Source organism: Arvicanthis niloticus, chromosome 30 (genome assembly GCF_011762505.2).
Source record: "Arvicanthis niloticus isolate mArvNil1 chromosome 30, mArvNil1.pat.X, whole genome shotgun sequence".
NCBI classification, from domain to species: Eukaryota; Metazoa; Chordata; class Mammalia; order Rodentia; family Muridae; genus Arvicanthis; species Arvicanthis niloticus.
Window position 1 is genome coordinate 9,541,644 of NC_133438.1, and position 72,089 is coordinate 9,613,732.

Here is a 72,089-nt window from a genome sequence, read left to right on the forward strand (position 1 = left end):
ATATCTAAAGGAAATATATAGACAAAGTGGAGCAGAGACTGAAGGAAAGGCCATTCAGAGACTGTCCCACTTAGGGATCCATCCCATATGCAGCCACCAAACGCAGGTCCTATTGCTGATGCCAAGAAGTGCTTGCAGACAGGAGCCTGATACAGCTGTCTTCTGAGAGGTCTGCCAGAGTCTGACCAATACAGATGCAGATACTTGCAGCCAACCATCGGACTGAACACAAGTACCTCAATGGAGGAGTTAGAGAAAGGGCTGAAGGAGCTGAAGGGTGTGGTAACCCCATAGGAAGAACAACACCAACCAACTAGAACCCCCAGAGCTCCCCAGGGACTAGACCACCAACCAAAGAGTACACATGGAGGGACCCACGGCTCCAGCTGCATATGTAGCAGAGGATGGCCTTATCTGGCATCAATGGAAGGAGAGGTCCTTGGTCCTGAGAAGGCTCAAGGCTCCAGTGTAGGAGAATGCTAAGGGGGTAAGGTGGAAGTGGGTAAGTGGGGGAGCACCCTCACAGAAGCAGGAGGAGGGGGATGGGATAGGGGGCTTATGGAGGGGAAATCGGGGAAGATAACATTTGACATGTAAATAAATAAAATAACCAAAAAGGATCAAAAATTAATAATACATGAAACTGAAAAAAATAAAATAAAATGTGAATACAAATTAAAAAAAGAAGAGCAAGATATGGAGATTACATATGCCATACCTTTATATGGTTTATTAGAAGTATGAACTTTGTGAATCACAGCAAAACTAAATATGTGTCTTTGATACATATTTAATGACATTACATTTTATAATTATTATTATTTTTTGAGATAGAGGAGATGTAGTTCAGGCTGCCCTGGAACTCACTATTTAGACCAGGATGACCTCTGATTCACAAAGATCTTGCCTTTGCCTCTTGAGTGCTGGGATTAATGGTGTGTACTACCTTGCCTGGAATTATGTATTTTCAAATGTCGAACAAAGGTTTTATTGCACCTTTCCCAGGGGCTAGAGAGGTGGCCTAGTAGATAAAACCTCTAGCTGTTTTTTCAGAGTATTGGAGTTCAATTCCCAACATACACACACACACACACACACACACACACACACACACACACACACACACACACACACACACACACACACACACACACACACACACACTTGCAAGTGGGCAGAGGCAGGAGGGGAGAGAGAAGCTTTTGACACAATAGGCAAAATTTTATTTTAGCATTATTTTATGAGATCTAAAAGTTCATTAAAGCGTTTCCCATGTTTCTTATTTTTAATTTTCTTTTATAAATATGGTTAGGATTTGTAAACAGAGAGAACACTGGATAAATGCTATGCTGCATTATCTCCAGTATGAATTCTCTGATGTCTTTTAAGATGTGAGGCCTGGGCATAAGATTTGTCATATTCAATACATTTTTAAGGTTTCTCTCCAGTATGAATTTTCTGATGCGCTCTAAGGTAGGAGTACCTAGTAAAAGATTTGTCACATTCTGTACATCTATAAGGTTTCTCTCCAGTATGAACTCTCTGATGTGTTCTAAAATTTGAGTTATGAGTAAAAGTCTTGTCACATTCCATACATTTGTAAGGTTTCTCTCCAGTATGAAGTTTCTGATGTCTTCTGAGATTTGAAATCTGGTTAAATGATATGCTACAGTCTCTGCATTTGTAAGGTTTCTCTCCAGTATGAATTTTCTGATGTTCTCTAAGGTGAGAACACCTAGTAAAAGATTTGTCACATTCTGTACATCTATAAGGTCTCTCTCCAGTATGAACTCTCTGATGTGTTCTAAGATGTGAGGCCTGGGTAAAGGATTTGTCACATTCCATACATTTGTAAGGTTTCTCTCCAGTATGAATATTCTGATGTGCTTTTAGAGTTGAACAGCTAGTAAAAGTCTTGTCACATTCCTCACATCTGTAAGGTTTCTTTCCAGTATGAATTTTCTGATGTGTTCTAAGATATGAATTATGAGTAAAGGATTTCTCACATTCCATACATTTGTAGGGTTTCTTTCCAGTATGAGTTGTCTGATGTATTTTAAGAGTTGAGCAGGTAGTAAAAGATTTGCCACATTCCTTACATTCATAAGGTCTCTTTCCAGTATGAACTCTGTTATGATGATTTCTAAGATACGCACGCTGGGTAAAACACTTGCCACATTCTTTACATTTATAAGTTTTCTCTCCTGTATGACTTTTCTCATGTTCTCTAAGAGTTGAACTCTCACAAAAAGATTTATCACATTCCTTACATTTGTAAGGTCTCTCTCCAGTATGAACACTCTGATGTCTTTTAAGATGTGAACTATGAATAAAGGATTTGTCACATTCCTTACATTTGTAAGGTTTCTCTCCAGTGTGAATTTTCTGATGTGTTTTAAGAGTTGTGGTCGTAGTAAAGGATTTGTTACATATCTCACATTTATAAGGCTTTTCTCCAGTATGGATTCTGTAATGCCTTTTAAGATGTGATAATTCAATAAAAGACTTACCACATTCTTTGCATTCATATGATATCTCTGGAGAATGAGTTTTCTGATGCCATCTTAATGATGCATAGTGGGTAAAGGACCTGTCACACTCATTGCATTTGTAAGGCTTCTCTCCAGTATGGAGTCTGTAATGTTTTCTAAAGTGTGAAAGCTGATGAAATTCTCTGCCACATTCTGGGCAACTACAATGTTCCTCCAAAGTATGGATTTTCTGATGTGTCCTGAAATTAGGATAGTGGGCAAAGGATTTATCACACTCCTTACATTTGTAAGGCTTCTCTCCAGTATGCAATTTCTGATGACTTTTAAGTGCTGACAACTGAACAAATGATTTTCCACATTCTTTGCATTTGTAAGGTTTCTCACCAGTATGACGTCTTTGATGAATTTTAAGATGTGTGCACTGGGTAAAAGATTTGTCACAAACATTGCACTTGTAGGGTTTCTCTCTAGTATGAATTCTCTGGTGTACAGTGAGGCTTGAGGAAGTGCTGAAGCATTTCCCACATTTCCCACACTGGTGTGGCTTCTCTTTGATGTAGACTGTTTGTTGCATGAGACTGTATGCAGAGCTGAAATAGTCATCATATCCACCCTGTCTCTGCTCTTTCTTTGTAGCGTAGAGTGTCTGATCCTGACTAATGTCGGAAAACAAAGTTAAAGATTTCTCACAGTCTCTAGACTCACAAGGTTCTTCTCCAGTGGGTGTGCTTTTATACATATCTCGGTCTGATGAGTCAACAGAGGCATCCCTGTCCCTACAGCATCTGTAGTTATTAGACGTTTCTGTAGTGTCACTTGTTTTATAAAGTGCACAGTTGGAAGCACCATGAACCATTTCACCAAGTTCGTTAAAATGGTAAGACTCCTTTTCCGTCTTCACATGTTGATGGACAGTATCAATTATGCAGTAGTTCTCTGAAAATGCGTATAATTCAGATTAATAGGGCTTGCTCTATGATTCAACATTTGACAAATGATTGTCTCCTTAAAGTTCTCTCTTAAGTCAGCCAGCAACTACTTAGACATGTTTCTTTCACTATAATTTTATGTATTATCACAAACAAAGCCTGACATCCTTCGAGATTCTGTAATGTATAACAGATATGGCATCTCATGGAAAATCTTTCATGGATCAAGATGGATCAAATACTTAAAGAATCAGTAATTACCTTTGGGGTGGAGCTCACTGGCTGATCATATTTAAAATACATGTCTCTATTCAGAAATTGATGAAGAAGATGATGAAGAAGAACCTGTGATCCAGGTTCACAGTGTTTGTGTTCAATGAAGGGCATATTTCAGAAGGCCCAAATCTTTCTAATATTAAAGGCTTACATAAACACATCAAAGGGTTAATATTTTTTCTAATAATACCACACTAAATTCTTCAAAAATAATGGAAGCAAAGAGAATATTTTATGAGATATCAGAGGCTCTAGAATATAGAGCCTAGAGTCTAGATCATTTCAAGTAGGGCTCTGTGGGCAGCTATTGCTTTATTTCCTCCATTGTTTGAGCTCCACACAGTGCTGTTTCTTAACTTTTCCTTATGGGGTGTTCTTAAGGAACACTGTTTCTTGGAATTGTTTTTGCAAAAGGGTTTCTGCATTTTCTCCAGAGACAAAAATGAAGGATCTAAAGGAAGGCAATTGCAGAATAATGCTACTTCATGGACTCACATTACACTCATAATTTTGTAAAGTGAACAATCTGATGTCAGCATAGTCAAGTAAAATTGCATTTTATACTAGTATTAAGTGACCATAAATCAGGTGAAGTAAGGCACAATGTCTTCTAACAGTTATAACAGGCAGGATACATCTGGGGCAAGGATATTGTAATAAGCTACATGAGTGGGAATCATTTCAAGTGGAACTGAATGCAGAGATGCAGAGAGTATTTTTTGTTCTTGCTTTCTTTCACTTGAATCCTTCCCAGTTGTCCAGCTCCTTCACTACCCCTCCCTAGTTGTGGCACCTCTCTCCTCTCCGCCTTCCAGGGAAAACTTTTTGCTCCAGCCCTACATTGCATCCAATAATTCACGAATTTTATGAGGTAGCCCATGACCCATGCTACAATTTTTAGAAAGAATACAGGCGTCTAAGACAGTACTCTCCTCAGTACGTAAAGACAACACAAAATAGAAGAATCCAGCAAAGAATTCCTAATTGCTATTTCCTGTCAGAATTTTCACCATATTTAGAGAGAAATTTCAGTTTGCATATCTTAAGGGTTTTTTTTTCCCCACAATTAAAACCATGTAATTACAATGATAGACAAAGATATGGATATAAATATTGCATAATACTAAGTTGTTGACTGCATTGTCGAAACAAAATAAAGGGTCCATGAGACCTCTAAAGTGCAAAAAGTAAAGAACAAATACCATGAAAAGTTCTTTTCTGCTATTCAACTTTCTCTATTCTCATGTTGTTTCCAAAGAGCTTTAGCAAGGAGTTGTACTATATATAAAGTTAGTACATACAAAAAAGGAGTTGATAGTTCCTAAAGCAAAATGTTCTCACCAACAGAGACCAGGTTTCTGTAATTCTCTAGCATCACATCAATGTACAAAGCCCTCTGAGCAGAGTCCAGGCATTCCCATTCCTCCTGAGGGAAGTCCACAGCCACATCCTTGAATTTCAACAGATTCTGAAACAAAAAATGCAGAGAGTGATCATGTGATGCTGGGCACGGTGCTTTTCTGGAAATAAGAAGATAGGATGTAGATGAATGAAGACCATTACTCAAAGAGATGAGTTCCAATACAGTCACACTCTATAATGAATGTTCTACCTCTGTGAAAACAGGATGACACAATAGTCTCACAAGCATGTCCATGAAACAAAGCAGACATTTGATGATTATCTATATGTTATGTACACTTTATGTCCCATAGGATCACAGTGTACAATCTAACTAAAAGGCAGAGACAGTATACAAATGAACAAAATCAGAAAGGAATAGGGAGAAATAACAGCAAACACTGAGGAAATTAAAAATATTATTAGGTCTTACTTTAAAACCCTGTACTCTACAAAACTGGAAAATCTAAGTGAAATGGATGATTTTTCTAGACAGATATCACTTACCAGAGTTAAATCAAGATCAGGTAAACTGTCTAAATAGTCCCATAACCCCTAAGGAAATAGAAGCAATCATTAAAAGTCTCTCAACCAAAGAAAAAAACAGGGCCAGATGGTTTAAGCATAGACTTCTACCAGACTTACAAAGAGCTAACACCAATATTCCTCAAACTATTCTACAAAATAGAAGCTGAAGGAAGATTGCCAAACTCACAGTCACCCTGATACCTAAATACAGAATGACTCAAAACAACAACAGAAAAAAAAAAACCAACAAAAAACAAAAATAAATTTCGTATCAATGTCACTTACGAACACTGATTCAAAAATACCCAGTAAAATACTTGCAAATGGAATTCAAGGACACATCAAAAACACCATGATCAAGTAGGCTTCATCCCAGGCATGCAGGGATGGTTCAATATACCAAAAACCATCAATGTACTGCACCATATAAACAAAGTGTAAGAAAAAAAATCCGCATGATCATACCATCAGATGTTGAAAATGTCTTTGAAAAAACCCAATACCTCTTCATTTTAAAAGTCTTGGAACAACTAGAGATACAAAGAACATACCTAAACACAATGAAGGCAATGTAGAGCAAGTCAAGAGATAACAGCAAATTAAATTGAGAGAAACCTAAGTAACTCACTAAAATTGGACAAAGTAAGACTGTGTATTCTCTCCGTATCTCTTCAATATAGTACATGAACTTCTAGCTAGAAGAACAAGACAACTAAAGGAGATCAAAGGGACACAAATTGGAAGAAACCAAAGTAGCACATTCAAACATGATATGATAATATACATAAGTGACTGCAAAAACTCTACCAAAGAACTCCTATAGTTGATAAACACCTTCAGAAAAGTGGATGGATACAAATTTAATTAAAAAAAAAATCAGTAGCACTCTCTTATACAAATGATAAATGGGCTAAGAAAGAAATCAGGGAAACAATAATCTTCACAATAGCCACAAATAATATAAATATCTTGGTGTACCTCTAACCAAGCAAGTAAAAGACTGTATGAAAAGAACTTCAAGTCTCTGAAGAAAGAAATTTAAAAAGCTATCAGAAGATGGAAATATCTCCTATGCTCATGAATCAGTAGTGTTAACATAGTGAAAATGGTCATCTTGCTAAAAGCAATCTACAGATGTAATGTAATTCCCATTAAAGTTCTAACATAATACTTTACAGACTTTGAAAAAACAATTCTCAATTTCCTATGGAAACACACACACACACACACACACACACAAAACAACAACAGAAAACAGGACTACTAAAGCAATCCTATAAAATAAAGGACCTCTAGAGGTATCACTAACCATGATCTCAAGATGTGCTATACAGCAACAGTAATAAAAAACTACATGGTGTTGGTATAGAAACAGACAGTTTGGTCAATGGAACCAAACTGAAGACTGAGAAATAAACACACATAACTATGGACACTTGAATTTTGACAAAGAAGCCAAAACCATACAATGGAAAAAAAGAAAGCATCTTTAAGAAATGGTGCTGGTCTAACTGGATGTCTGCATGTCAAAGAATGCAAATGGATCCACATCTATCACACTGCACAAAACTCAAGTCCAACTGGATCAATGACCTCAACATAAAACTGGATACACTAAATCTAAAAAAAGAAAAAGTAGAAAATAGTCCGGAACTAATTGGTACAGGTGATAACTTCCTGAACAGAACATCAATGGCTCAGGCACTAAAATCCACAGTTGATAAATCAGACCTTATGAAACTGAAAAGTTTATGTAAGGTAAAGGACACTATCAATAGGACAAAATGGTAGCCTGCAGATTGGAAAAAGATCTTTAATAACCCTATATTTGACACAGGGTTAATATCCCAAATAAATAAAGAAGTAATGTAGTTGGATACCAACGAAACAATAACCCAATTAAAAACTGGGGTACAGAGCTAAATAGAGAATTCTCAAAGCAGAATATTGAATGGCAGAGAAGCACTTAAAGAAAAATTCAATGTACTGAGTCATCAGGGAAATACAAATGAAAATGACCCTGAGATTCCATCTTACACCCATCAGAAAGGCTAAGATCAAAACCTCTAGTTACAACTAATACTGGTGAGAATGTGGAGCAAGGCAAACATTCTTCCATTGCTGGTGGGAGCACAAACTTTTATAACCACTCTAGAAATTAATCTGGTGGTTTCTCAGAAAATTATGACTAGTTCTACCTGAAGACTCAGCATCCCATTACTGGGCATATACCCAAAGACACTCTACCCTACCACAAGGACACATGTTCCACTATGTTCATAGCATCTTCATTCATAATAGCCAGAAACTGGAACAACACATATGCCCCTCACTCAAAGAATGGATACAGAAGATGTGGATCATTTACACCATGGGATACAATTCAGCTATTAAAAACAAGGGCATTATGAATTTTGCAGGCAAATGAATGGAACAAGAAAATATTATCCTGAGTGATAAAACTGAGGCCCAGAAGAACATGTATGGTATTGTAGTGGTTTGAATATGATTGACCCAGGGAGTGACACTATTTGGAAGTGTAGCCTTGTTGAAGGGTATCTGTCACTCTGGTGATGGGCTTTGAGAGCTTCCTCTTAGCTACCTGAGGATGCCAGTCCTGTTTGCCTTTGGAACAAGATGTTCACCTCTCAGATCCTCCTGCACCAAGCCTGCCTGGGAGCTGTGATGATCCTGACTTGATGATAACGGGCTGAACAGCTGAATCTGTTAAGTCAGACCCAATTAAAGGTTGTTCTTATAAGAGTTGCCTTAATCATGGTGTTTGTTCACAGCAGTACAACCCTAAGACAGGTATGTACTCACTTATATGTGTATATCAGCGATAAAGTACAGGATTACCAGGCTACATCCCATAGACTTAAAGAAGCTAAACAAGAAGGCAGGTCCAAACAAGGGTTCGTGATTCTCACTTACAAGAGGGAATAAAACAGTCATAGGAGGCAAGTGGAAGGAAGTAACTGTGTGGAGGTGGGATGGGGAAGAGAATGGAGGAGGGTCATGAGCAGGTATGGGAAGGAACAGTAGAGAGAGCCAGAGGGCAGGGAGAATGAATGGAAATCAGTGACTGGCGAGGATGGTGATGGGAGCATCCACAAAATGTGACAGAGACATGAAATGGAAGAGCCTCCCAGGAGTCTACAGGGATCACTTTAGCTGAGACTCCTAGCAATGCAGATATGGAACCTGAATTGGCTACTTCCTTTACCCGGGCAGGAACCCCAGCAGAGTGACAAGGACACTAGTGCACCCACAAAACTGTAGGCACAAAATGTGTCCTGTTTACAAGTCTACAAGAAATTCAGGGACAAAGATGGAACAGGAAATGGCCAACCAGTAACTGGCCCAATTTGAGACCATCCCATGGCCAAGCACCAATCCTCGACACTATTAATGATACTCTGTTATGCTTGTAGACAAGAGCTTAGCATAAATGCCCTCTAAGAGGCTCCACCCAGCAGTTGACTGACACAGATGCAGAAACTCACAGCCAAACATTGGACAGAGCTTGGAAAAAGTTGGGAGGTTTGAGGGACCCTTAGAGAATAGGAATTCTATAGAGAAGACCAACAGAGTCAACTAACCTGGACCCTTGGCAGCTCTCAGAAACTGAACCACCAACCAAAGAGCATACACAGGCTGAACCCGAGGCCCCCGGAACATATGTAGCAGATGTGCAGCTCAGTCTTCATGTGGGTCCTCCAACAAGTGTCGCAGGAGCTGTCTATAAATCTGTTACCTGCCTGTAAATCCCATTCTCCTAACTTGGCTGCCTTGTCTGGCCCCAGTAGGAGTGGATGGGACTAGCCCTGCAAAGACTTGATGTACCATGGTGAGGGGAAACCCAGGGGGCCTTCTATCCTCTCAGAAGAGAAGGGGAAGGGAGATGGAGGGAGGGACTATGTGATGGGGGAAATATGAGGGGGGGGCAGCAACTGGGATCAAAATGTAATAAATAAAAAAGTTAATAGAAAAATGAAAGACTATTCGGCTAATGAGAAAAATGCAATGAGAAGTTGTAGAAAAAATGACTGGGCTTAAAATGTGTAATATTAGGTGAGGCCATACAATGTCAAAAGAAGAAACCATATTTTCCCTCACATGAATAATTTAGCCAATAATATATCTATATGGAAACAAGGTACAAGTGAGTACAGTAGAATACGGAGAGAAAAAGAAAAGTTCAGATATTTTAGTCATCCTGATAAGCCTTAGATCACGGGAGTGATCACAGGACTTTGTTTATTGTCTTCCTTGTTCCTTGACTATTTGCATCTACTGCATTGCTAGTTCCTCAACCTTGAACTGACCTTAATACTTTCATGTAATTAAAATGGTATAAAAACAAATGGGGGGGGGGGGGAGGAACCAAGCAGAGGATTTCATTGTGTTTGAACCAGACACTGAACATTACATGTTCTTCTAGAACATATTACCAAAGCACCTGAAAGTTGTTTTTACAAAATCAAGCTTCTGAAGAATTTATGGCATCCTCTCTTCACAAATAAACACAGGCATCTCTCAAAAAAAAGAAAGAAAGAAAGAAAGAAAGAAAGAAAGAAAGAGAGAGAGAGAGAAAGAAGTTGAAAGAAAGAAAGAAGGAAGGAAGGAAGGAACGAAAAGTTAAATATGAGGGGATGAGGTAGAACTGAATGCAGGCAACGAAATCCAGTTATGAAAGATATATTAAGGTGACTGCTTTTTTAGTTCTACTTCTGTCACAGGTTTCTGGGGCTTTGGTAGTAGATAAATTCATCAAAATATATTGGCTACTGAAACTATTAAATGAGTGTCTCTAAAGCTTTAATTCTCAATGACTAATGTAACCATATAAAATTTCATTTAGTTCTATAGACTTTCAATTTCAGTCTCGTTAATCTCAGTGTTTGATTTTGTAAGTGTTTCCAACATGTTTTATAATCCAGTTAAAGCAAATTATCAGAAGGAGAAAATTAAATGTTTGCAATGTTTGAAGATACAACATTTCTAGAAAAAAATTGGACATGACCACTGACCTGGGGCTTGTCTACTGGTGAATCAGCCATTTCTTTCTGTTTCTCTTCTTTGAATTTCTCGATAAGGTACAATGAAATGCCAGCTTGTGGTTCTTTCATGTAAGGAGTCAAAAAAAAAAAAAAAAAAAAAAGCAATAATTAATTCTGAAAGCTATTAAAGAACAGTTTCAAACCACATAAAAAGACCCAAGCAACAGAATACTACCTGGTGTTCAATCAGCAATCCCAAAGCCAGAATACCATGAAAAGATATTTAAAACTTAGAGAGAAAATCAACATCAGTCATATTGTTGTACTCAGTTTCTTTAAATTAATGGAGATACAGCATTTTCTGTTACCATAACTTAAAACTCTCTTCCAATCACAGCCTAGTTAAGTCTGAGCATCAGATATGGAACTGAATGATTAAGATGGGAATATTAGGAAGTCACTCCCGGCCCGGAACACTGGTTCCTTCCAGTCTGGGCCAGAGCACTGAGCAGATCTTGGGTGGCAGCTCTGTCCCCAACCTCCAAGAACCCAGAGGAAGCAGGGATCCCAGGCGCTCTAACTTGGACAGTGTCTTAGAAACTAGTTCCCAGATCTGAGGCCTGGATCAGACCTCTGCCAGGTCTGCCGTTGTGTCGACCCCGGATTCCACCTGAGACATACTGGAAGGTCCACTCAATCCAGAGCCACAGAGGAACAAATGAACTCAGAGCTTCAGTAAACATATCCTGAGATATTCTAGAGGAGACACTGCACCCAGAACAGCAGACACCTAGCTGGATTACTACCTTGGAGGCACCATATCCTGAGGCATCCTAGAGGTACCACTATAATCAGGACAGCTGGAAAAGATCACAGAGACATCTGGACCCTAGGAGATCAGACACAAGCTAGATAACTAGAAAGACAGGCTTCAGTCAGAGACAGCAAGTACAGGCAGCACTAGAGTTAACCAGATGGCAAAAGGCAAGAGCAAGAACATAAGCAACAGAAACCAAAGTTACATGGCATCATCAGAACCCAGCTCCCCCATCAGAGCAAGCCCTGAACATCCCATCACACCAGAAAAGCAGGAATCAGAATTAAAATCACTTCTCATGATGATGATAGAAGGCTTTAAGAAAGACATAAATAACGCTCTCAAAGAACTTAAGGAGAGCACTGGTAGACAGATAGAAACCCTTAAAGAGGAAACACAAAAATCCCTTAAGGAATTGCAAGAAAATGCAACCAAACGGGAAAAGGAATTAAACAAAACCATGCAGGATCTAAAAATGGAAGTAGAAACAATAAAGAAATCACAAAGGGACAATACCCTGGAGATAGAAAACCTAAAAAAAAGATCAGGAGTCATAGACACAAGTATCACCAACAGAATACAAGAGATGGAAGAGAGAATCTCATGTGCAGAAGATACCATGGAAAACATTGACACAACTGTCAAAGAAAATGCAAAATACAAAAAGCTACTAACCCAAAATATACAAGAAACCCAAGACACAATGAGAAGGCCAAACCTAAGGATAATAGGTATAGATGAGGGGGAAGACTCCCAACTAAAAGGACCAGTAAATATCCTCAACAAAATTATAGAGGAAAACTTCCCTAACCTAAAGAAAGAGATGTCCATAAATATACAAGAAGCTTACAGAACTCCAAATAGTTTAGACCAGAAAAGAAATACTTCCCGCCATATAATAGTCAAAACATCAAATGTACAAAACAAAGAAAAAATACTAAAAGCAGTAAGGGAAAAAGGCAAAGTAACGAATAAAGGCAGACCTATAAGAATTACACCAGACTTCTCACCAGAGACCATAAAAGCCAGAAGATCCTGGACCGATATCATACAGACCCTAAGAGAACACAAATGCCAGCCCAGACTACTATACCCAGCAAAACTGTCAATCATTATTGATGGAGAAACCAAAATATTCCATGACAAATCCAAATTTACACAGTATCTCAACACAAATCCAGCACTTCAAAGAATAATTGGTGGAAAACTCCAACACAAGGAGGGAAACTATAACCTAGAAAAAGCAAGAAAGTAATCTTCCAAAACCCCCAAAAGAAGATAGTTACACAAACATATCTCCACGGATGTTAGCCCAAAAGCTTGGATTAGTGAAGACTCAACCCACAGACCACATGAAGCTCATGAAGAAGGAAGACCAAGAGGGGATGCCTCAGTTCTACTTAGAACGAGAAACAAAAATGCTCAAGGGAGCAAATAGGGAAACAAAACATGGACACATAGGGAGGGACCCAAGACTCCAGAGGTATATGTAGGGGAGGATGGCCTTGTCGGACATAGGTGGGAGAGGAGTTTCTTGGTCCCATAAAAAAAAAAAATGAACACACAGTGGGGGGGGGGGGGAATGATGTGAGGGTGGGGAGAGGATAGTGAGGGGGGGTAGGTGCAGTCACTGCCTCATAGAAGCATGAGGAGGGGGATGGGATAGGAGGTTTCTGGGTGGTGGGAGGAAGTAGGCTAAGAGGATAAAATCTGAAATGTAAATACTACAACCAATTTTAACAAGCGGGAAAAAAAGTCTTCAGAACCAACATCTTTAAAAAAAAATGTCAGCCCCCTGGGGGTGGGAAATTTTTTTTTCTTGATACTAAAACTTGTTCTGAGAATTGTATATTGCAGAATACACAGCCTTGGTGTATCTACTCATCAAGCATACTGAGCAGACCTGCCCAAACCTCTGATGTCCTGGAATTCCATCTGGATTCAGTGAAGACACAGCATCAGAGGCTTATCAACTTACTCTTCCCCCCAACCCCTCTTCTAAAATCTCAACGCCCTTAACCAGCATGAAGAAGTTAAAGAAGAGTCAGTGCCCCTATTTCCTGAGCTTGGGGACTAATGTGGTTAATAATGGTCTGTCTTTCTAGGGACAAGTAGTGGTTTTGTTGGAACAGGGGGGATTAGCTAGGACTTATTGCATAGCCATAACCTATTGGTAGAAATCTGTATAATTATTATCAAGATGAAGTTATAATTTCTTAAATGGTACAAAATTTACTTTGATCTCAAATTTAAGGTTTTCATTGGTACAAGCCTCTTATTAATATAAAAATGAGATGAATATTGATACGCTCATGGGCATTGTGCCTGTATAACACATTTAGGAATACAATGCCTAGACCCAGCTCTTTTTTAACCTTTTTAACTGATTTGGGACGGTTAACCTATGAGTTAAGGGACTATAGCAAATTCATATTTTTGAGTTTATTGTTAGGGTGTTTCCCATATTTTATTTAGAAATAGCTGAGAGGAGTGAACAGACAACAGTCCAGGTTACCTTACATGGATAGTTGGTTTTCAAAACATCAGAAGTCCATAGAACTGACGCTACAAATATTTATATATTAATGTTCATATTGATTAGAGACCTGTCTGCTCCTGACAGCTTCCTGTCGTGGATTCTAAGAAGAAATTGAGCATCCTTGGAGTTACTCCAGTTGTGTGGTAACAGCCACTAGGCAAGAATTGCCTCTCTCCATCTACAGACAAATTACTGTCCAGAAAAGGACACACATGCAGAATAGTCGACTGATTATATCTGCCTAGACAGAGTAATCAGTCCTTAATAATCCTGCATCACCAAGGTCTGTCAGATGATTCTGGGCCAGAAGGCTGAAGATTTGATGCTCCAACGTTCGGTAGTATAGGGGCTTTTCAGGTGTTCAGAGGTCTCTATAAATTGGCTAAGTTTTAGAAGCTATGCTTTGTGCTTCCCACAATTATAGTTAACTCAGTCATTCTGGATTTCTGATGGGGTTGAAAACTTACAGCTATTTACCATAAGAGAAAAGATTTGAGTGGATGGTCATCAGCTGACATTCATCCTAAAGCCAGGTTCAGAACTAAATGTTTTAGTTAGGATAAATGACAGAGGTGCTGGTTAGTCAACAAAAGGATGGATGGGGTATTAGGACTATCTTGTACCTCACTGGTACAAATTGGCATAATTATGCTCTAATTGTATTTTGAGAGAAAAGTTTCATTTTAACAGGAAGGGTGATGTGTAGGAGGAGTTAAGGTAGGAGGAGTACTGAGACCAAGAAAAGGAGTAAGAAGAGGAGAAGGAGGAGAGGAGAAGCTAGGTGATGAAAGAGAGAAAGAGGGGGGAGACAGGGAGGCAGATATTCATGTATCTCCACCAGTCAAAGATAGTTGTTATATCTAGGTTGGTCAGTGGGTTACACCTCTGATTGAACAATTCCAAACTTATAAAGCTTATGATTAACATTATTTTTAAAAAAATGTATAAATGCAAAAAGGAAAAGGGGGCATGGGATAGGGGTTTTCTAAGGGGGGGGGAATGGGGAAAGGGGATGGCTTCTGAAGTGTAAATAAAATATCTAATAAAAAAATAATAAAAAATATTCATAAAAAAAAGATGGGAATATTATACACTAGTGAGGTTGTAAATTTATCCTGGACTAAAAATGATGGAAGCCCCATTCCCCCAAAGGAACCCATGCTTGCAGAGTAACTTGCCACAAAACCCTGAGGAGGAGCAAGGGGGACTGGAAGCAAACTATTCTCACACACAAAAACCAGAGTTCTGTAATTCTGCAACCTCTGGTCTTTGTACAAAGCACTCACAGCAAGGTCCTGACATTGCCCCTCTTTTCTGGGAGAAGTCCACAGTCACACCAGTGGCTGTGAACTGACCACAAAATACAAAACAGCAGTTTGAATAGTGGTCCTGGTGCACACCTTTAATCCTAGCACTCAGAAAACAGTCAGGTGTAACTCTGTGTCTTCCAGTCCTGCCTGGTCCACATGGTGAGTTCTGGGCCAGACAGAGGAACATAATGGGTTCAACCCCCAGACAGCAAACACAAGAACTACAAATCAAACCAAACAACAGTTTGTGTTCATGGACAGAGCGGTTTTCTAGAACTGAGGAGACAAAAGACTGTTGATGACTTTCTTCTGATATAGAAGAGCTAAAGTAATTATTTGAAAGATGATTTATAGTACCATCCTATAAAATATATTATCTTTTCTATTTTATTTTTCCTTTTCCTTCTCCCTCTTCCCATTGACATGATTTCTCTTTGTGGCTCTGGCTGTTTTTAAACTCCCTCTGTGTGCCAGGGTGGCAAGGAATTTCCAGATCCAACTGCCTCAGTTTCCCAAGTGTAGGGATTAAAGGCTTGTGCCAACACCAGCTGGCTCATCATGTCCTTTCTAACTGTGAACAGTAAGGGATATTGGTCCCCTAACAACTGGAGCAGAGGCTGTCTCTGACTCTGTTGACTGCCTTTGTATCTCCTTTCCTTAACTGGGCAGTCTTGTCTAGCCTCAATAAGAGATATGCCTAATCCTACTGCATCTTGATATGCCAAGGAGGCTTTCCTTTCTCTAAGGATAAGGGGAGGAAGGTGTGAGGGAGGGAGAGGAGTGAGACACTAGGAGGAGAGGAACCAGTGATGACAATGTATGGTAAATAAATTAATGAGAAAAAAAGTTTACTTTTAAAAGTTCCATTTACAACTATATCTATGAAACTCGAAACAAATATCCGTTGAGATTCAATTACATTTCCAGCCATTCCTTTCATGACTAATAGCTAAAAGCTCTCTGGGGATGTCAAGTCACCAAGTATGTCCTGGGTATAACACAGGAGTTAGCGTGGATGTAAGTAAATTTAAAGAGCTTTGTCCTTTACACCTCAATAAAGAGGACTGGTTTGCAAATATCAATAGGTAAACTCAAATATTCTACTACTCTGATATTTTGAATACTTTGGCAGTCACACGTTCAATGAAAAACATGTCAGGATCATTGCAGTTTATGTGCGCTAAAATATATCGAGAATGAAAGACAAGGACAGAAATTTCAGAGCCACTGCGCTGCTGACTGCGGACTCTCCCAGGATGCCCCGCGCGGCACCCATGGCTGCCCGGAGTTTTAGCTTCTCCAGACGTCCGCCCTGTCCTGCGACCCCAGGTCTGCAGCACGCGATTCCCCACAGTGCAGGGCCGCGAGCTCTGAACCGGAACAGGTCCTTAACACTTTTGGTTTTGGTTCTTGTCCAACTTACCTGGATTCACGCACCTAGTTCCCCAGCTTCCGCCTACGTCACTCAACTAGCTCCTCCCACTCGGAACACTTTACACGCCCCCCGTAACGTCCAACAAGCTTGTGCCCTCGGTTTCCGGGTTAGTGGCCCTGCCCTGCGGAGACTCGTCCCTCCCGCTTTGTCTCAGGCTGCCTTCCACACTGCCAACCCAGCTTCCCCACATGCCAGCTAGACCAGAACTGGATCTGGTAGGTCTCTGCACCCGGATATCTGACCCCCACAGTGAGTACAGAACCCTCTAGATAAAAGAAGCCTAACACCTCCACTGGACTCCCAGAGTCTGGAATACATACTTTATACCAAACAGCAACACCGGCTGAATTCAGAAATCCGAGTCCCAACGCCAAAACACAAACATGAGAAGTCAAGAGCAAATCATGGAATTTTGACTTGGGAAGAGACATTTAAAGAGCCTGGATTTTGAACAGAAATAGGTGTCTGAAGAACTCAGTGGTAAACCCTTTGCTGTCGGCTCAAGGCGAATTCACCGCGCTCTGTACAGCTTTCACCACTAGATGACGGTGTTGTCATTTTACTAACTCAGAAAGCTAGTCTTCTGGAACTCTTAAGGTGAGAGAAAAACAGAATTGTTTGTTTCTCTCCGTTTCCTTCCTTCATTTATTCCTTCCTTTCTTCTTTCTTTCTTGAGTGTTGAATGCAGAGACCTCACAGATGCAAAAAATAATTAAGTATGGTTCTAGTCCTAATAAAGTCTGTTACGCCATCCCATCTGTAGCTCTGGGAACACCAAAGAAAGAGATTGTTAGGAAATAAGAAGGGAAAGAAGAGGAAGGGTTAAGACACACCATTCTCTAGACTCCATACAACTACTGTAATCTGTAACCAACAGAAACTCTACTTACTTGAACTGGCCTTACACAAGACCACAGTCAGTCTAGGAAGTGGAACGGCTCACTTTACCTCTCAGACGTTGGCTGTGGATCGATTGTAGAACAATCACTGCCTTCAGTTGTTATCCTGTGCTGAGCACATCGGGCTCCAGCACATAGCTCCGAATTCACAGTCTCACAAACGGCTCTGGTTCATCTCAGTGGGCCCCAGGCAATATGAATAGAGATGAACACAGCACAGTGACTGTTGGAATTGTGGACAAGAAGAGCAGAGGTTTAGGAAGTGGAATTGGGCAGTATCTGATGTGGGCACACAGATGCAATATGCAAGTGTGAAATAGCTAATAATAGAAAACTTGGGGGAGGTCATTCATTCATTCATTCACTCATTCATTTGGGACAGGTTTTCTCTGTGTAACACAATTATTAATGAAGTATGCTACCATGCCCAGCTCAAAAAACATGTTTTCTAAAAAGATTTATTTCTTTTACATGAGTGCTTTGTCTGCAGGTACACCTGCATCCAGAAGCGGGCATCAGATTCCATTACAGATGGTGGTGAGCCATGATGGGGTTGTTGAGAATTTAACTTAGGAACTCTAGAAGGGAACACAGTGCTCTTAACCTCTGAGCCATCTCCCTTGCCCCTCAAAATTGTTTTCAAATTACCACATCAGTCTATATTTTCTTTTTGATTGTATCAGTATTGGGTGGGGTGCTTTTATTTGTCAAATTTTTGTTTGATTGGTTGGCTTATTTTGTTGGTTTTTTGGTTTTGGTTTGGTTTGGGTTTGTTTTGTTTTGTTTTGTTTTGTTTTTGAGACAGGCTGGCCTTGAACTCACTGAGATCAGCCTACTCTGTCCCTGGAATGCTAGGATTAATGAGATGGTCCACCAAGCCTGGCTCAGAATCTGGTTTAATATCAGGTAATAGAGTCAGAAAGTCTTGCTTTTTTTGTATCAAGAAGTAGTAAAGGTTAAGTAGCTTTGACATTAGTTATTTGAAATAAAATCTTGTCAGTCTTATCATGGGGTTGTTTTAAAGATGGCATTTTATGCCCATCAATGGGTAGAAGAAACTTGAAGAGTCCACCTCCAGTAGATAGAGGTGGAGGGACGGGGTTACTAACCTGCAGTCTAAATTTCTGACCCAGAACTGTTCCTATCTAAATGAACTGCAGGGACAAAAATAGAGAAGAGACTGAAGACGGGAGCCTAGCATGGCTGTCCTCTGAGAGGCTCTACCAATAGCTTATTTAGACAGACACAGACAGATACTTACACCCAATCATTGGACTGAAGTCAGGGGAATGGGGGAACCTATGGTTGAATTAAAGAAAGGATTGAAGAAGCAGTTCGGGAGGGCGAACCCATAGGAAGACCTGCAGTCTCAACTAACCAGGTCCCCGGGGAGCTCCCAGAGACTAGCCAGCAACCAGGCAGCATACAGAGGTGGTCTGAGGCTCCTAGCACATATATAGCAGAGGATTGCCTGGTCTGGCCTCAGTGGTAGATGCGCATAATGAGGACCCAGGGAAGGAGGATGTCTGGTTGGGGGCGGGGGGGGGGGGAATCCTCTCAGACACAAGGGGGAGAAGTGGGATGAGGAACTGTGGGAAGGAAGACCATGAGGGGGGTGGGGCAATGGTTGGAATGTAAATAAATAAAATAATTTTTTAAAAAGGTGGCATTTTATAATTGCTTCAGTCACGTTGTTATGTGTAGTCTTATTAATATTATTTATTTCTTGTTGTTTACACTTGATATGTTATATGCACCTGGAATCTCACCAATTTCAACTAGATATTCCAATTTAGTGTAATAGAAGTCTTTATTATTAGTAGACATAAGATCCCATTGTTACTCATTTTTACCTTGTGCCTTTATCTTGGGTAATGATCAGGTCACTACAAGATGATCGGTGGTGGCATATTACTTTAATTGCAGCCCTGAGGAGGCAGAGTCAGGCAGATCTCTGTGAGTTCAGGGCCAGCATGGTCTATTGAGTGTGTTTTAGGTCAGCTAAAGTTACACAGTGAAACCCAGTCTCTATAAACAAACAAACAACAAAAAGTTATGATGTTTTGTTTGTCAAGATCATGCAAGCCTTCAAACCCAGCTCTCTGGAGGTAGAAACAAGGGGAAACCTGAGTCCAAGGCCAGCCTAGCCTATATAGAGGGTCCAGCCATGTGTCAATAAACAGATATACCCTATCACAATGTGAAACAAACTCTTTACTGAGGAATAGCTTTTATGGTACTAGAAGTACCATTCAAGATCTAAGTGCTGTTAGAAAACAACTATTCATTCTCGTGTTTACCACAGATGCAATGATTCTACTAGAATTCCACTACAGACATATGTGTAGGCAATCACAATTAATGAGAAGCAGGCTATCCATTTGAAAGAGAGCAGAATGGTATTTGGGAGAATTTGGCAGGAGGAAAGGGAGAAAACAAGTGTTCTAATGATAGGATAAAGTCAAAATTTAAAGTGTAAAACCAAAGCAAATAAAACCAAACACACAACGAAGCCACACTAAAGTCAAACCAACCAAACAAGAGTTATACAGCTCTCAGGAACATGCAGACTAGGACTCCTTAAGCTCCCATGCTACTCGAGCCACAATGTCAATCATTGGGGATAGAAATGAGAGCTAATGTTGGTATAAATGTGGAAACAGGAGGTCGCATACTGCTATGAGATCAAAAACTAGAGAATCAACTTTTGAAATCAGTCTAGATGTCCACCCCTATATAATGAATAAATGAAAGAAAGAAAACTTCTGTGTGACCCAATTACAGCTTTGATATGTGACACTATTCCCGAGGAAACAAGGACAATCATCTACTTATCCCAGATAAGTAACCATCGACAAATCAGTGTTTGGGAACCAACAGCATCCAATTTGGTGAACCAATGGGGTTTTTTTCTTTTCAAGGATATTGTGTGTACATGTATGTCTGTGAGTCGTGTGTGTTCCTAATGCTTGCAGAGGCCAGAAGAGGGCATTGGATCCCCTGGAATTGAGTCTACATAATGAGTGCCTATGTGAGGGTCCTGGGAATTCAAAGTGAGTCTTCTGAAAGAGCAAACAGTAGTCTTAATCACCGAGTCATATCTAAAGCTCATCAGTGGAATTTACTGAGGTGACTTTGAGTGTGGGCAAAGGGCTACTGACAGAAGCACAACGGACTGAATGATAGCTGCATCACCCTGTGAGGATGTTATCTAATGAAGCTGCAAACCTGGGGATCACTTCACAGCTTGCAGGCAGGTCACCTGAGGTCCGAAGTTTGTCTTTCAAGCCACTCACTAACTCCTCCAGGCAGCTTGAACTGTATTATCAGGTTCAGGCAGCGTGACTGGTGTCTGCTACATGGCTGGATTGAGCATCATCTGTGCAGCTCATCTTCTCTGCACATGTCAGCAGTCCTTACTGATTGATTACGTATGCTTGAGGCACAAGGTCACTAGAGAACCTTGCCAGTTCTTTCAGACTTCTTAAGGGTACTAAGTTGTCTATTTCTGAGCTTTGGGAAATTCTCTAAAGGATGGACAGTTCATGGCCCCTCCATTCACTTGCACTAAGGCATCCAGTTAATTTCCTTTCTTTTAACATACTGTTTTTAAAGATGTGAGCTGAAGAGAACCAAGGACAAGGGACATGCCAAAGTGGGTGGGGAAAGCCCACAAGACCCAAGTCCTACACAGATTACTACAGGCACCTGAGGGAAGCGGGCAAAAGGAGAATAGTCTCCACTAGAAAGAAACACACCAACTGGTTATTCAATACCAAATGTCCAGCCTTGAAAACATACATACAAGTAACATTATATGGACCGAGTAGGTTATTTAGGAATATATGTATATACATAGGTGGGTGTTCTGAGTTACGTGGGACAAAGACAGAGCATCACTCAAGACAAAGTGTCACTCAAGGATGAATTACAGCCTTACTGGCAGCAGGGACATCCAGCTTCTGTGGACTGAATCTTGAATAGCCATATAAAATCATATTTATTGTTACAGAAAAGTCGTGTGTGTGTGTGTGTGTGTGTGTGTGTAAGCCAATTTCTTTATACCTAAACCCTTGATCTAATACATGTTTAGTGAAGGAAAACATCAAACCTGTGCAACCTTAGACCTTATGGTGCACTGTTTGCACTACACAATAAGTTTTGCACTACAAGAAGTTTCAGGTGTGCCAGGACTTTCTTGTGAGCAAAACCATGCAAAGACTGTATAGCTCCTTCAGAAAAAAAAATCACCATATACAACACAGACAACAATCACCGTTTGACACAGATTTCTGCAAGTTCTAAGTGCTTCTAGAAAACAACTGTTCATTCAGATGTTTACCTTAGATACAATGATTCTATTGGAATTCTACTACAGACATACATTATGCAATAACAAGAAATAAAAGAATGGTCATGAATTTGAAAGAGAGCAGGGAGGGTATTTGGGAGGATTTGGCAGGAGAAAAGATGAGAAAGTTTTTAATTATATAATAAATTCAAAATTGAAAATGTAAAACAAGTGAGGCATTGTGGAGCATGCCTTTATTCCCAGCACTCGGGGGAGAGAGGCTGGCGGATATCTGTGGGTTCAAGGCCAGCTTTATTCACAAAGAGAGACCAGGACAGCTAGGGATTTCTTATACAGTGAAATCCTGTCTGGAAAAATGAAAAAAGAAGAGAGAAAGAAAAACAAAAATAAAACAAATGAACATACAACAACCACAAAGCCAAATGAACACCAAAGCAAACAAGCATTATACCCATCTCATGGAAATGCAGACTAGGGTTCATTCATCTTCCATGTTACTCTAGCTACAATGTCAATCATTAGTTTAAACATTTAAACTAATGTCAATCATTAGTCATCAGAAATAATGACTAATGTTGGCAGAAATGTGTGTAAAGGAGCCCATACACTGTTATGAGATCAAGATCTAGAGAATCAACCTTTGAAATCAGTCTAGATGTCTGCCCCTAAATAAATGAATAAATGAAAAAAAAGCTCTGTGTGACCCAATTACAGCATTGATATGTGACTAGTCCTGTGGAAACAAAGACAAACATATACTTTCCCAGATAAGAAAGCAATGGAAAACCAGTATTTTGGAATCAAAAAGTCCAACTTGGTGAACCAATGGTGTTTCTTTTTCTGCACACAGTTCTGTGTGCCATGCGTGTCCTTGATGCTTGCAGAGACCAGAGGAGGGCATTGGATGCCCCGGAGTTGAAGTTACAGAATGAATGCCTATGTGAGGGTACTTGGATTTCAAGGTGAGTCTTCTTAAAGAGACAATGCTTTCAACCAATGAGTCATCTTTAAAGCACAGTGGACAGAGAATTTTATTGGGGTGATTTACAAGAGTGTGGAGAGGAGCTGCTGATAGAAACACAAAGGACTGAATGACAACTGCAAAATCCTGTGAGTGTGATGGTTAATAAAACTGCAAACCTTGGGAGGACTGCACAGCGTGCAAACAGCTCACCTGAGATAGGAAGTGAAGTGAAAATTTAAACATTCTTTGGAACGTCAGTTGTGTTGGATAGTGTTTTGCTGGGGCATTATATGTTAAAGAATGTTTCGCTGAAGCAGACACATGAATGTTCTGCTAAAGCAAGTACATGAAAGGACACATGATGAAGGATTCTTTTCTTTTTTTTTGGTTTTTTGAGACAGGCTTTCTCTGTGTAGTCCTGGCTGTCCTGGAACTCACTCTGTAGACCAGGCTGGCCTCGAACTCAGAAATCCACCTGCCTCTGCCTCCCAAGTGCTGGGCTTAAAGGCGTGCGCCACCACAGCCCAGCGGAAGTGTACCTTTCAAGCCACTCACTAACTCCTCCAGACAGCTTGTATTGTCTTGTGTGGTTCAGGCAGCTTGACTGTTGTCAGCTTCATGGTGATTTGAGCATCTTCTGTGCAATTCATTGTACCTGACAGCCTCAGAAGTCCTTACCAATTAAATATGGTTGTGGCAGGAGGACAATAGTGAACCTTGCCAGTTGCTGGGACTTCCTGAAGCTATTAAATTGTCGATTTCCGAACTTTGGGAGGTTAAGTTATAGGATGGACCATTTCCTTCTCCCTCCACCTTGCTGTTGTAAGGCACCTAGTTCATTTCTCTGTCTTTTAACACCCTATGTTTTAAAAAGCTTCCTTCAAAATGAAGGGGTAAACCTCAAAGAAATCTGATACCCAGTAATCACTGCTGGCCATGGAACTCAAGGACTTTCCATTGTTGCAGGTATTTGATAACATCGTGAACTCTAAGATTGTGAACTATAAAGAACTTGCCTTGTTGTACTGTGGGTCAGCGTTAGCACACACCTTTATCCAACAGCTTTCTGTTTATTGGAAACAAGTACTTGCTGTGTGGCTCAGTCCTAGAACACACCTTTCAAGAGCTAAATAAATAAAGTCAACCTTAGGTCAAGATGTAGAACAAGCAAGCAGTTGCCAGGGAGTGAACATAGTGAAGTAGAAAGGAGGGACATTGAGTTGTAAGGTATTTAAGACAGCATGGAGAAGGGAAAGAGCTTTTTGTTATGGGACATCAGTGGAATAAGGAGGTCAGCTGAGTTTTCTCCACCTCTGAGCTCACAGGCTTTCATGTCAGGCTCTGGCTGCTGAGTCTTCATTTGGTAAAATGGAGTAACAGGTAGTTTTGTGTCAAAAACAACATTCCATCTTAACAGCTAGCACTTGCTCATCATGTTCTTATTGCTTTATTCACTATCTAGGCCTGGAACCAATTTACATATTCATCAGTTGACACATGTGTAAATGAAAATATGATATGTATCTACAGAACATGGTATATTACTTTATTGTAAATAAAATTGAAAGTGAGAAATCAGGATGTTAACATAGACAAACAAAAAATACAGTGAGTACTTCCACCTGGCCCCTAACAGTCAAATAGCACATTTCCTCTTGTATGTGGGTCTTAGTTCAATGTTTTTCTTGTGGTTTCTTCTGGATTGAACTGCTGTTACTGATTCATGAATGGTGTTTGCAAGTGAATGGAGTTAGTTCTGCTGATTTGTGTGAACCAAACTGCTGCTATCATGACAAAGATTAGAATCACCCCAAAGAACTATTTCTAAACAGGCCTATATTTTTTGCCATATTAACCTTTCCTTTCCACTACCTATGGTGGGTGGTGGGCTGGAAGTTAAAGTATTTAAGAAATCTACAGGGACCTCAGTGAGACTGGAACTCTGGGAGGTAGTCACAGGTGTGAAAGATTCACCCTGGACCATAAAGAGACAAACATATGGAGATGAGACGAGGTAAACAGTTCTGCAGTACACAAGGAATATAATAAACAGGTTATATAATTTCAGAACTAGTCAAGAAACAAGCCAAAGCTTATGGCCTAGGCATTTATTTATAAATAATTAAGTCTAGGAGTCATTATTTCAGGAACAAAGAGGCTGGGTATAAAGGCTACTGGTTATAGGTATATGTAGTTCTGGCTGTGTTAAAACTATGTATACCAGGATGGCCTCTGATTAAGAGATCATTTTTGCCTCTGTTGGCTGAGTACACAAACTTGCCTAGAATCATGAATTTTTGGATGTGGAACAAGACCAAATGGTTTTCTTACAGCTTTTCCCAGTGATTAGAAGGATAAAAGCACCATTAGACGTTAAAAGCAGTGTCTGTTCTTACGTGTTGGGTTCAATTTCCAACACACAAATAACAGCTCACGACTGTCTCTAACTCCGGATTCAGGGGATCTGGCCTCCACAGGTACCAGTCATACATGTAGCACACAGAGATACAAGTGCGTGCGCACACACACACACACACACATACACAGAAAAGAGAAAACAAACAGGTTTTTACATAATTACATTTGGAAATTTTATTTTGAGAAACTTCGTGATACATTCTAAGATTTAAAACCTTATTAAAGGCTTTCCATGTTTCTTACACTTACATTTCTAGTATGTATAATGTTAGGATTTGAATGCAGAGAGAATACTGGATGAATGTTATGCCACATTATTTACAATTTTATGTTTCTCTCCAGTATGAACTTTCTGATGTCTTTTAAGATGTGAGTACTGGATATAGGATTTGCCACATACCTCACATTTGTAAGGCTTCTCACCAGTATGAATTTTCTGATGTGCTCGAAGAATTGCACATGTAGTAAGTGATTTGCCACATTCTTTACACACATAAGGTCTCGCTCCAGTATGAACTCTCTGATGTGTTCTAAGTTGTGAGGCCTGTGTAAAGGATTTGTCACATTCACTACATTTGTAAGGTTTTTCTCCAGTATGAATTCTTTGATGTGTTCTAAGAGTTGAGGCCCTAGTAAAAGATTTGCCACACTGTTTACATGTATAATGTCTTTCTCCAGTATGAACCTTCTGATGTCTTCTAAGACTTGAGTAGTGGGTAAAGAATATGTCACACTCCTTGCATTTGTAAGTTTTTGGTTCAATATGGATTTTCTGATGTCTGCTAAGACTTGAAGCCATAGTAAACCATTTGTCACATATGTCACATCTGTAAAGTTTCTTTCCAGTATAAATTCTTTGATGTCTTCGAAGATGTGAGTACTGAGTAAAGGATTTGTCACATTCTGTACATTTGTAAGGCTTCTCACCGGTATGGATTCTATAATGAGTTTTAAGATGTGACAATATAAAAAAGGACTTACCACATTCTTTGCATTTGTGTGATTTCTGTAGAGAATGATTCTTCTTATGCCTTCTAAAGAATACATAGTGGGGAAAGGATCTGTGACACTCATTGCATTTGTAAGGCTTCTCTCCAGTATGGAGTGTGAAATGGCTTTTAAAGTGTGAGAGCTGATGAAAGACCTTGCCACAGTGTTGACAACTATAATGTTCCTTTGCAGTATGGATTTTCTGATGTCTCTTCAAACCAGTACGGTAGGCATAGGATTTGTCACACTCCTTACATTTGTACCTCTTCTCTCCAGTATGCCTTTTCTGATGGCTTTTAAGTGCTGACAAATAAGAAAATGACTTTCCACAGTCATTACATGTGTAAGGTTTTGTCCCAGCACGAAGTCTTTGATGTGTTTTTCGATGTGTTTTAAGACTTGAGCACTGCGTAAAGGATTTGTCACAAACATTGCACTTGTAAGGTTTGTTTCCAGTATCCATTCTCTGCTGTACACTGAGGCTTGATGCAATACTGAAACATTTCCCATATTTCACACACTTGTGTGGATTCTCTCCAATGTAGACTGTTTGTTGCATGGGACTGTATGTAGAGCTGAAATGGTCATCATATTTTTCCTGTCTGTGCTCTGTCTCTTCAGTGTAGAGTCTCTGATCTTGAGTCATGTTGGAACACAAATTTAGAGATTTCTCACGGTGTTTAGATTCATGACGTTCTTCTCCAGTGTGCATCCTTTTAAGTCTATCTGAGTCTGACAAATCAACAGAGGCATCCCAGTCATTACAGCATCTGTAGTTATTAGAGGTTTCTGTAGTGTCACTTCTTTTATAAAGTGCAGAGTTGGAGGGTTCATGAAGCATTTCACCAAGCTCATTACACTGACAAGACTCCTTTTCGGTCTTCAGATGTTGACAGACAGTATCACATATGCAGTAGTTCTCTGAAAATGAGTACAATTAAGATTAGTAGGGCTTGTCCCAAATTTAAACATTTGAGAAATGACTGTCTTCCTATGTTCTCTTTTAGGAGAAGTACTTAGCACAGAGCTGTGGAAGTTGACATTTTTCTTTCACTCTAATTGTATGTATTCTCAGAAAAACAGAGTAACAGTCTTCCAAGCAGATGAAACAAACAATTGAGAAATCAGTATGTAGCTTTGGGATGGGACTCAGTGAGAGATTATATTTAGAATATATGTGCCTATTTTTAAATAATTCAGATTCACAACACTTGTGTAAACTAATGTACAACAAATAATGATTCCCATTCAGGAACCCAGTTTGTTGGAATATTAAAGGCTTAGTTAAAAGCACCAAGGGCTATTTTTTTTCTAAGGTGGGTGGAGATTCTTCAAAAGTAGTCGCAATTCTGCCATATAGCAGAGGCTCTAGATGATTTGAGTGAGGGATGCAATGGGCAGCTATTGCTTATTTCTTTCCTGCATTATTTGAGCTCCACACACTACTGTCTGTCTTTGTTTGTCTCTTTCTTTCTTTCTTTCTTTCTTTCTTTCTTTCTTTCTTTCTTTCTTTCCTCTAGCTGTCAATTTGATTGGTGTTTATTTATTTCCTTATTTACTTTACATCCTAATGTGTGTCTACCCCCGTGTCTCCCTCCCACAGTCCCTTCCCCCATTTCCCCTCCCCTTCAGCTCTGAGAGAGTAGAGGCCCACTATTGGGTATCTACCCTACCCTGGCACATGCACTGCTGTGTTTCTTAACTTTCCTTATATAGCTGCTCTTAAGTGAACTTTCTACACTGACTCCTGAGATAATCTTCCAGAAGGGTGTCTATGTATCTTCCACTGAGAAGAAAATGAAGGATGTAATATGAATGAATACCTACATATAAGGCAGGCAATTACAGAATAATGCTACTTCATGGACTCACATGTCAGCATAGGTAAATAAAATTGCATTTTATACTAGTACTAAGTCACCACAGTTTAGGTGCACTAAGGCATAACCTCTTCTAACAGTTACAACAGGCATGACACACTGTAAATTAAATGATCGGGAAGCCCTTTTACTTGGATCTGAATATAGAAAAGCCATCTTCAGCTCTTTCTTTCTTTTTCACTTGAAGCCATCACTGTTTCCCATTGTCCCACTCATTCTTTTGCCCACCTTGATTATGGCTACCATATCTTCTCCACATCTCAGGGTACTCTCATTTGCCCCAGACAGGTGGCCAGATCTACTACCTTTAATATAATATAATCCATGTGTTCTGTGAAGCAGCCCATGACCCATGCAAGAATTCTTAGAAAGGACACAGACGTCTAACACAGTACTCTATTCAGTATATGAAGAGAAGACAAAATAGAGAAATCTAGGAATAATTTTCCAAATGCTATGTCCAATCAGATCTTCAGTATAATTAGGGAAAAAAATTCTTTTTGCACATCTTGAGTTTTTCTCACAATTAAAACTATTTCAAATGCAATAATGAAATGGAGCTTTAAGATATGGCTGCAACCATCTACAAAACCTGTGACCTACAATCTGTCCTGCCCACAAGATATGCACAGCAATGGTGGAACAGAAATTGTGGGAGTAGCCAACCAATGTCTGATATGAGTTAAGGCTAACTCCAAAAGATGAAAGTCATACCCAAATTGCTTGCATAACCAAGGACCAGAGCCTAGACAGCCCAGAAACCTAGGACAAAACCAAACACTACTCATAGGAGAAATAGAAGTATAAACTAAATAACTCCTAATGATATTCCACTGTACTTATAGATCAGTGCCTTATTCAGCCATCATGAGAGAAGCTTCCTCCAGCTACAGATGGGAACAGATGCACGGGTCCAAAGCCAAACAGCAGGAGGAGAGAGCATCTACATGGAGGGCTCCATCAAATCCCTCCTCTCAGAATTCAAGGAACCATGAAGACGAGGCAAAAAGTATAAGCCAGGTGAGATGGAGGACAGCAGGATAAGACCCTCTGAATGAACTAGGCAAGAGCAAATGAACTCACAGGGACTGAAGTAGGAGGCACAGGGCTTACATGGGTCTGTACATGGTCCTCTGCATATATACTATAGCTTTCAGCTTAGTATTATATGACTTCTGAGTGTGAGAATGAATGGTTCTCTGATTCCCGTGGCTGTTTTTAGGAATCCTTTACTTCTGTTGGGTTACTTTGTCTTACTTCAATATGATGGATTTTGCTTTACATTATTATATGTTATTTTGTTAGTCTTGGTCATTATCTCTTAAAACCGTGTTCTTTTCTAATGAGAGACAGAAAGTGGGTGGATATTGAGTGGAGGGAGTGCAGGAGGAACAGTAGTAGAGGGAGGGGAAATTCTAATCAGTATATATTATGTAAGAATCTGTTTTCTATAGAAGGAAAAAAGGGAAAAAAGAGATGGTACAAATATACATTGCTGAGTTTCTGAATACATGTTGAAATAGAACTGAAGGAGGCATGAGTCTACTAAAATGAAAACTGGAAAGATAAAACAAACACCATAATAAATTTTTTTTCTACTACCAAACATTTCCTAGTCTCCTGTTGTTTCCAAGACAGCTTAACAGAGAGTTTATGATCTATAATAACATATAAAGTATCAGTTGGGAGTCCTTTAAGCAAAATGTTCTCACCGACAGACACAAGGTTGCTGTAATTCTCCAACATCACATCAATGTACAAAGCCCTCTGAGCAGAGTCCAGGCATTCCCACTCTTCCTGGCAGAAGTCCACAGTCACATCCCTGAATGTCAACATATCCTGAAACAATAAAATATAATTTGAATATGTGCTATATGGGAGAGTGGTTTCTGAACAGATGGAGACTTAAGTAAATTTTGGATGTAGATGACCAATGACAGTTACTTAATCAGATGATTTCTAACATAGTTACACTCCATAATACATGTTCTAACTCTATGAAAACAGGATTAAACAATAGTCTCATGTGGTGGATAGCCCTAGCCTCTTGTTGTCATGGTAATTCCACTCCTGGGAGGGGCTGTGAAGGAGGAGTGAATCTTGTAACCCTTCTGTCCAATCAAATTTGTTAAATAAAGGCGACAGCCAGTGATTGGGCAGTGGAAGAGGAGTGGGAGGAGCCAGAGGCAGGGAAAGGGGATAAGAGGAGGAGAGCCGTTGGAGCAGAAGAGTTGGCAGTTGGTGGAAGCAGAGGAGTTGGAGTTGTTGGAAGCAGAGGAGTTAGAGTTGGTGGAAGCAGGGGAGTTGACAGTTGGTGGAAGGAGGGGAAGACGAAGGAGACCTTGACCTAGGAAACCGCAAGTTGTTAAGAGCTCTCATAGCCAGGGAATAGTGTAGTTTAATGGTAAATCTGCCCAATCTAGGCATGCAGCATTCATGTGATATTTATTGACTTGTGTCTTTATTCTATGGACTCCCTATGGGCAGGAGATTTACTGCAACAGTCTCACAAGCATATCCATGAAGTAAGACATACATTTCGGGTTTGAACACGTTTATCTATCTGTTATGGTACTGTGTTTATATCCCAGAGCATCACAGTGTATATGTCTGGCAAGAAAAAGTCATGATGTGGAAATGTGCTTTGAAATGCTATACCTCAAGATAATCCTAGAATACTGACACTAATCAATCCAGTTTGTACTGGGGCCTTAAAGATTCTGTTCTACAATGCTAGGTCGGGATGTTTAAACTCTAGGTCCAATGCACAACATTACGGAGTTAAAGATAGATATGGAAGGCAGAATACATGATTAAGTTCATTATGAAACAGTGTTGGCTTTTTTCCACTGTAAGGAGAAGTGTTTCAATACTACATACTAGCCATTTTAACACTAACAGAAAAAAATCAAGTAATATATGGAATTAATTTTAAAATATGAGACACTGTCAAGCAGATAAAAAAACAAAAACAAAATCTGCACCAGCCACATGATACTGGGATGGGCAAGAACTTGTTGAATAGAAAGAACACCAACAGCACAGAATTTAATCCCAAGTATCAACAGATGGGACAACATGAATATAAACATTCTGTCTAGAAAAGGGAATAATGAGCAGGGCACATGGACACCCACAGAATGGGAGAAAATCTGTACCAGTAACACTCTGGATTGCAGCTAATATCCAGAATTTACTAAGAATTACAGAAACTAAACACCAATGAAATAAAACCGTCAATCAACAAATGGGCAAATTACCTGAACTGACACTTTGAACAGAGAACAAAAATGGTCAATAAATACTTAAAAATGACTATAAAATCTCTAAAAATGCTGTCATGGCAGTGCAAAGAAAAAGCACTTTGAAATAATGCCTCCAGGCAGACTGGCTGTCAATCAATCTGACAACAAATGTTAGAAAGAATGTGGAGAAAAAGATATGCTTATTCACTCTTTGGGTGTGTGTATATATCTGTGTGTGTGTGGGGGGGTGATGTTTGAAAACTAATTCAGCCATTGTGAAAATCAGTTTGGAGATTATTCAAATATTTAGAGATGCAATCACATTATGGCTGGCTATTTCAATTCTATGGATATATCCCACAAAGTCCACAGCCCACTCAAGAGATATTTATACCCCATGCACACTGCTGCCTTATTCACCATAGGACAGAATTGGAATCAATCTAATTGTTAGTCCACAGATAAATGGATAATGAAAATGGACACATATAAAGTAAAATACGATTCTGCTAAAGAGAAAACTATAATAAAAATTAGCAGGAAAATGGTTGGACTTAGAATGTGTAAAACTAAGTGAGGTGATATGCAGAATCTAGCCAATAACATATCTATGGGAACAGTGTACACGGGAGCAAAGCAGAACATGCAGAAAAGAAAACACGAAACATTTAAATATCAGGGATTCAGGTACAACTGAATGCAAGTAATGACTACCAGCTATTAAAAAGAATCTGAAGCTAATTTCTTTTCTAGTTCTACTTCTGTAACATGTTTTAGTGGTAGAGCAGTTCATAAACATATATTTGATACTGAAAACATAAAATCACACTCAAAGCTCCAGAGCTTCTTTCCCAAATACTACTATAACTGCGTAAAAGTACACTGAGGTGTATTGTCATCAGGTTAGTTAATTTCAGTAAGTGATTTTGTTTGTTTACAATATGTTTTATGATAAAGTTAAAAAAAATTATCAAAAGCAGAAAATTAAAGGCTTGCAATGTCTCAAATTATAACACTTTTAGAAAAAGAGTGGACATGAACACAGACCTGGGACACGTTGACTGAAGAATCAGCCATTTCTTGCTGTTTCTCTTCTTTGATTTCTATTTGAAGAACAATGAATAGCTGGTGAGTGGCCCTTTAATATCAAGATATCAAACAGGAAAATAAAATTAATACTGAATGCTATGCACAATGTCATACTACATGAAGAGACCCAAGCAACAAAATACTCCTGGTGTCTTGTCAGTGACCCCAAAGGCAGGAGAGCATGGAAAGACATTTAACGTGTGGAGAGAAAACCATTATCAACCATATATTGTATAAAGAAAATACTCTCTCAAAATTAATGGAGACATAAATATATTTGAATATAGTAACAGAGTAACACAATTGATTTCACATAGTAGCACAGGACATAGAAACTTACAGGTTAAGCATATACAGAAGAATCAGAGGAATTATCCACCAGGTAAATGACAATAGCCACTCACAGAAAAGAAAATAAACTACAATTCTCTCAGAGAAGGAAGAAGAATTCTATCAATATCCCAGCCAGGAAGAACAAAAGACAAAATCACAAGGCATAAAAAAAATACCTATGAACAAAAAAAAAAATGTAACCCCTCTGGAAATCATTATAGAGGATCCTCAATTAAACAAAAAAATTCTCAAGTTAAATACATCTAGCACATGACCCAGCTGTTCTATTCCTTGACATATGCTCAAAGAACTGAACATCCTATTCCACAGATATGTGCTCACTCGTGTTCACTGCTGCTATATTCACAATAGCTACAAATTGAAACAACCTAAATATCCTTCAATTGACAAATGGATAGTGAAAATGTGGTACATATACACTATGAAATATTATACAGCTGTAATGAAAATTGAACTCAGATTTTCAGATAAATGGATAGACCTAGAAATGATTATGAGTGAGCTAAGCCAGACCTAGAAAGACAGACATTGCATGTTCTCTCATAGAAAGTTCCTAGCTCCAACCCTTTAGATGTGAGTTCGAAACCTGGAGTAACTACAGTAACCAGAAAAGTAAACGCAGATGACAGTGGGATGTGGGGGAATAATAGGTGATTATAGGGAAAAGTGATCTTAAAGGGAAAATGGAAAAACAGGAGTAGCGATTTAAGAAACAAATATAAACAAAAAAGAAAATGGTAAAATAAGGATGTCTGAAAAGTAAGGAGGAGTCATATAACCAACCATGAAAAATGTCTACAATACATGTCTGTATATACACATACATTTAGTATATATATGAAAGCTTCCCATCTGGGTTAATAATGGTCCCTATAAGAGCCAGATTTAAAATAAAACTACCAATATCAAGCATGAGATGGCTTCTTTTAAATTGTTGGTCGCAGCTATCCAAGAGATTTCCAAAACATCATAGGCTATTGATGTTGCCTTTGGTTCTCTCCCAGAAGTAGATAGTGAGGTTCTATTGTTAAAGATGCCATACAATTCAGATATAGAACCCAGAGGTGTCAAGATGGATCTGACATTAAGGCATCCTCCCTGGGGACTAGCTTTCATGATACTAGGAAGCAATAGGCAAGTTTCCAAAGGAGAGAGCCAACCAACAGTGCTACCCAGCAATGACATCAATGAACCATAACAATGATCTGCACTTCATGATAACCTAAGGAATGCAAGAGTGGCACACATACCTTGGCAGTAACCAACAGCTTCTAATTGGACCTGAGACCTCAACAAGTGGGAAATCATATTTAGTACTGGAAACCGAGACAGTTTCCCTAGGGCTTATCAAGTCATAGATCTTGGAGTAGAAGCTACAACCAGTAATTTACTAAGCTGGCATAATCCCAAACAGAACTCCATATAGTTATTGAAATTGCAATATATAAATGTTCTCCTTGCCACTCATCAAGGAAAGGTCTTTTTTGGAACACATGGAGACTACATAGAAAATCATACCAGTCAAAATGCAGAGTTGTAATGCTGAGCCACAACTTACACATAAAACACAAGTCCTGTAGCTAAGGCTTAGGGAATCACTGAAAAGAGGGCTGGAGGAATGGGTGACAGGAGGAGGGGAGATGGCAGCAGAAGAGAATATTTTAAGAGCCAGAGGAAACAGGGTATTTGCTCTGGAATTGTGTCTCATAGAAATGTCAGAAAAGCTACGTACTTAAAATCTTACAAACACGATTGTCTAAACATGAGCTGAACAAGGGCAACACCATGAGAGATGCTAATATGGCAGGGAGAAAAGATCACTAGACCTCAACCCTAGTCATACACTAAAGAATTCTGAGAACTGGAGAAAAAGTCTTCTCCAGAGATAGTCCAACATGTGGCTATCCAATACATCCCTGAAAAAATAGAAATTGAGTAGACTATATTTTTATGTATAGGAATTCACACAAACATACAACACCAACTAAGAGAAAAATTATTAATAAGAAATGCCTGTATAAAGATTTTTACATTACCTATGTAAAAACAATTAGAATGCTTTAATACCATTTTCTATTATTGCTACTCATATAAATAACACTTAAAGTAGGATAGAGAGATAGCTCAGCAGTTAGCAGTGCCTGCTGTTCTTGCTCCAAAAACCATTAAACATTACATCTAGAAGTATTTATCATTTTATAATACATTAAAATTGCTGAAATGAAAACCATTTCTGAAGACATGATCAGTGATGTGCATGGAATAAGGACAGCAACACTTGCATGCATAGTCACGTAAAAGCTTATTGCCTCCTTGTTTCAGTTCTACTGTAGAAAGTCTTCTTATCTCTACAATAGGCTAATCCTGAGAAGATTTTTCTCAGTGTAAGTCTCCAGAATTATTTCTAGTGAAACAGAACGTGACAAAACTGATTTCATGTCCCACTTGCAGTCACTGGAACCCCTTGCCATCCCTTCACCAATCCTCCAACATACCTGGATCCTTAGCCACTGTCTCCTCCCTCTCCACTTTCCAGGTCTCTATTCTGTTCGACAGGTGAGCAGGTCTGGGTGATCAGTGAGCCCTGCACATGAGAAAGAGATTCTTCAGAAAGCACTTGGATTCCTAGCACAGTACTGTGCTCAGTAGATAAAGAGAAACAAAATTGAAGACTCTTTAATGATTCCCCAAATGTCAGTGTCAGAATACTGAAAAATATTTAGAAAACATTTTCAGTTAGGCTATCTTGAACCTCACTTCCAATCACACCTCCTTGAAAACTTATGGGTAGCGATGAGACTGAGTGATTGGAATGAGAATGTTCCACACTAATGAAGTTCTGAACTTATGCCTCCTAAATAAAGCAAGCTACCCAATGAGGAGAGACTATTTCATATTTTTCTTTTCTGAGGATTGAGACCCCTACACATACAGGTCACACACATGCAGACTAATTTTGTCAGGAGTCCAGAGCAGGAGGAAGGGTGGCAGCAAGCAACCTGTTTTCACCCACGGAATCCAGTGTGATACATTTTTGCAACATCCAGTTTCTGTTGAAAGTCCTCCCAGTGGTGTCCAAACATCGCCCACCCTGAGATCTTCCTGACTCAGTCTCCCCAGTGCTGGGATTAAAGGTGTATGCCACCAATCCCTTACATCAAAATTCTGTATTTACGTCACAGAGTGCGTATGTCTCCGATGGAAAACTAAGGGTGGATTAAAAAGTTTTAGATATTAACGTGGAATTCACAAAAACATACTTTTGGATTCAATCTGATATACATGCATTCCTTTTTTTTTTTTTTTTTTTTTTTTTTTTTTTTTGGTTTTTCGAGACAAGGTTTCTCTGTGTAGTCCTGGCTGTCCTGGAACTCACTCTGTAGACCAGGCTGGCCTCGAACTCAGAAATCTGCCTGCCTCTGCCTCCCAAGTGCTGGGCTTAAAGGCATGCGCCACCACCGCCCGGCTCAAAATCACCCTGTTCTAGTGTGGCCTGGAATTAGAGAGATTTTGTAGCTTGATCATGGGCATTTTTTTTTCCCTCTAGGGCAGCGGCTTGGCCATTTTCTGACCCAAGGGGCTGAAAAAGATGGTTATGGTTCTTAGGGAAGCCTGGGGGTGGGGTGGAGGGTGTGAGGGGCAGCTAGCCATTCCTGTGCTTCCAGGGCCTTAAAACCAGGAAAGCCCTTCATTACTCAGTTTTATCAGACTATAGTGTTCCAGCTTTAATAGCCAAGCAATATTCAGGACCCACTGTTCTTTTCCAGTACTTCATTTCACATGCTCCAAAGACACTATAAACACCCACCCCTCCACCTAGCCTACCATCTGTCTTCCCTTTCAGAGTAGCTATCCCTAACACATAGTTTATCCCTAATACATCTCTTGCACGATGTTTGTTGTGTGGTATGACTTTGTTGTATTCCTTTTGCTCCTGACTGCAAAGATGCCCTTGCTCTCAAAAAAAGAAAAAAAAAAAAATCCTTACAGTTCCTTTCATTACTGATATGTAAAACCTCTCCAGGGGTGCCAAGTCCCCAAGTATAACAAAGAAGTTAGCGCGGACTAATAGAAATTGCAGGAGCATAGTCCTATCATACCAAAGTAGCAAGAACAAAATAAAAACAAACAAAACACGTTTGCAAATAGCAACAGATAAATTCAAATACTCTACTAGAGTGCTTTTATAAAAAATATTTGACGAGAATCAATGAAAAAAATCAGTATTCATCAACTTAGTATGGTCTAACATCTATGGACAACGGGTAAGACATGCAGAGCAGATATTTGAGAGCTGTCATCTTTATGAGTAGCAGAGGAAAAAATCTCACCCCTGTTCGATTCCTGCCTTTTCCCAGCCCCTCAGTTCTTCTAATCTGGGAGGTTATAGCCCTTCCCCACTGGGCTGCGGTTCCACCGGTTGGGCTGCTGACTGCCGGCTCTCCCAGGATCTCCCAGGATGCCCTGCGCGACACCTGAGGCTCAGGGGAGTTTTCGCTTCCCCTCGAAACCTCTGCCGTGTCCTCTGATCCCAGGTCTGCAGCGCACGATGCCCCACGGTGAAGGCCAGCGAGTTCCTCGAGGAAGAGGTCCTTGCTACTTTTGGTTTTGGCTCCTCGGTCAACTTACCTAGGCTCACTAAAGAACAGTCCCAGCTATCACGTCACTCCTCTAACCCCCGCTCCACCCGACACACTTCCTCCACACCCATCTACTGTCCCCAACCTCTGTTTCCGGTGAGTGGCCCCACCCCCCCACCCCACCGGAGACAGGTCCCTCCCCCTCAGTCTCAGCCTCCCTTCCACGGAGCTCCAACTGTCAAGCTTCTCTGGAGACCCGCTCTACACAGACTCCCCAAAAGTTTGCCGTCAGGTCAGCGTAGACCAGAACTGGATCTGAGAGGATGTTGCCTCCCGACATCTGACCCCCATACTGAGTTCTAAACCCTTCAGATAAAAGATAGGACTGCCTAACACCTCGACTGGACTACCAACCTGTGAGTTACATACTTGTCCCAAACAACAACAGGCTGAATTCAGAAAGCCAGAGTCCCATTCCTAACACAGAAAAATGACAAGTCAAAACCAAACCCTGAAAATTTGACTTGGGGAGAGACATTTAAAGAACTTGGAAGAAATAGTTGTCTCGAGAAATCAGTGAATTTAGCCGGAGCTGCATGGCTTTCACCACTAGATGGTGGTCTTGCCATTTTCCTAACTCACGTTTGTCTCCTGTGACTCAAGATAAAAGTGCTTTGAGACAAAACAGACTTTACTAAACCAGCATAATCTAAACATTTTCTCTTCTGCCCACAGATAAGCTTAGTCTTCAGTCCTTATCAAGAAACCTGTCTACTACCGAGACCACTACAAAAAAAAAAAAAAAAAAAAAAAAACTACAGTAATCAAAATTCAGAGCTGTGATGCAAATTCAGTTTTCTTATTTTCCCCCAAATTGTAGAAAACTTCATATACTGGGTCACCTGATTCATTGCCAGCCACAGCTGATGGATCAAGATAATCAAAGGCATTTGCTTTTTTTAAGTTTGAAATATAGTTTCCACCATAGGCCTTCTATATTCTCCGAGCTCCCAGGAGACAGAGTGTCTGGAGAGATTTCAAGCAGTTAAAGGTGCTGGTGAATGTAGAAGGTGCTGGAAAATTATTAAACCAATTCCAGATTCTTAAAACATTAATTCTTATAAGTCTGCTCCTCTAGAACCAATCCTGGTACCAACTTCTGTTTTAGTTAGGATTCTCTAGTCACAGAACTTATGGAATCTCTCTCTCTCTACATATACATATACATATACATATACATATACATATACATATACATATACATATACATATACATATACATATGTATGTATTTATATGTATATACATATATATCCGTGTGTGTATAAAGGAAATTTCTTGTAATGACTTACAGTTTGTAATCCAAAAGGGAAGCTGTGAGTGGGAAGTCCAAGACTGCTCAGTCTCACGAAGCTAGTTGTTTAAGCTGGTCTTCTGTGGAAGTAGGTTTCTAGAGATGTGCCGGCAAGTGGTTGAAGAAGAATGAATCTTCCTTCTTCCATAGGTCTTATGTAGGACTCCAGCAGAAGGTGTGGCCCAGATTAAAGGTGTATACTACCATGCCTGGATCTAAGACTTGCTTTGTCTGAGGCCTAGAACTCAGAGATCTGTCTGCCTCAGTTTCCTGGAATTAAAGGCAGGTACTACCTTGCCTGGGCTAAGGTCAGAAACCTGTCTTCCAGCTTCAAGATCTGAATCACAGGTGTGCCCTCCATTTTTGAACTGTAGTTCATTCCAGATGTAATCAAGTTGACAACCAGAAATAACTATCACAGAGGTCAAAAATGGCTCTGGGATGGAGAACTAGAGAATAAACTTTTGCATTTAGTCTAGATGTTCTAAAAAAAAAGAATAAATGAAGGAAAACTACTCTGTGACCCAATTTCAGCACTGATATGTGACACTATTCTTGTGGAAACAATGGCAATCATCTAGTTACCACAGATAAAGAACAAAAAAAAAAAAAAAAAAAAAAAAAAAAAAAAAAAAAAACCAAAGTTGGGAATCAATAAAGTCCAACTTGGTTAACCAGTGAGATTTCTGTTAGGTTTCCTCTTTAGGGATGCTTTCTCTGCAGGAATGTCTCTCTACCATGTGTGTTCCTGGTGCTTGCAGAGGCTAGCAGAGGGCATTGGATGCCCTGGAGTCGGTGTTACAGACTGAGTGACCATATGAGGGTGCTGGGAATTCAAAGTGAGTCTTTGAAAGAACAGTGTTCTTAATCACTGCGTCATCTCTAAATCCCAGTGGAGCAGTGAATTTTACTGGGGTGACTTATAAGAGTGTGGGTGACCAGTTACTGATAGAAGCATGAAGGACTGAAATGACAACCCTATCCTCCTGTGAGGGTAAGGGCTAATGAAGCTGCAAACCTGGAGATCACTGCACAGCTTGCAGACAGCTCATCTGAGGTGGGAAGTGTGTCTTTCAAGTCACTCACTACCTCCTCCAGTCAGCTTGTCCTGTGTTGTCTGCTTCATGTCTTGTCTGAGTATGTTCTGGGAAGCTCATCTTGTCTGACAGTATCAGCAGTCCTTACTAATTATATATGATTGATGCAGGAGGTTACTAGTGAATTTTGCTAGTTTCTTGAACTTCCTGAAACTAGTAAGTCATCTATTTCTGAGTTTTAGGAGCTTCTTTGTAGGATATAGTATTTCAAGTCCACTCATTAAATTGCTTTACCTCTCTTTTAATTTCCCCTATTTTAAGGAACTTCTTTTGGAAGATTTAGTCTCAGAGAATGCTGATATACAACATCCACTCCCAGGCATAACTTCCAAGGTCTTTCCATCGTATCACTTATCACTTGCCCATCATGTTCTGAGAGACCAGATCTTTTGGGTTCAGACTCCATCTTAGAAAACCTGGCCTAAGGTTGAACTCAAGTTAAATAACTGGTCGGTTCCTCCATCAGTTTCCAGGTTACTCCCCGACAAAACCTGTGTCTAACATCAGTTTCCAAATTACCCTCCAACAAGACTTGCATCTAACACCAGTTTCCAGTTCATTCCCCAACAAATCTACACCCCCATGTTACAAGCCTACCTCTGGCACTTCCCTTCCTCACAACTACCAATCAAAGAAACCACAAAAGTTAAGTTTATGTTTTGGCTCCCAACACCAGCCAGTTATGTGAAAGGCCATTATGGCCCCCCAGTCAGATGTATATAAGGCTAGATACCCACTTCCTGCCTCTATAAATATTTGCCTAAAACTAGCCTCAGGGCTCTACCTTCCTGCTGTGTCAGGTGAGGAACCCAAGCTTAAACTTTAAATAGAGACCTAATTTGATTACATCGAAATCAGCTCCTGGGTTTTGGTGTTTACAAGTGTTTCCTGGCATAACAGTTCATTGCTATTTCATTGACAGTATCTAAGAAATGGTAACAACATAGATATCCATCAACTGACACTTGGGTAAATGAAAATGTGTACTCAAGCTTCAAACATTCAGTTTTGCATGTTCAAGTAAGACTACTTATTGAAGCCAAGAAGCTAGAACTGGACCATTAGTGGAGAGACGCAGGAAGAGAGGGTGGATAATAGAATACAGGTGATATGAAATTAGAGAGTGGGAATACTGGAAGCAGAATGGTTCAGATATGTAGTGGCGTAATGGTAAGGAGAGTGGCCTGCTGAAAGGTCAACTTGAGTGAGATGTCCATGAATGAGCTAAATGGGAACCAAACTAATCTATACATTAAGAGGACAGTAGAACGCATGTGCCATAAAAGAATGGGGCATTGGGTAATGTGTGCTACATATTTAATCTGAAATGGGATCAAGAAGAAAGGATTAGTAAGTGGGTTAACCAAACGGAAAGCTTATGAAATCTTAACTATGTTACCAGTTAGTGGAACTATAATTATAAAACCCATGAATACAGGTATCCCACATGGGTAAATGTCCCAGACACCATGGCCATGAAATGAAGCACACCGTACCAGGTACTGGTCATCTTACTTGTCAGGGAGGTTCTAGAAGCACTCTAAAGAAAAGAGGTACTCTTCTTTGATTAGCATAAGTACATGGTATTGTTGAAGACACCTACATTTTGGTTGCAAGATAGAGAGAGAAATCTTGAATGTACAGTAAAATTCTCCCTGCTGGCTAGGCTTTGGAACACTGCAAGTTCTTGTGAGGGCTGCTGGCAGAGAAAAGTTGTCAGTAGTTTGGATCCTGCATCCTACGGTACCAACCTGCAAGCCAGTATGTGTGTACTTAATATGGGCATCACTCATTATGGGCATAACTAACCTCTTTCTTGTCAGATTTGAGGCCTGCTCAATAGCAGGAAATTTATGCCTGGTACTCTAAACATAGTCTAAAAACATAGGTTAGGGATGGCTAAGTCTACGGGCAGAACCAACTGATGTTTTGTTAATGGTCATGTTGTTCATCTTCCATCTAAATATTTGTGTTTGTAATTATTAATTTGTCCTACTCTTGTCTTTGGTAAAGGACGCTTCCTCTTACAGTTGGTAGTAGATAATGCAAAGACCTATAACTGTGCAGAAAGTACTAAGAACAAGCAATTGTGTAGGACTGGGGCAATTTCCAATTCATCATGCCTGAGGGAGGCTCTCACAAGTCTCCTTTCCCTATATTATGGTCTACTAGCAGTTTACAGCAGCTATATTATTTTAGAGTTTGGAGTATATACTTTCATATTTTTCTCAGTATTTCAAAATGAATTCCCACAAAACTTTGGGGGCTTTTTTCCTTTCTTCCCTTCCTTCCTTCCTTCCTTCCTTCCTTCCTTCCTTCCTTTCTTCCTTCCTTCCTTCCTCCTTCCTTCCTTCCTTCCTTCCTTCTTTCCTTCCTTCCTTACTCCCTTCTTTTCTTCCTTCCTTTCTTTCTTTTCTGTCTGTCCTTTTGATTTTCTTTCTTGCCTGATTGTTTCTTACATGTTTTGTTTTAGAGACTGAGTTTCTCTATGTAGCTGTGTTGCTTTGTATATACTTTGCCCAGGGAGTGCCACTATTAGAAATTATGGCCCATACCCACAGTGGCATACTTACTCCAACAAGGTCACACTAACTTCAACAGGGCCAGATCCTAGCCAGCTAAATTTAGATCCAGGCATGGTGGTATACACCTTTAATCCCAGAAGATAAAGCCAAGCAGATCTCTCAGTTCAAGGCCAGCCTGAGACAGAGCAAGTTCTAGGTGAAGAAAAGCTTAAATCCAGGCATGGTGGTACACACCTTTAATCCCAGGAGACAGGCATGCAGATTGCTTTTCAAATTCAAGGTTAATCTACAGAGCAAGATCCAGGACAGCCAATTTTAGGCAGTGAAGAAGTTGCAAAAGAGGAACTAGTGATAATGTAATAGAACATGGGGACCATGTTCCAGCTCCTGCAAGCAGCAGAACTTGTCAGCTTCAGCCATATGTCTCTGGCTTTATAGTCAAAAGAAAAAGGAGACTACTGGGACAATTGATGCTGGTTAGCTGGAGCTAAGACATTTGTGGTTATTAAGACACCAGCATCACTGAGGAGAAATCTTCTGGAAAGTGTTTTCTGAGAGCACAAAGAAACTGTGTTCCAGAGATACCTAAGGTTGTGCCTCGTGCTACAGCAATACACTGGAACAAGAAGCTGTAACATTGAAGTTGCCTTGGAGACCCCAAGATGTTTGAAATGCCAGAGCCATGGGCTATCTGCTGAGGAAAGCTGGTAACAGGGAGTGGAACCAGCCCATCAGAAAGAAATTTGCTGCAGTCAAAAAAGATAAAAAAGAAGTTGGAGATCTGAAGACTGCTTTGACATCAGACATGAATCTGCAGAGTTTGGAGTTTGCCCAGCTGGTTTCTTGTCTTGATTTGGGTCTTAAAGCCTACCCTCACAGCAACACATCTCCTCCAACAGGGCCACACCTCCTAATAGTGCCATTCTTTGGGCCAAGCATATTCAAACCACTACTCATTGGTGCATGAGACAACTTTCTGTACAGAATACCAGTGGCTCAGGCTCTAAGATCAACAATTCAAAAATGGTACCTCATGAAACTGAAAATCTTCTGTAAGGCAAAGGACATTGTCAATTGTACAAAGTACAAAGTACAAGCCTACAGATTAGGAAAAGATCTTCACCAACCCTATATCTGACAGAGAATGAATATCCAAAATATATAAAGAATTCAAGAAGATATACACCCAAAAAACTAAAAAAAAAAAAAAAAAAAAAACCCAACTAAAAATGGGGTAGAGAGCTAAATGGAGATTTCTCAACAGAGGAATCTTGAATGGCTCAGGAGCACTTAAAAATGTTCAATGTCCTTAGTGATCATGGAAATGCAAAAACGACCTTGAGATTCCTTTTTACACACAACAGAATGACTAACATAACCTTAGTGGCAGCATATGCTGGTGTGGATGTGGAACAAGAGGAACACTCTGACATTGCTGATGGCAATACAAACTTGTACGACCATTCTGGAATAAATCTTGGAGTTTCTCAGAAAATTGGGAATAGTTTACTTGAATACCCAGCTATACCACTTATCATCATATACTAAAAAAAGTCTCTACCATCTCACAAAGACACTTGCTTAACTATGTTCATAGGTGCTTTATTCACTATAGCCAGAAACTGGAAACAACCAATGTCTCTTAGCTGAAGAATGGACAAAGAAAATGTAGTACATCCACACAATCAAATACTATTCAGCCACCAAAAACAAAGACATCATAAATTTTTCAGGCAAATGGATGGAACGTAAGACTATCACCGTGAGTGTAGTAACCCAGTCCCCAAAGGACTGCATGGTATGTAGTCATATTAGCCATAAAGTACAAAATATACACATGACAATCCACAGACTCAAGGAAGTTAAAGAAGAAGGAAGCCCCAAGCAGGAATGCTTGTCTCACTTAGAAGGAGGAGTAAAATAAGAGGCAGATGGAGCAAGGAAACTTGGTGAGAGATGGTATGGAGAAGGGGATGGGGGTGTTTAGGATCAGGTGTTGGGGGAGACAGGATAGAGGGCCAGAGGCCAAAAGAATGAATGGAAATCGGAGTCTGGCAAGATTGGGGGACATGCCATCTCTAGGACATGCTAGAGACCTGAGATGGGGAAGCCTTCCAGGAGTCTATAGGAGTAACTTAGACTGAGACTCCTATCAGTGGGGATATGGAACCTGAAGTGGCAACTTCCTCTACCTAGGCAGGATTTCCAGTGGAGGAATAAGGAAAGTCGCCCCCGCCCCCCCAAACTTTCAACCTGAAATGTTTCCTGCTGCAAGAAATACAGGGACAAAGATGGAACAGAGACTGAGGAAATGCCCAACCAATAACTAACCCAACTTGTGAAATCCATGGGCAAGCACCAATCCCTGACATGGTTAATGATACTTTGTTATGCTAGCTGACAGGAGCCTACCATAACTGTCCTGAGAGGCTCTACCGAGCAGCTAAATGAAGGAGATGCAGAGACTCAGAGCCAAACATTGACTGGAGTTTGGGCAGTCTTATGGAAGAGTTAGGAGGATTGAGGGACCTGGAAAGGATAGGAACTCCACAGGAAGACCAACAGGGTCAACTTACCTAAACACTTCGGGGCTCTCAGAGACTTAACCACCAACCAAAAAGCATACACAGGCTAGGGCGAGCTCCAACACATATGTAGCAGATATGAAGCTTCATCTTCAGTCAGGTCCCTCAACAATTGGAGCAGGAGTGTCTCTAAAATCTGTTGCCATCTTGTGAATCCCTTTCCCCTAACTGGGCTGCCTTGTCTGGCCTCAGTGGGAAAGGCTATGCCTAAGCTTGCAAAGACATGACATGCCAATGTTGGAAGATACCAAGGGGGGCCCTCCACCCTCTCAGAGAAGAAGAGGTGGGGTGGATTAGGGAGAGAGACTGAGAAGGTGACTGGAGGGGGGCAGCAATCAGCATATAAAGTAAATAAACTAATGGAGAAAAAGATTATAAAACTTGCTGGCAAATGGATGGAACTTGAAAATGTCCTGAGGGAGGCCCAGAAAAACAAACATGGTATATATTCACTTATAAGTAGTTATTAGCTATAGAGTATAGGAGAATCATACTACAATCCACAGACCCAAAGAAGCTAAGTAACAAGGAGGGCCCCAGTGGGGACACTTGAATTTCACTGAAGAAGCAGAAAGGAACTACGCATCTAGGGTGTATTGATGGAGTGGACTGGATTGGGGAAGGGCTGGGTATAGGGTATAGGAACAGGAGAAATCAAGTCAGGGGATGATGGAGAGAGAGAGTACTGGGAAAAACAACTGGAATCAGGAATGAGGAATCTCTGGGATGAGCTAGAAACCTGGGACAATGAAAACTAGAAATTTATGAGGAGTAACTTAGCTAGGATTCCTAGTAATGAGGGATATAGAACCTGAATAGACTATCTTCTGTAACCAGGAAAGACTTCCAATGGAGGGACTGGGACCCAATTCAGCCAGAAACCTTCAACTCACAATTTCTCCTGCCTACAAAATATATAGGGGTAAAGATGGAATAGAGATTGAGGGAATGGCCAGTCAATGACTGGCTCAGCTTGAGACCAATGCCACGAGAGGAAGCATACCCGTGGCATTGATATTCTGTTATTCTTGCAACAAGAGCTTACCATGACTGTCATCTGAGAGGCATCATCCAGAAATTGATGGAAACAGACACAGAGATCCACAGTGAAACATTAGCCAGCTTGGGGAATTCTGTGCAAATGTGGGGAGAAGGATCAACAAAGCCAGAGGGTTCAAGGATACCAGAAGACAACCCACAGGTTTAACAAAACTGGGTTCATATGGGCTCAATAGACTGAACTGACAACTAGGTAGCCTACATGGGTCCAACCTTGGCCCTTGGTACAGTTGTGCAATTTTGTCTTCATGAGGGTCTCCTCTAATAGTGGGAGGAGATCCAGTCTCTGATTCTGTTTCCTGTCTTCAGATCCCTTTCCCCTAACTGGGTTACCTTGCCTAGCCTCAATAGACAATGCACCTAGTGTTACTGTAACTTGATATGACAAGATGGGGGATTGATAACCATGGAAAGCCTCTACTTTTCTGAGAAAAAGAGGAGGGGTGGAACGGGGAGAGGTAAGGTGAAAAGGAGGGACTGGAAGGAGAGAAGAGAGGAGGAAGGGGTGTGGAGAGATCTTGGGATTGCTTGGTCAGAGGGCACCTCAGTGTTGGAGCTCAAGTATAAGGGGTACAGCAAATGACACTATAAGAAAAGAGGCACACACAAAGGAAAATTTGGGCCAGTGGTGAGTAAACCCTGTAAAAAGAGACAAGGTAATGGTAGAATGCTTTTTGTGTATGTGTTTAGAGTTATGCTAAAATGTAGAGGAGTGAAGCTAATTCTCATAGTTGCTTTTAGTCTTTGGACTCTGATTAGAGATAAGGTAGATGCTAAACGTGAGAGAAAGAGAAACAGAATGGGTTTCAGAAAAGCAGTCATCCCTGCCTATCTGGGGATGCTTTGGCAAAAGAGAAGGAACATGAACATAAGCTGTTTCAGAGCTCTCCTAGGGACACCCTATTATGAAGTTGTTGCTGTGGTAATACAGAATTATAGAATCTCAAAGGTATTTTGTGAAAGAACCTGATGAAATATTTATTCCTTATTCCAAACAGCAACTAAATTGGTTATGGCAAAATACTGATATTTGGCCTATTACATATGCAAACTTTTCAGGCAAAACTGATAATCATTATCCAAAAGACAAGTGGTTACAATTTGCCTCTATGCAAGGTTTTGTATTTCCTATAAATTTACCCTTGCAGCCCATAAAGAATATGCTTACTATATTTACAGATGGCTCATCTAGTGAAAAGGCAGCATATGTAATTAGATCACATGTTCATTTTTTTGAGTTTCCCCACATTTTAGCACAAATAATTGAATTATGTGCTGTAGCCATTGTTTTTGAAATGTTGAAAAATCAAGCTTTTAATTTGTATATTGATAGCCAATATATAGCTCATGATTTATAATTGCTTGAAACTGTTCCCTTTTTGGATACTGCTAATTCTCAAATTTTGTAATTATTTGTACAAATACAATTCCATTTAAGAGAACATACTGTTCCTTGCTTTATAAGAGCTTTTTAAGAGCTCATACTTGATTGCTCAGACCTCTTAGTGAGGGCAATGCCACAGCAGATTTGTATATCAGGAAGATTATAGACCTTACACAGGAACAATTGACCAAATAATCTCGTTCTTTACATCATCACAATAGTAATAGCTTGAGACAACACTTTGGTATTTCTAGAGAATGTGCAAGTTAAATTTTAAAGACTTGTTCTCAATGTCCTTGATTTTTTCCTGTACCACATAATAGTATTAACCCTTGAGGACTCATACCTGATCAATTATGGCAAATAGATGTTCCTCATATTCCAGATTATATAAAATTAAAATATGTACATGTGACTATTGACACCTTCTCAGGTATCATTGTTGCAACTGGTTTAATAGGAAAAGGAAAGAAAAATGTAACTACTCATTGTCTAGTTTCTCTATGCTGGGTGTTCCAAATCAGATTAAAACAGATAATGGAATTTCTATTGAAGTCAAGCATTTGAGATGTTTTGTTGACAATTTAGTATTACCCATATTACTGTAATTCCTTATACTCCTCAAGGACAAGGTATTGTGGAACTTTAAAACAATGTCTTCATATAATAAAAAGGGAGAATTATATTCCCATATGCAGCAAATTGATTTACATTTTGTTCCTTTTACTTAAATTTAAAAATTTGGATACCAAGGAACTGTCTTCTGAGTGTCTGTGGCAGCCTACAATTAGGTGTACTTATGCTTAGGTGTAATGGAGGGATCTACGTACTGGTATATGGCATGATCCCGATCAGGTATTAGTATGGGGAAGAGGGCATGTTTGTGCTTTTTCTCAGGATGCTGAAAGAGTGTGGAAGCTTCCAGCATGTGATTGGTGAGGCATGCTGCTGCTGGGACAAAAAAATGATGCTGACCATTAGCTTGCTGAGTGCCTGGACAATGGTGACAGGAAAGCTGTATTGAACATATGTTCTTGACCCACCTTTGCTCGCCTATATCCCAGATTGGACAAGCTGCCTTGCCTCAAGCTTTTCTTGCCTCAAGCTTTTAGACCTTGTGGGACAGAGAACATGGAGGCTGTGAAAACTGGTTTCAAAAAAATTAACAAAATAGAGAAGTTATAATGACCCTCTCTTTTAATGTGACAGTTATTCTGACTCAATCATGGACTGGTCTGGAATTCAATCCAATATTGGAAAAAATGAAAAGACAGTGGGCTTTTGGAGGGCTGGTTCTGACATTTTCAGAGACATATTTTAAAATTGACAACTGCCTTTTAAGATGTTAGATTTGCAGTGGATAAAACTGGAAAAGGATCTGAATTTTAAACAAATGATAGTGCATGAGTTAAGGCTCTCATTCTTTTATTAATTGGCCATGTTAAAATTACTTCTTTCTTCTACGATATTTAATGTAAGTTGTATTGACTGCATACTTTCTAATTGTGTTAGTATCATGAAATCTTGCATGTCTGTTATAGTGGTCTATCAACCAGCATTTGTTTTATTGCCTGTGGTTATTAAATGACCTTGGTATGTTGAAAAAAAAGGCTTGCTAATTCTGGAAGAAGTTAGTTAGGCTTTAAGCAGAAGGAAGAGGGTAGTGAGATTGATTATTGCTGATATAGAAGCTTTGATTACATTAATAGCTAGCACCACTGCTTCTGCAGTTGCTTTAAGTTTGGTTTAATTTTGCATACTGAGATTATAGATTTAAAGAATGCTGTAGATGATAAAATTATTCATGGCTTGAGGTCAGTATTTCCATCTTTGTCAAGCTTCAAGAATGGCATATATAGCTTGATCATGTTAGCTCTTCTTGTCCCGGGAATTCTTTTATTCCTGCTCATTGTTATAAAACTTGCCTTTAACAACATCATTATGTTGGCAGCCAAAAATACATGGCTTGAAACTAAAAATGGATCCCCAGACAGAGTCACTAATTTAACAGGTTGGCAAACAAGGATGAGTTTGTTTCTGTACAGAGCCTTACCAACCTAAGACAGAGAGGCATTGCTTTTGATAATGCATATTCCATGACAGGTAAGTAGGGCATTCTTATCGGAACAGCCTAAGATGAAGTCTTTTTTATGAAATAAAAAAGGAGATGTGGAGAGCTCTTGGGGCTAATTCTAGAAATTTGGCAGGAATTTGACATTGGGCCAGGATATGGAAGTAGGCTCAGGCAGAAATTTGACATTGCCTAGGACAAGGATGTAGACTCAAGATCTTAATTATCTTGAGAAGTTCCTGAATACCAAAGGAATTTGTTTATTGCCTTATCTGTTCCTTGACTATTTTTGTTTATTGCCTTGTTTGTTCTTTGACCTAGAACTTTACCTAGAATTGACCAAATTCTTTGTATATACCTAGAATGATATAAAAGCAAACTGGAAAAAAAAATAAAGCTGCTTCAGCCTCAGCACTGGCTGAAGCCATGTTATAGTATTGTCTAATTATTTTTTTTCTTTTTAATCTTTGCTCCTTCTCTTGAGACCCTGGTTAACTGAATGAGCTGGGTTGGTCAAACAGGAAGGTATAAAAAGAATGTAAAGTAAAATTAAAGAATAAATCAATGCATTTTTTTCTATGCCAATAATGAAGTTTTTTGACAAGTGGACTCAAAGAATGTTAATAAATGAAGCGTTAAACAGTGTTGTATCATTTATTATGCTGGTGAGAACACAATGTGGACAGACATGGGTGGGTGACTTGTGAGAAAGTTACTATGAAGTAGAGGAAAAAGTTACAGTCTTATTGACTCTGACATTCAGTGACTATTGCCTGAATGTCTTGCAGCTTAGATTGCCTTTCCTAAGCTTTTACAGGAATAGGTTCCATGTACTCAGAGAATAGGTCACAATATGATGGCGCAGATGTGCTGGTGACATTTTCAACCCTCAAGCTGGGCTTGCTTTCTTTTATTTTCTCCAACAGTCCCTCAATTATCTGGCTGGATTTATTTATCTTCAACCTAGAAGACCACAGAGCATTAATGTTCCCAGGGACACAAGTTATGTTGTCTTAAGAAATTCATTCCCACCAAAGAAAAAAAATCTGTTTGAAAATAGCAGAAAATGTGTTTAGATCCAAACAAGTTTTTTTCATAAGCACCTGTAATGTAAATGATATCATTAAATTGTCACTTGCTCAGGAAGCCCCACCCATAACTGAAGTGTTATTGCTAACTGATGACTGCTTGAAGAGGGGGGTCATATTGCTTCTAGGGTTTGATTTCAATAGGCTCTTTAGTATATAGGCTGAAGTGTTGGGGGCCGACTTTTAGCAGAAAGCAGCTGTCAGCTTTGCAGCCATCTTGAGCCATATACCCTGACATGAGACTTGGATTACAATAGCCTACAACAGCTGAGCACACTCCGATAATCTTGGTTTAGATACCTTGGGTGTGTGAGATTAAAGGTGTGTAATTTAAGAGTATGACTTAGAAGTGTAGAGATCAGATTTAGAGACAAGACCTAAGGGCATGATTAAAGGTGTAACTTAGAGGCGTGGCTTAGAAGTGAGACATATAAAAGGCAGAGACAGAACAGAACAGGGAACCAGACACAGCAGAGAGAAGACAGGTAGCAGGCACTTGGAAGAGAACTTGGAAGAAGTAACTTGGAACTTGGAGGGATTAGGAGCTAGGGACTAGGCACTAGGAATTAAAGACTTAGGACTTAGATTGAAGAATAAACGGGATTGAATTACACTCTGTCTGGTCTGCATTCTTCGAATCTGTCCTCACTCTCTCTTGCTGAACCCCGACCTGCAGACCGGAGCGGCAGCTTGGGCCGGGATACAGTGGCCGCCCAAACGTGGGTCGGTCCGGGCCTCAACATTTTGCTTGGGCCGCGGCATTTTGTGGCCGCCCCAACGTGGGGCTAGTGTGGACCCCAATACTGCAGTGGATGATCCTATGCACACACTGGTAGCATTAAGTGGGCTCAATAAGTTTAAGATGAGTACATGACACTGCAAAGGGAGAGTGCTGGGGTGACTTATGGGGAAGTGGGAAGTGGGGAATGGAGGCATTGAATTTGATCAAAACACATTATATGCATTTATCAAGTCTGTAAACAAGAAAGAAAAATTGTCATGTGCTATTTTATCCATTATATCATAGTCATGGTCTATGAAAACACTTTCTTATAAATAATAGTTCATATCTAAGAATTTTTGTAGGACTTTATAGTTGTACCCAGCTACATATGGCTATATATATAGCTATATATGGCTAGAACAAAGAAGTAATTTCAGGCAGGATTCTATTAGGCTAGAACAAAGAAGCTGAAAGGTCTAAGAAATGTTGGAGAAGTGTGGTATTGAAAGTGGACTTTTGAATGTGAAAAGACCTCATGACACTACCAACCCACTCTCTGCTCCACGCTTATAGTTGCAATGTGAACTCTCAGCTTCCTGCTCTTGCTGCTCTTGCTGTCATGTGGATTAGCACCATGCCTCTTACCATAATGGCCCCGTATCCTTTTGGAATATTGAAGTATCTGGACTATCTGGAAGTATCGATGTCTTTAAGTAGATTATGACAATGGGTCTGTTCATCAGTAATGCTTTAAGAGTAGTAAGCAATTAACAGAACCCTGGAATCATATCACTTGTTGCATATGAAAATAATAGAATCAGAGATGATGAAAGACCAGAGCTGAGGCCAGCAAGTTGTAGCAGACTGGTGAAAAATGGCTATCTGTTTTCGTTTTTTAAAGGTTTTATTAAAACACAGTGCCAGGCAGTGGTGGCGCACGCCTTTAATCCCAGCACTTGGGAGGCAGAGGCAGGCGGATTTCTGAGTTCAAGGCCAGCCTGATCTACCGAGTGAGTTCCAGGACAGCCAAGGCTATACAGAGAAACCCTGTCTCAAAAAACCAAAAAAACAAAAACAAAAAACAAAAACAAAAAAACCACAGTGCCCATATTTACATATTACCTGTAAAGCAGCCTATTTTCTCTACTATCTAGTCCTTAAAAATTTTAAAGCCAAGTATGATGACTCATACATGTCATGTCAGCACTTGGGAGGTTGAAGTGAGAGGATTGCCATAACTTCAAAGGCAGCCTTCACTAGCTACTTAGCAAGCTCCAAAACAGCCTAGGATACAGTGTGAGATAATGTATGGATAAAAAGGGAGACAGCCAGCCAGTCTTAGAATAAATTTAGATATGTCTCAGTAAAAAAAAAAAAGGAAGTAGATAATAATGTTAGAGTACTTTGCATAAAATCAAAGAATATACAAGTAAGTTATTCATGTGATTGTTCAATTGGAGGACCACTTTTTAAAAAGGAAGACCTAGGATTGACCTGTGGATAATAACGAAGAACTAAAAACTAATCGTATTGAGAGATGGATACAATATAATGTCTGCATGACCTTGTGTATACCTGTATATGCAAGATTCTACTCTGTAGGATGTACATCAAGATTGTTATGAATATAGCTCAATACAAAAATTATAAATTTGGGGCTGGGGGAGATCAGCAGTTAAGAGCACTGGCTGTTCTCCTAGGGGACTCAGGTTTAATTTCTAGTGCCCATATAGTAGCTCATCTGTGACCCCAATTTTATGGATTCTAATGCTCTTTCCTGCCCTTTACAGGCACCACATATATTTGGTGCACAAACATGTGTTCAAAACTCCCATTCACATAAAGTATGTCCATCTTAAACCATCATAAATTTAATACACTGGGAAATTTTTATGATATGTTTTGTAATTTGATTCTACAGTTCTCTAGTGAGATCCTAGTAGTTGACAAGGTCATGTTGTAATGTCAAAAGTGTGAACACACCTCGAAGGCATCAATTTACATTTCTAACACTCAATGTTCTGGGAAATATGAACAATAATTTATCCCAAAAAAAGAATATTTAGAGAGTAGGTAATCAATTTCCCCAAAGTAGAAGGATACCATTAGAAGGCTATCTCGATTGATGCTATTGACACTTCCATCCTATAGAGTGTAATCCCACTTGAAGTTCTCCATGGCATTAATCTCTCCATGGAAATGTCACCATGTTGGGACTAGAGAGATGGCTCAGCAGTTAAGAGGACTGACTGACTGTTCTTCCAGAGGTCCTGAGTTCAATTCCCAGCAACCACATGGTGGCTCACAACCATCTGTAACAGGATATGATGACCTCTTCTGGTGTGTTGGGGGCCAACTTTTAGCAGAAAGCGGCTATCAGCTTTGCAGCCATCTTGAGCCATATACCCTGACATGAGATTTGGATTACAATAGCCTACAACAGCTGAGCACACTCCGATAATCTTGGTTTAGATACCTTGAGATTAAAGGTGTGTGAGATTAAAGGTGTGTGAGATTAAAGGTGTGTGACTTAAGAGTATGACTTAGAAGTATAGAGATCAGAGTTAGAGACAAGACCTAAGGGCATGATTAAAGGTGTAACTTAGAGGCGTGGCTTAGAAGTGAGACATATAAAAGGCAGAGACAGAACAGATCAGAAATCAGACTATAGAGAGAATCAGACGCATCAGACATTAGGTAGAGTCTGCCCTCACCCTCGTTCTTGCTGAACCCCAACCCGCAGACCGGAGCGGCAACTTGGGCCGGGATACAGTGGCCGCCCAAACGTGGGTTGGCCAGGCCTCAACATTTTGCCTGGGCTGCAACGTTTTTGGCTGCCCCAACTTGGGTCTAGTGTGGACCCCAACATTATTTTGGCCGCCCCAACGTGGGGCTAGTGTGGACCCCAACACTGGTGCGTCTGAAGACAGCTACCATGTACTTATATACATAAACTCAATTGATAATTTAAAAATTACCATGTCAAACAGAAAGGTCATACCTGATTGTCTTCAAGGGCCCACTGTTATCACTTAAAGTCCTCAATATCTCTGCTACTCCACTATTCCCCAAAATATTCTGACCCAGGTCCAGAATTTCTAGCTTCTTGTTGCTAGCAATGGCAGCGGCAAGTTTCTCACAATACAAAGGGCTGAAGGAGCATCCCCAGAGCCTTGAAGGAATAGAGAACAGCATTTACTCCTTAACAATCTTCTACCAAGGGCATGTAAAGTATTGCTAGAGATCACAGTGACAAAATGTGAGACCAGATCAGAGCTATTTAACAAAACCCAAATCTCAAAAATGTCTTGCGTGAGCACTAAGGACATAACTTACTCATGAAATGCTTGCCTAGAGCCCACAAGTAAAGAAAGGACAGGATCATGACTCACTGATAGAATAGTGTAGTGTAGTAAGCAATATGGTGAGATGCTGAGAGTATAACTCAATGGGAGTGAGCCTATATGCATAAGGTGGTAGGTTTCACAGCCAACATATAGAAAAACATACTCTGAAAGAGCTTGCCTATAATATGTTTGGTTCATAAATAGTAAAATGTTCCCCTAAGAAAATGGACTCCTCCCTCTCCTAGCAGCTACCAATTGTCAATAGCTCCTCAACTAGGGGTGGGATTTCTCGACCACATCTCCCTCTGTTTGGGCTGCTTTTATATCAACTCAACACAAGCTAAGGTCAGAGAAGATGGAGCCTCAGTTGAAAAAAAAAAATGCCTCCATGAGATCTGACTGTAGGCAAGATTGTAGTTTTTATCATTTTTTGTTTTGTTTTGTTTTATTTATTATTTGATTGGGAGGATCCCAGTTTATTATTGGTGGTACCATCCCTTGGCTGCTGGTGTTGCTTTCTATAAGAAATCATGCTGAGATAGCTATGAGGAGCAAGCCAGTAAGCAGCAACCTACCATGGCCTCTGCCATTAGCTCATGCCTTTAGGTTCCTACCTTGTTTTCAGTTTCTGTTCTAAATTGCTTCAGTCAGTAATGAATAGTAATGTGGGAGTTTAAGCCAAACAGACCTTTTCTTCCTCAACTTATTAGTCATGGTATTTCATTACAGCAATAGAAACTCTAAGACAGTCTCCAATGCTTGGATTTTGTCTGATGCAAGTTTTAGCCAATCTTGTATTTGTTCTATCATTTTGAGTTTACATGCAACAATATATAACCTGCTTCATTGTAGTCATCTGCCATTTTGACTCTTATATGTCTATCCCCACTTTCAAAATGACCCTAGAGTCTTAATAGGAGAGACTGTGATATATGCATTCTATTTATGTAAGTTGGCCTTTCTCCAGTGGATAACCACACATCCAAGAGTATATGGTTGGCAAAAATCAGTGGCACAGACTGAACTTAATGGACATAAACTTGGACATGTAGGGAAAGGGTAGTGGATTCCCCTTGTCAACTCAATGTTGCCTTTGTCTTGTAAGGAAAGGGATGTTCCTGTTAAGACAAACATCATTCTACTATTTTACCACTAGTGATATTTAGACCTTGACAGAAATTGTTAGAATGTCCAGTCACAGTCAAAACAAAACAGAAGCATCCTATATTTTATTGTTATTTTTCTCATCTCTGCAGCAATGGAGTAATTTTACCACCCAGATTATCTTTCTGAGAACTCTGGCTGCAAAGTAGGCTGACTTTAAGTTGTTTTTGGCTGAGGCTTGGAAGACAAAAGGGGAATAAAGACCACAATGCTGCTCATGGGGTCACTGAGTTCACTGGGTGTGATATCACATCCAGTTGCTTGAGTACTGAACTGGGGCAAGACCTCTGCTTCTTGATCATTGCATCCAAACAGAAACTTTCTCCAGAAACTCGCTTCGTTATAAACTATTTCTACCTATATTTCACATCCTCAGTCCCTCTGAACAACATTGTGAGCACCTAGTTGGTTATTTATATTAAGTCCCCCAGAGGGGTTTATCTAAAACAAGGCTCAGAATGATATCTCTGCAATTTGAGATGTTCTAAACACTCTTGAAAAAAAAACACCAACACATACCCTAGGCATTTTAGACTGCATTTTGGATTCTTTATAGTGTTACAGAGAAACATCACTCCATTAGCTATGGGATTCAGACCCATGTCCAAGTGTGTTAAGTTGGAATCTTCACAGAGCATCTCTGAGATACACTTGCAGCCATGAGCAGTTATGCTGCACTGCTGTATCCTGCAGAACAAGCAAGTAAAGAAAGACTCATTACCCCTGTGTGACATATACCCTGAGAAGTTATTCTGAACACTACCTTAAGCTATATATGCTACCAGGTTAATTTTCATATACTAGTATGCAAATTGACTGCACAATTACATTATCTCTAAGTAATGGAGCATCAAAATTACTTTCTCACACTTTTTATTTATTTAAAAAACTCCCACACAATTCTTGACATATGGAGTGTCCTAAGATAAGGTTGTCTTAAACATCAAGAACTCGGGCTCTAGTTTCAGGAAGGAGAGACTGCCACTTGGTTTGTCTTCTGCATTTTAGAATATGAAGGAGGCTAAACAGATAATTCAGTGGTTAAGAGCATATACAGCTCTCTATTCAGAGGATCCAAATTTGGTTCCCAATTCACACATTGGGTGGATCACAACAACCTGTAACCAGCTCCAGGAGATATTTCACATGTGCGTGCGCGCGCACATACACATACACTGGAATCTTAAAAATTCTCTGTGTGTGTGTGTGTGCGCGTGTGTGTATGTTTGTAGTGTATGTATGTATGTATGTAAGTGAAAACATTCACATGAAAGGGGGTGAAAGATGGGGATGCAGAGAGACTGGATATGAAGACTTACACCAACATTTGTAGTTTACATTTAGGTGAGTTCAAGCCTCTACACAGTATTTTCACTCCATCATCTCCAAGGTTGTTTTTGGAAAGGCTCAAGTGTGTTAGCTTCTGGCTGACCATCAAAAGGGAAGAGAGATCCTCACAACATTCTTCTGTAAGTTGACATTGTTCCAGCCTTCAAAAGAATGGAATAGCTGGTCAGATGGAAAGGAGATTCCAATGCACAGCCTTCTCAGCTGCCTCCAAATGAAAAAAAGCTTTGATTCCTTGTTTATTCTCCTATCCCTTGTCACACAGTTGGGATCATATGAGGGAATAAAGAAAAGGCTAATTGAAGTACTGTACACAGATGAAACTTGAGTAGGCATCTGTGTCAGGGCTGGATTCATATTGGTTGCTCAGCAAGTCTGATATTACCATGCCTCTCGTCTACAGCCCCAGACTTTAAACAGAAAAAAATTACTTACGACACCCTTTTTAGGGAGCACTTGGGATACTTCAGACTCATACACAGCAACTTGGCACCCTCATCCAGGAGCTTATTGTTTGAGAAGTCTACACATGTCAGGGACTGGTTGATATTGAAAGTCAAGATCAAGTCATTCCATTGATGAATGGAGGCATAACAAGATCCCAGCCTGTGTCATAAACAGAATCAAGACATTCTCAAAGGACAAAGAGAGGATATCTAATTACTATTATTACATTACCTGAAAACAATCTCGATTCCTTATAATTCATAGGTTCCACTCCTGTCTTTCATATTAAAGGTAATTCTACTCTTTGCCTATGCAGATACTCCCAGGGTACTTGATCAACACATAGCCATCTCCAACAAAAATAAAAACTAGTTTTTAGTACAACTCTTTTCTATGAGCAGAATGAGTAGTTCTCAAAGTTGGAATTGAAGCTCAGTATTGGGACACATTCCTATCATCTGTGAGACTATCAATTCCATTCCAAGAACTACCAAAAAGCTCTTAACACTCAAAAAGTTACCCTCAAAACTTGGTGGAAAATAACAAAATTCAAGTTACAAGAAAATTAACGTTCAAGAAGCCAGGTCTGAGGTACATCCAGTTTGTGTGTTGTAAAGATGTAGGGAATTGAGAAGTTTCCCACTTGTTGGAAATGAAAATATCATGCTGTTACCTGGGATAATCAAATCCATTTCTTAACTCCAGAACCCAGGTTGTTTTGCAAACATACATTTAGCATCTTCAAGTGCACACTGAAGTCATAATCTCTAATAAAATTAGATTATTAGCAAAATCATGGTTCAGACTTTTGGATCCAAAAATCTTCATTTGTCACCTATTTTTTAAAAAAATATTATAGGAACCAGAGAGAGGTCAAGGACACAATAGGAAAACCCATAGAATCTACTAACCTGGGCTCATAGGTGCTCACACAGTGAACTGGCAATCAGGAGCAATCAAAGTCTGACTTAGGCCCTCTGTATACATGTTATGATTGTGAACCTTGGTGTTCTTGTGGGACTTCTAACAGTGGAAACAGGAACTGTCTCGGACTCTTGTCTGCTTTTGGGACCCTTTTCCTCCTTCTGTCTGCTTTTAGGATCGTTTCCTCCTACTGACTTGCCTTCTCCAGTCTTAATATGAGGGGAGATGCTCATGCTCAGGGTTATTGCAACTTGATAACATGTTTGATTCATATCCCTGGAAGGTCTGCCCTTTTCAGAAGGGAAACAGAAGAGGAGTGAATAGGGAGGAGGGTGGGGAGGAGGAAGGGACTAAGAAGAGAGGAGGGAGGGAAAACTGTGTTCAGAAGGGAAGAATTTGCAAAAAGCATAGGGCTCTTCAAAACTAGTGCCTTTCTTCAGTGGTGCCTTAATCTAATATAATGGGATTATACATTTGTTCCAGTAATTGTAAGATATAATTTCACTTGTCTCATAAAAGAGTAAAAATAGTAAATTCTATTTCCGGATCTATCCTTATGGAGTTTCAGTGTACTCACTAAGAAACATGACTTTTATCAAGACTGTAGATGGGTCATCTGTTTTCAAATACCTTTCCAACATGAGGCTTAAAGGATATCTTGGAAGAGGGGTTGTATAAAGACTGAATGCCAGAGGATAGGGAGAAGTGCTGTAAAATGCTGTCCTCTGGACATGACATTGCTGTCACATGAAGTCACAACTACTTTAGTTAGATGCATAATACCAATCCACTATAAAAGTTCCAGAAATAAGACCATCAGAGTTTCTGCACCTCTGAAGACCCCACAACCTGAAGTCCTCCCAGGAAGTCTTCTATAGCCAGAGTCACAGGTATAAGGGACCCTCCCAAATAACCTCAGCAGCTGGAAACCTTGAGGAGTCCAGTGGACATGAATTTATCCCCACCCCCATCACCTGCACAAACTCCACCCCCTTTCTGTCCTGTGCCTACTGCCTGGGAAAATCATTAGCTTGTCTGTTCCTCTGAAGACTCCAGTCTGAAGGCCACCCAGAGGTCTGCTATAGCCAGGGTCACAAGCTTCCCAGGAGACCTGCAACAACCAAGGGACACAGGATGCAGGCTCCAGACAGACACACCCAGGCCACTTAACATCATAAATAACCAGATGGCAAGAGGCAAGTGCAAGACCATAAACAACCATAAACCAATATACTTTGGCATCATCAGAACACAGTTCTCCCTCCACAGCAAGCCCTGGATACACCAACACACCTGAAAAACAGGATGCTGATTCTGTATCATGAAGATAATGGAGTCCTTTAAAGAGGATATAAATAACTCACTGAAAGAAATACAGGAAAACACAGGTATCAGGTAGAAGGCCTTAAAGACAAAACAAATCCCTTAAAGAAATACAGGAAAACACAATCAAAATGGTGAAGGAATTGAACAAAGTGGTCCAAGACCTAAAAACAGAAGTGAAACAGTAAAGAAAACACAAATGGAGGCAACCTGGAAATGGAAAACCTAGGAAAGAGGTCAGGAATTACAGATATAAGCATCAACAACAGAATACAAGAGACAGAAGAGAGAATAACAGGTGTAGAAGATACCTTAGAAGATATTGACACAATGGTCAAAGAAAATTCAAAACATGAAAAACTCCTAACCCAAAACATCCAGGAAATGCAGGATACAATGAAAAGACCAAACCTAAGAATCCTAAGTATAGAAGAGAGCAAAGATTCATGATCAAAGGACCAAAAACACTTTAAGAAAATCACAGAAGAAAACTTCCCCAATCTAAAGAAAGAGATGACTATAAAGGTACAAGAAGCCTATAGAACATAAAATAGATTGTACCAGAAAAAAAATCCTCTTGTCACATAATAATCAAAACACTAAATGCACAGAACACAAAGAATTTTAAAAGCTATAAGGGAAATGGGGAAAGTAGCATATAAAGGCAGACCTATCAGAATTATACCAGATTTCTCGACAAAGACACTAAGAGCCAGAAGAGCCTGGACAGAGGCCATGCAGACCTGAAGAACACAAATGCCAACCCAGGCTAGTATACCCTGCAAAAGTCTGAATCATCATAAATGGAGAAAACAAAATATTCCATGATAAAACCATGTTTAAACTGTATCTATTGGCCATTCAGCCCTACAGAGGATTCTAGAAGGAAAACTCCAACACAAGAAAGATATCTACACCAAAGAAAAAACAAAATATTAATCATCTCACAACAAATCCAAAAGTAGAGAACTACATGCATGTAATGCCACCTACAACAACAAACATTAACAGTAACTACCAATCATCTGACTTTAATATCTCTCAGTATCAACAGACTCAATTTCCCAATAAAAAGATATAAGCTAAAAGACTGGATATACAATCAAGATCCAGCATTTTGCTGCCTACAAGAAACATGCTTCAGTGACAAAGCTGTACAGACACTACCTCAGAGTGAAAGGCTGGGAAAAAAAGTGATCTAATCAAATGGTCCCAAGAGGCAAGCATGAGTTGCCATACTAACATCCAGTAAAATAGACTTTCAACCCAAAGTTCTCAAGAGAGATGGGGAAGGACACTTCATGTTTGTCAAATTAAAAAAAAAACTATCAAGAGAAAGTCTCAGTTCTGAACATCTATACCCCAAATGTAAGGGCAGCCACATACATAAAAGAAACTTTACTAAAGCTCAAACACACATTGAACCCCACACAATAATAGTGGTTGACTTCAACACCCCACTCTCACCAATGGACAGGTCATTGAAACAGAAACTAAACAGAGAAACAGTGAAACTAATAGAGAATATGAACCAAATGGATTTAACTGATATGTACAGAACATTTTACCCTAAAAAAAAAAATAGACCTTCCTCTTAGCATTCCACTGTATCTTTTCCAAAATTGACCATATAATTGGACATAAAACAATGTAATGGATACAAGAAGATTAAAATAATCCCATGCATTCTATCAGATCACTATGAATTAAGGCTAGACTTCAACAACAAAAAACCCATATACCCATGGAAACTGAATAACTCTCTACGCAATGATTACTTGGTCAGGGCAGAAAGAAAGAAATTAAAAACTTTTTAGAATTCAATGAAATTAGAAGGCACAACATTCTCAAACTTATGAGACACAATGAAAGCAGTGCTAAGAAGTAAATTCATAGCACTAAGCATCCTGGTAAAGAAATTGGAAAGATTTTACACTAACAACTGAAAGCCCTAAAACAACAAGAACAAAAAAGCAAAACACACCCAAGAGGAGTAGAAGGCACAAAGAAGTCAAACTCAGGGCTGAAACCAACCAAACAGAAACAAAAAGAATAATACAAAGAATCAACAAAACCAGAAGCTGGTTCTTTGAGAGAATCAACAAGATAGATAAGCCCCTAGCCAAACGAAAGAGTTCTGAGACACTATCCAAATTAACAAAATCAGAAAGCAATAATAGAAACTGATGAAACTCAAAAAAGAATCAGACCCTATTACAAAAGCCTATACTCAACAAAACTGGAAAATCCAGATGAAATGGATAATTTTCTGGACAGATACCACATAATGAAGTCAAGTCAAGAGCAGGTAAACTATCTAAACAGGCCCATATCCCCTAAGAAAATAGAGGAAGTCATTAAAAACCTCCCAACAACAACAACAACAACAACAAAAAGCTCAGGGCCAGATGGGCTTAGTGCAGAACTCTACCAGACCGTCAAAGAAGAGCTAATGCCAACACTCTTCAAACTATTCCATAAAATAGAAACAGAAGGAACACTATCTAATTCATTCTATGAAGCCATAATTACTCTGATACCTAAACTACACACAGATCTATCAAAGAAAGAGAACTTCAGACCAATTTTGCTTATGAATATCGATGCAAAAATACTCAAAATTCTCGCAAACGAAATCCAAGAACACGTGAAAACCATCATTCACCATGATCAAGTAGGCTTCATTCCAGGGATGCAAGGCTGGTTCTATATACAAAAATCCATTAACATAACATAATCCACTATATAAACAAATTCGAAGGAAAAAAAAATCACATGATCATCTCATTAGGTGCTGAAAAGGATTTGACAAAATACAACACCCATTCATGTTAAAACTATTGAAGACATCTGGAATTCAAGGCCCATACCTAAACATAATAAAAGCAATTTACAGCGAACCAACAGCCAATATCAGATTAAATGGAGAGGTACTTGAAGCAATCCCACTAAAATCAGGGATAAGACAAGGCTACCTACTCTCCCCATATGTATTCAATATAGTACTCAATGTTCAAGCTAGAGCAATAAGACAACAAAAGGAGATCAAGGAGATACAAATTGCCAAAGAAGAAGTTAAAGTTTCATTATTTTCAGATGATACAATAGTATACATAAGTGACTCCAAAAATTCTACCAGAAAAAACTTCTCCAGCTGGTAAACAACTTCAGCAAAATGGCTGGATATAAAACTCAAACAAATTAATAGCCTTCCTTTATACAAATGATAAATGGTCTGAGACAGAAAATAGGGAAAAAACATCCTTCACAATAGTCACAAATATAAAATATCTGGGGGGTGGGGTGGGGGAAGGAAGTAACTCTAAACAAGTAAAAGATCTGTATGACAAGAACTTCAAGTCTCTCAAGAAAAAAAAAATTAAAGAAGACCTCAGAAAATGGAGAGATCTTCAATGCTCATGGATTGGTAGGATTAACAAAGTAAAAAATGGCTATCCTCCCAAAAGAAATCTATGTATTCAAAGCAATCCCCATCAAAATTCCAACACAATTTTTCAAACACATGGAAAGAGCAATTCTCCTTTTCATATGGAAATTCAGGATAGTGAAGACAATTCTGAACAATAAAAGAAAGGTTGAGGGAATCACCATCACTAATCTCAAGCTGTCCTACAGAACAATAGTGATTAAAAACTGCATAGTACTGGTACAGACATAGACCCCAAAATAAACCCATACTTTTATGGACACTTGATCTTTGACAAAGAAGCTAAAATTATACAAGAGAAAAAAGAAAGCATGTTCAATAAATGATGCTTGTAGAAAAATGAAAATAGATACAAGGCTATTAATTTACTTTACACAAAGCTCAAGTCCAAGTGGATCAAGGACCTCAACATACAGCCACATAGATTGAATCAAACAGAAGAGAAAGTGGGAAAGAGACTCAAACTTGTGAGCACAGGGGGAAATTTCTTAAGCAGAACTCCAATGACTCAGGCTCTAAGGTCAAGAATTGATAAATGAGACTTCATGACTCTAAAAAGCTTCTGTAAGGCAAAGGACATAGTCAATAGGATGAATCGGCAACATACAGATTGAGAAAAAAAAATCTTCACTAACCCGACATCTGCTATTGGGCTAATATCCAAAATATATAAAGAACTCAAGATAAAAACTGCATGGCATTGGTACAGAGACAGACAGAATGATCAATGGAATAGAATTGAAGACTCAGAAATGAACCCGTACGTACACCTATGGTCACTTGATCTTTGACAAGTAGAAAAAGGACAGCATTTTAAACAAGTGGTGCTGGCTCAACTGGAGGTCAACATGTAGAAGAATGCAAATTAATCCATTCTTATCCCCTTGTAGAAAGCTCAACTCCAAGTGGATAAAGGACCTTCACATAAAGCCAGATACACTGAAACTAATAGAAGAGAAGTTGGGGAAGACCCTCGAATACCTAGGCACAGGGGAAAAGTTCCTGAACTGAACACCAATGGCTTATGCTCTAAGATCACGAATCGACAAATGGGACCTCATCAAATTACAAAGCTTCTGTAAGGCAAAGGACACTGTCAACAAGACAAAATGGCAACCAACAGATTGGGAAAAGATCATTACCAATCCCACATCTGATAGAGAGCTAATATCGAATATATACAAAGAACTCAAGGAATTAGACGCCAAACAACAAAATAACCGCATTAAAAAATGGGGTACAAAGCTAAACAAAGAATTTTCAACTGAGGAAACACGAATGGCCAAGAAGCACCTTAAGAAATGCTCAACATACTTAGTCATCAGGGAAATGCAAATCAAAACAACACTGAGATACCACCTGATACCAGTCAGAATGGCTAAGATCAAAAATTCAGGTGATAGTAGATGCTGGCGAGGATGTGAAGAAAGAGGAACATTCCTTCATTGTTGGTGGGGTTGCAAGCTGGTAGAACCACTCTGAAAGTCAGTCTGGCGGTTCCTCAGAAAATTGGACATAGCACTACCTGAGGACCAAGCTATACCATTCCTGGGCATATACCCAGAAAATGCCCCAACATATAACAAAGACATATGCTCCACTATGTTTATAGCAGCCTTATTTATAATAGCCAGAAGCTGGAAAGAACCCAGATGCCCTTCAACAGAGGAATGGATACAAAAAAATGTGGTACATTTGCACAATGGAGTATTACTCAGCTATTTAAAATAATGAATTCGAGAAATTCTTAGGTAAATGGATGGAACTAGAAAATATCATCCTGAGTGAGGTAACCCAATCACAAAAGAACACACATGGTATTTACTCACTGATAAGTGGAGATTAGCCCAAATTTTGAAACAACAAAGATTCAACTACCAGACGACATGAAGCTCATGAAGAAGAAAGAACAAGTGAGGATGCCTAGGTCTTTCATAGAAGGAGTAACTAAATACCCAAGGGAGCAAATATGGAGACAAAGTGTGGGACAGAATCTGAAGGAGGGGTTGTATGGAGACCATTCCACCTGGGTATTCATTCCATGTGCAGTCACCAAAAATAGACACTGATATGGATGTCAGGAAGGGAAAGCTGACAGCAGCCTGATAAGGCTGTCTCCTTAAAGGTCCCCCAGAGTCTGACATAACCAGAGGCAGATACTTGCAGCTAACCATTAATCTGATCAAAGGTTCCCAATGGAGAAGTTAGAGAGTAAATTGAAGGAGCCTAAAGGGTTGGTGGCCCCATGAGGAGAGCAACAATACCAACCAGCCAGAGCTCCCCAGGGTCTAAACCACCAGCCTAGGAGCACATATGGAGAGACACATGACTCCAGCTGTATATGTAGGGGAGGATGGCCTTGTTGGGCATAGGTGGGAGATGAGGTCATTGGTACCTTGAAGGCTGAGCACTGGGGGGGGGGGGGGAGAGAATCTGAGGGTAGGGAGGGGGATTGGGGGGTAGGTGGGTAAACACCCTCATAGAAGCAGGAGGAGGGGGATGGAATAAGGGGTTCCTGGGTGGTGGGGGGAATGTGATAAGGGGATAAAATTTGAAATGTAAATATTATATCCAATAAAAGAGGGGAAAAAAGTGGTTAGAACCAACATCCTTAATAAAATGTCAGCCCTCTTAAAAAAAAAAAAAACTATCCCGATACTAAAATTTGTTTTGAGAATTGTATATTGCAGAATGATCAGCCTTGGTGTATCTACTCAACAAGCAAGCTGGGTAGACCTGCTCAAACCTCTGAGGTCCAGGAATTCCATCTGGAGGCAGTAAAGACACAGCATCAGAGGCTTGTCAATTTGCCCTTCCCCCCACTCCTCTTCTAATATCTCAACGCCCATAATCAGCTTGAAGAAGCTAATGAAGAGTCAGCGCCCCTATTCCCTGGGCTTGGGGACTAAGGTGGTAAACGTTGGGCTGTCTTTCTAGGGAAAAGTAGTGGTCTTGTGGGAATAGAGAGGATTAGCTAGGATTTATTGCATAGCCATAACCTATTAGTAGAAATCTGTACAATTATTATCAAGATGAAGATATAAATTCTTAAATGGCACCAATTTACTTTGATTACAAATTTTAAGGTTTTCATTGGTACGAGCTTCTTATTGATATAAAACTGAGATGAATATTGTTACTCTAATAGGCATTGTACCAGTATAACACATTTAGGAATACAAGGCTTAGACGCAGTCCTCCTTTAACTTTTTAAAACTGATTTGAGATGGACAGCCTGTGAGTTAAGGGACTATAGCAAATTCATGGCTTGGAGTTTATTGTTAGGGTGTTTCCTATGTTTTATTTAGAGATAGCTGAGTGAAGTTAACAGACAACAGTCCAGATTACCTTACATGGATAGTTGGTTTTCAAAACATCAGAAATCCACAGAATTGACATGACAAACATTTCTGTATTAATGTTCATTTTGATTAGAGACCTGTCTGCTCCTGACAGCTTCCTATATTGAATTCTAAGAAGAAATTGAGCATCTTTGGAGTTACTCCAGTTGTGAGACAGCCACTAGACAAGAATTGCTTCTTCCTATGTACAGACAAATTACTGTCCAGAAAAGGACACACTTGCAGAATAGTCGACTGATTATATCTGCCTAGACAGAGTAATCAGCCCTTAATAATTCTGTATCACTAAGGTCTGTCAGATGATCCTGGGCCAGAAGGTGGAAGAACAGATGCTCCAACATTTTGAAGTAGAGGGAGTGTCCAGGTGTTCAGAGGTCTCTATAAATTGGCTAGGTTTTAGAAGTTATGCTTTGTGCTTCCCACAATTATAGTTAACTCAGTCATTCTGGATTTCTGACGGAGTTGAAAACTTATAGCCTCATAGCCAATCCTGGTTATTTACCTTGGAAAAAAGATTTGAGTGGATGGTCGTCAGCTGACATTCATCCTAAAGCCAGGTTCAGAACTAAATGTTTTAGTTAGGATAGATGACAGAGGAGCTGGTTAGTCAACAAAAGGATGGACTGGGTATTAGGACTATCTTGTACCTCACTGGTACAAATTGGCATAATTATGCTCTAATTGTATTTTGAGAGAAAAGTTTCATTTTAACAGGAAGGGTGATGTGTAGGAGGAGCTAAGGTGGGAGGAGTACTGAGAGGAAGAGAAGGAGTAAGAAGAGGAGGAGAAGAAGGAGAGGAGAAGCTAGGTGATGAAAGAGAGAAAGAGGGGGGAGACAGGGAGGCAGATGTTCAAGTATCTCCACCAGTCAAAGATAGTTGATATATCTAGGTTGGTCAGTGGGTTACACCTCTGATTGAACAATACCAAACTTATAAAGCCTATGATTAACATTTTTAAAAAAATGTATAAATGCAAAAAGGAAAAGGGGGCATGGGATAGGGATTTTCTAAGGGGAGGGGAATGGGGAAAGGGGATGGCATCTGAAGTGTAGATAAAATATCTAATAAAAAATATAAAGAACTCAAGAAACAAACCTCCAAAAATTAAATAAAAACCCAAACAACCCAATCAAAAAATGGGGTATAGAACTAAACAGAAAATTTACAACAGAGGAATCTTGAATGGCTGAGAAGCACTTCAAGTAATGTTCAAAGTCCTTAGTGATCATAGAAATACAAGCCAAATGACCCTGAGTTCTACCTTACACCAATCAGAATAGGTCAGATAAAAAACCTCAAGTGACAGCAGGTATTGGCAAGAATGCCGAGAAAGAAGACCACTCCTCTATTCCTGGTGGGATTGCAAACTGATACAACTATTCTGGAAATCAATCTGAAGGTTCCTCAAAATATTAGAAATAAATCTACCTGAAGACCCAGCTATACCCCTCCTGGACATATACCCAAAAGATACTCCATGCCACAAGGGCAAGTCTTCCACTATGTTAATAGCAGCCTTATTTGTGATAGCCAGAAGCAGGAAACAATCCAGATGTCTCACGACAGAAGAGTGGATACAGAAAATGTGGTTCATTTACACAATGGAATACTACTCAACTATTAAGCAAAAGGACACCATGAGTTTTGCAGGCAAATGGATGGAACTAGAAGATATCATCCTGAGTGAGGTATCACAGACCCAAAAGGACATGCATTGTGTATACTCACTAACAAGTGGATATTAGCCAAAAACATACAGAATACCCAGGATACAATCCATAGAACTCAAGAAGGTTAACAAGCCAAAGGGCCCAAGTGAGAATACTTCAATCCCTCTTGGGAGGTAGAAGAAAGCTGAGATCAAAGGGAGGGAGGGACCTGGGGGGTGAGGTGGGAGGGGAACATGATCAGGTATTGGGAGGGTTGGAGGGAACAGTTGTGAAGCCTTGCAGGGAGGCAGCAGAATGAATGGAAATATGCATCCTTGGGGCTTGGGAGGTAGGGAGACACTCTAGAATGTACCAGAGACTTGGGAGTTGAGAGACAGGACTCTAAGGAAGGGATCTTAGACAAAATGACTAACAATGGAGAGAGGGAACTAGTAGAGTCTTCCTTCAGTAGAAAGACAGGGCATCAAGTGGAAGGATGGGGTTACCATCCTACAGTCAAAAACTCTGACCTAGAATTGTTCTTGTCTAAAAGAAATGCAGGGACAAAAATGAAAAGGAGACTGAGGGAAAGAAGGCCAAATTGGGCCCCATCTCAAGGGGAGGCTTCAAGGCCTGACCATATTTCTGATGCTATGATGTATTTACTGTTGGGAACCTAGAATTGGCTGCCCTCTGAGAGGCCCAATAAGCAGCTGACTGAGACAGAAGCAGATACTTACACCCAAAAAAATGGCCTCAATTTGGGGACCCCTGTAGTTGAACTAGGGAAAGGCTGGAAGAAGTTGAGGAGGGCAATGCCATAGGAAGACTAGCAGTCTCAACAAACCTGGAACCCAGAAATCTCTCAGACTCTGAGCCACCAACCAAGCAGCATACAGTAGCTGGTCAGAGGTCCCCACCACATACAGCAGAGGACTGCCTGGTCTGGCCTCAATGAGGGAAGATGTACCTAACCCTTTAGAGACTTGTGGTCATAGGGAATGGGGAGGCTTGATGGGGTGTGGGGGTAGGGTGGGGACATCTTGTTGGAGACGGTAGTGGGGAGGAAGAATGGAATGAGGAACTGTCAGAAGGCAGAACATGAGGGGGATAATGATTGTACTGTAAAAATGATAATAATAATAATAATAATAATAATAATAATAATAATAATAATAATAATTTCTAGAAATAGCTGTGGCTTTTACCCCAGAAGACAGCAGTGACCATGGGTTCTATCACTAGAGGACAGCACCATGGGTTCTACCCTAGGGGACAGCAGTGGTGAGGAGTTCTTCCTCTGGAACAGAAAATACTATGGATTCTACCATAGAGTACCATAATGATATACCTTGGGGACAGCAGTGACCATACAGCTTACCTCAGGAATTTCAGATTGCATCTCTTGTGCTTCAGCATCTCACCCAGAAGCATCAACTGTCCTGTGTTTTTCTCCTGGACAGATCCTGTCAGGATCAAGTGAGTCAGTGTCTTCTTGCCAATGAGAGCCAGACAGACATCCCGGTAAGCAGTCGTAGGGGAGACATCTCTCATACTGTGAGTTAAAGATAGATGAGATTCTGCCTTCTATTCAAAGATAAAGGTCTTGATTTCTAAATATGTGGGCTTGGATTTTTATATGAACGCACACATGGAACTAGAAGGGGGAATATTTGGGAAGACATAGGGAACTAGGAGGCAAAGGGGCACACAGCAGAGGGTAGAAGGGGTGAATATGGACAAACTACATAAAATACTCCAATGAAAATGCCATTGTGAAACCCACTTTGTGCAATGAATACATGCTAGTAATTTTTATTTTATTTTATGTATATGGATGTTTTGCCTGCATATGTTCCTGTTCACTTGATAAATGTTTAGTGCTTGCCAAGACCAACGAGCGAATTGTATTTCCTGATATTGGAGTCACAGAGAATTGTAAGCTATCATGTGGGTGCTGAGAATTGAACCTGGGTCCTCTTTCAAGAGGAGTCAGTAATCCAAACTGCTAAGCCATCTCTGCAGTTTCAATGATTAAAAACATTTAATTAAAAAGTTTCACTAAACTTTACTCTGCTGGCACACCTTCATCACTATGCTACAATACAAATCTGTCCAGCAAGAGGTAGTAAGATTGGATTTGAAATATGATCATAGGAGAGAATCTGATGCCTAATACTATAATCTTAGTCAAAAGTCCATGGCTGGAGAGTCATAAGCCTAGGATAGTACCTGTTGTTGCTCTTCTAAACTGCCATGCTATCAAATTATCTTCTAAATATTTTACTGTTACTCCTGTAAATCTGGAATGCTCTCAACTTTGGTCAGAGAAGTTTCTTTTTGCATAGCTAGTCAAAGTGTTAAGCTCTAAATGGGACATCTATATTAACTCCACCATACCAAAGCTTAGGAAACATCATAAAAGAACAACAAAAGGGATATAAGGGTCAAGGAATGGAAAGCACTATTGGGTACCATTTTCTGGACTTGACATGGCTACACAATCATGAAGCTGTGTTCAACTGCACAAGGCCTACACAATACCTAGCCAGTCAAAACTCCAGCATAGGTGGAATAGATGATTCCAAGGCCACACCCATCACCCAGAAACTATTGACAGTCGTTAGTTGTTGACGGAGGGAGAATTTTGAGACTTTGGGGAATACTAGGCTTTACTTCTCACGTTCTACATCTATACATGGGCACATATGGGCAACACCAATTGGAATTTATGGGTTATCAAAAATAAAAATGGCATTAATTGGAAGGTGGTATGTCAATGGAGCTATGAGAGAGCTGGAGGCTTAATAGGATCATCTTTCATTATATATAAATCCTTAGTTATATATAATTTTATATATAATAATAATCTTAACCCTCACAACACCTTAATACCTAAAAAATAATTATGGCCCTTTTGTTACTATTCTAGACTTCTCTATCATTTTAAAGCTAAATAACCTGTATACTTCACTTCGTAACACATGTGTATGAGGGCACAATGAGAGGAGAGAGGACAGAAAGAATGAATTATATATTCTAATGTGAATGAAAGTCTTAAGAATTTTTTAAAAATTACCTAACAACTAGCATGTCTGTAAAATTTAAGAGATTGAAAACACCAAGTATAATGGTGTTTGCTTTTAATATCAATCCTTACGAAAGGTAGATGCAGGTAAATAACTTGAGTCTGAGGCCAACCAGGGCAATTTAGTGACACCCTGCTAACTAATAGAGTGGTTGAAAGACATTTCACATGAAATACGACAAAGATTTTTCTAATCAGATTGCCTTGTCTCATAATAATTAACACATAATTTAATTCTAGGAGTTTAACTTTTAGAGTTGAATGGTGGCTGCCAGAGGCTGGAGAAAGGAGGAGATGTTAGTCAAACATCAGGAGGTCTCAAAGAGAAACCACCCAGTGATCACTGTATACCTTGGTGACCTGACCAGTTACATTTCCCCAGAATCTACCACCCAGAACTCTACTTGACATACCTGTACTTCTATAGGCAGAACTCCGAAGACACCCCACACAGACCTTTGTAAACATCTCAATTATCAGTTTTCTTAAAACAACCTGATGTAAGAAGTTCCTGCCACTTGACAAGTTTAAAGATAAAAATCTGTGGTGGTTTGAAAGAGATAATCCCCATAGTCTCAGGTATTTGAATACTTGGCCCCTCTCCCAATTGGTGGCCCTGTTTGAAGAGGTTTAGGAAGTA

General features: G+C 39.7%; 3 protein-coding genes and 1 long non-coding RNA gene across 8 annotated transcripts in view; 1 reads left to right on the top strand and 3 right to left on the bottom strand.

Annotated features, from left to right (window-relative positions):
* Positions 1–705: 705 nt before the first annotated feature.
* Positions 706–16,797, bottom strand: LOC143440939 (uncharacterized). 2 transcript variants are annotated; one of them, XM_076927875.1, is made up of 4 exons: positions 16,719–16,762; positions 10,660–10,751; positions 4,999–5,165; positions 706–3,428 (listed from the first exon to the last, which is right to left on the bottom strand). In XM_076927875.1, the coding sequence occupies exon 4, from the start codon at positions 3,346–3,348 to the stop codon at positions 1,432–1,434; it is 1,917 nt and encodes a 638-aa protein (XP_076783990.1). In that variant the 5' UTR covers positions 3,349–3,428; positions 4,999–5,165; positions 10,660–10,751; positions 16,719–16,762; the 3' UTR covers positions 706–1,431. The 2 variants fall into 2 exon arrangements, with proteins under 2 accessions (XP_076783990.1, XP_076783989.1); XM_076927874.1 differs by having other exon boundaries at positions 712–3,428; positions 5,039–5,165; positions 16,719–16,797.
* On the top strand, positions 16,797–29,799 carry LOC143440947 (uncharacterized). Its single transcript, XR_013108246.1, has 3 exons — positions 16,797–17,327; positions 22,792–22,903; positions 29,039–29,799. It is a non-coding gene; the product is annotated as an uncharacterized LOC143440947 (long non-coding RNA).
* Positions 25,472–37,629, bottom strand: LOC143440943 (uncharacterized). 4 transcript variants are annotated; one of them, XM_076927890.1, is made up of 5 exons: positions 37,213–37,629; positions 35,377–35,465; positions 32,486–32,541; positions 29,906–30,032; positions 25,472–27,234 (listed from the first exon to the last, which is right to left on the bottom strand). In XM_076927890.1, the coding sequence occupies exons 3-5, from the start codon at positions 32,513–32,515 to the stop codon at positions 25,628–25,630; spliced, it is 1,764 nt and encodes a 587-aa protein (XP_076784005.1). In that variant the 5' UTR covers positions 32,516–32,541; positions 35,377–35,465; positions 37,213–37,629; the 3' UTR covers positions 25,472–25,627. The 4 variants fall into 4 exon arrangements, with proteins under 4 accessions (XP_076784005.1, XP_076784003.1, XP_076784004.1 ...); XM_076927888.1 differs by having other exon boundaries at positions 32,486–32,576; positions 37,213–37,595; XM_076927889.1 differs by having other exon boundaries at positions 32,486–32,576; positions 37,511–37,590.
* Positions 37,630–50,339: 12,710 nt separating this feature from the next.
* The window catches only part of LOC143440603 (NACHT, LRR and PYD domains-containing protein 2-like), a 24,484-nt gene continuing 2,734 nt past the window's right edge, over positions 50,340–72,089 (bottom strand). The window contains exons 3-8 of the mRNA XM_076927407.1: positions 69,743–69,916; positions 57,642–57,812; positions 57,179–57,349; positions 56,379–56,546; positions 54,350–54,520; positions 50,340–50,499 (exon numbers count right to left, since the gene is read on the bottom strand). Of these exons, the coding sequence (XP_076783522.1) occupies positions 50,340–50,499; positions 54,350–54,520; positions 56,379–56,546; positions 57,179–57,349; positions 57,642–57,812; positions 69,743–69,916 (1,015 nt within the window). The remainder of the gene's footprint in view (positions 50,500–54,349; positions 54,521–56,378; positions 56,547–57,178; positions 57,350–57,641; positions 57,813–69,742; positions 69,917–72,089) is intronic.

Bases quoted from the DNA above. Each gene is read 5' to 3' on its own strand.
- LOC143440939 (XM_076927874.1), bottom strand. From the start codon at position 10,689: ATGGCTGATTCACCAGTAGACAAGCCCCAG. The intron at 5,166-10,659 runs GTCAGTGGTCAT...TTTTTGTTTCAG, and splicing joins CACCAGTAGACAAGCCCCAG to AATCTGTTGAAATTCAAGGA. The intron at 3,429-5,038 runs GTGAGAACATTT...ACGCATTTTCAG, and splicing joins CAGAAACCTGGTCTCTGTTG to AGAACTACTGCATAATTGAT.
- LOC143440943 (XM_076927890.1), bottom strand. From the start codon at position 32,515: ATGGCTGATTCTTCAGTCAACGTGTCCCAG. The intron at 30,033-32,485 runs GTCTGTGTTCAT...TTATTGTTTCAG, and splicing joins CTTCAGTCAACGTGTCCCAG to GATATGTTGACATTCAGGGA. The intron at 27,235-29,905 runs GTGAGAACATTT...ACTCATTTTCAG, and splicing joins CAGCAACCTTGTGTCTGTCG to AGAACTACTGCATATGTGAT.